Here is a 72,089-nt window from a genome sequence, read left to right on the forward strand (position 1 = left end):
TCGCACTAGTGGGTCCCACATCCAATATATATTCTTAATTTTCTAAAAACTCTCCAATACTAGAAAAATTATCTAAAAACTATAATTGCTCATAAAATTTCCCCAAGAAAATATTTCTAGCCAGAAAATGCAGAAAACATGCCATTAAAGGGGATAAACCCTAGGAAAATTATTAAGAGGAATTTACGGGTTCTCACACTATGCACAGTACAGCCATTACCCAAAACTGTTAATAATATATCTAAAAAAATTTGGGAGAAAAATTATTGTATAAGTGTATTTTATATGTGTAGAAATTTGGGTTGTTGTGAGGCAAAGGAAATAAAAGTGGAAGTCACTGAAATTATAGTGAAAGATAATAATAGATGCAACAGTTATTTGCTCTACAATCATTCATCCAGCCAACAATTTATACATATTAGCATGTATTGCTCTATCAAAAGCTATTTGAGAAATAAGTGTTAATATTTTGTCAAACAAATAGTTCATACAAACTGCCATCAATAATATCATTATACAAGTTCTGCTAAACAATATTAGAATGCATTGCTCTATCAAAAGATATTGGAGCAATGGATTCTAATATTCCATTGATAGCACAATGCAGATAACCAACATGGCAGTGAAAGTACTGAAAGATCAAATAAAGTGTTTACTGGATTTTAGCTGTCTTTTTTAGTTTTGTCCTTGGTAGGGGTGTCAACGAATCGAATCAAGCTCGAATACTAGTTTGATCGAGTTCGAGTTCGACAAAGTGCTTAAGGCTCGAGATCGAGCTCGAGATCGACGAATATTATTTTTACATGCTCGAATTTGATCCGTAAGAAATTCGTGAGGATCGAGCTCGTGTTCGAAATTGCTAGAATTGCGGTCGAGCTCGAACCATTAAAATTGTGCTCGTTTAAAGCCTGCTGAACCAAACAATCTACTATCCTTAAGCAGAATTTTTCCTTCATTCAGCCTTTTATCTGAACCAAATCACTTTGTCAGTGACATTTTCTAACAAATTTTTCCGGGGAAATGACAAGCTAATGCAAATGCAAAAACTTCAAGTATAAATCACAATTTATGTGCAAAGTTACATCGAGACAAAATGCCTATGCATCACAAAAATGGATAGACTTAATACAATCTTGAAAATGGAAGATACAAGCTCTGCCATACATTATTGAACAGCACTGTTTAGGGTCCAAACTCATCCATATGATTGAGAATCTAAGACAAGCCAGCTTTAAATATCAATTTAAAGCCAAAGCATCAAACTGTCAAAAATTTTGCAGCCGTTATGTCAAGTTGCCAACCAATATCCAAATTCATCCATACATATTTTAACATCAAAACCAGCATCCAAATTCAAAGATAAGTCAAACAACCAATATCCACCAAGTCACACAAATAGAAAAAACAAAGACAAAGTGTCAACAACTCAACATTCAAGTGAATGTCTTCAACAGGCAATGTCAATTGTCAAGAAATAACCATACTTAAAAAAGTGAAACAAATTTTGCAATTAAAGCAGTAAAACAACAACTTCTTGTCCATTCCACGATAATCCTTTCCAACTTTCCAATTTCAACTGCAGGCCCTATCAAAAAAAAATAATTGAAGTAATAAAATAGTAGTGGTAAAATCTAAAACAAGATATTTGAAGAGGAATCGAAGTGTTAAATACAAACAATGTACCTTTCCAATTATCACATTCATTTTATGGGAAGTAGAATCTCTTTTGCTGCCTTCAATTTCTGCAAAATAATAATAACAATAACAATAACAATAAGTAATAAACTAATTTTGTATCAATAACATGAATTTAACCAGAGATTAAAAGCTAATTGAATGATTTTTCCTTTTATATCAGTTAATAGAAGCCTTTTAACAGAGAATACATTTCTTGAAGAAATTTATTAACGAAAGAACTAATGGAAGTATGAAGTAAAAATTGGTTGTGGAATCTGAACTCTCATTTTAATAAGATGATGAATGAAAAATGTCCTTTCCAGAGTTATCAAAAAATTAGCTAAGGTTCATGGAAGAGAGATTAGGAGCAGAGAGGCTAGCCGCTGCAGGGAAGTCAGAAGAGTCACAAAGAGATGCAGCTGAGAATGTCTAAAAATGTCTAATAATGCAAATATTAAAAATTCAAGTATATCGAAATCTCTAGACACATTATAAGCTATGTGAAAGCAGTTGGATACTGAACACCAGTTTTGCCTTGTTTTTATTCTGATATACATCATATCAACTAGCTCCATTTTTTTTTGTTTTGCACACTACTGTCTTTACCGCAACTTAGAGAAATAAGTATTTAGTTTTTTGGAGGCAGTCTTTAATTGTACTTTAGAGCATTCTAGATGGTAGATTTATTTAAAACTAGTGCTTTTATCTTTTAGTTAAAGGAGGAGATAGATATTAATTAAGAATTTCATGGTTTAGTGCCTTTTCTGTATATTTAATTTTTGACATTAATAAAGTGCTATTCCTGAAATCAAAGCTCTTTCAAGTACTTCTTGTAGAATTCTTCTGCTTGCAAACAGACTCACTCCTAGTAGTTGAGAAGATGTCTACTTAACATGACTAGTGCTAAATGTAGTAAAGTGGCAAATTTTGCTGGTTATAGCTAATAATCTGCCGAATAACTTGCTTTTCCTATTTGGGGTAGATACCTTATCATCTTGTTTTCAGTTTTCATACTGCATGTTATATTGACTGATACTCACATGAAGAGGTCCTAAATTGCATCAGGTTCATATGGAGGTTGAAAGAAAGGCAATGCAATTGCCAGGGGATACAAGCATGTTGCATGGTCTTCCTTTTCATGATAAAATCACTTACAAAATTGCAAACAAGGTATATTCTAGCCAGTGAATATATATACTCAAGCTGGTAATTTACTTAAATAATTTCAATTTAGATGTTTAAGAGTATTGAAATGTAGCTTGGGCGTGTTGTTTGAGCAAGTAGACTATTTATTAACCAGATTTTTTTTAATATCATTTGGCATGCATAGGAAACACGCTGTAGTCGTTTTGCTTCTCTGATAACTCCAGCAAAATTCAGACAAAACCAAAGACGAAGGAAATGACACATTCAACCTCAAACATATTAATAAACCAATGAATACAAATGATCTTTATTTAAAAAATATATATATAGTGCCATAAAACTTCATATATCTTTCAACATCAGATGAATCACTTTAGCAGCAATCTATACGCATTTTTGTGTCTTAGTGAAGAATTGCAGCCATTCTCGGGATGGCACTAATTTTCGTTCTAGTACTAGGAAAATAAGCCTTTCTTCTTGTGAAGTAGTATTAAGAAATACAGAAGGGGAGAGAAGAACTTAACCATTAGATTGTCATCTACCATTCTGGGAGTGCTAATTAAATGCAAACGAAACAGAAAAAGAAAGGGTAGTTACTTAAGGATAACATCTTACCTGCTGCACAACCGCACCTGCTTCAAGATCCAAGCTTCCACTCGTCGCAAGGCTGCACTGACTGCACAATCCAAATGGGTTTGATTTGACAACAAATGGTTGGATGCTGGACTGCTGGAGTTAGCAACCCAAATGGGTTTGATTTGAAATTGGAATTAGCGATTGAGGTGAGGAATGAGGATAAGGAATAGGGAATTAGGGACGCAGCCACTAAGGTGAGGAAGAAGAAAGAAGTCGGCGGAGGCGGACAAGATTGAATTGAAGCTCCTTGACCTAATTAGAGTTTGATATGTGAATTTATTTATTTTTTAAAGAATTATCTGGAAAGACAAGAATATGTGAGGCCCCAGTCCGATCGTAAGTCGATATTAGGGTTATTTGATATTTGGTTTGGAAAATAGGGTTTTATGGCTAGGAAGGAAACCCTAATTCGGTTAAGTTGGAAAATCCTAGTTTACGTATTATGATTATAAGGTTCAAGCTATAATTTATATTCGGTAATCTAGTGTGTGCCTTGACATAGGTTAGTAAGTTTGAATGATTAGCAAACCTCTAGTGTTGCAATATTAGAAAGTTTCAGTGGAGATTATTTATCACCGCTTTTCCACATTTTCTTATTAGAAAAGTTCCCCAGATAATTTTTATGAGTAAATATAGTTTTTAGATGATTTTTCTAGTATTAGTTAGTTTTTGAGAAATTACGAACGTATATCGGATATGGGACCCACTAGTGCGAAAAGTTCGGAAAAATTCGGCCAATAAGGTTAAGTTTCGGATACTGTGTAAAATTTATCGGGTGTTAAGAGATAAGTAGTGTGTGTGACGTGATTGATGTGAGAGAGAAAAGAAAGATAAGAAGGCATTAATGGAGGTGACAAGTGTCACTTTCCTATTGGTTGGACTTTAAGAATTACTATTTACTTTCTTGACTTTTTTGACCAAAGGAGTAAATAAAAAAAAAAATGCCCAAAATTCACCATTTTTCTCTTCCTTGTGGCCAGCTCTCTCCTTGCAAAGAAGAAGGAAATTCCACCAACTTTCAAGCTTCCATAAGCTTCAATCTTCTATAAACAAAAGCTTAGACTAGATTTCACTCCATAAAATCCTATCTTCTAGTGCTAGTAAGGGTTGTAGTGAAGTTTGTTTGAAGAGCTAAGTGTCCAACACCTCTAGTGCTAGTAAGGGTTCTAGTGCTAGTAAGGGTTGAAGAGTTTTGGTGAAGTTTTCCATTTTATGATGAATTTTCTGGTTTAAAATGAATGGGATGTTGTGGCCTTGTATGATGATTGGCAATGGACTATAATAACTCTAGTAGGTGTGAATTGTTGATAAATGCAATCAATTATGGATTTGGATGGAAAAATGGAAAGTTAGGGTTTATAAAATCCCAATTCTGTCCGGTTTTGGATCATAGGGTTAGAGGCCGAATTGGACTTTTCTCAAAACATGAAAGTTGTAGGTATTGATGTGTATAAGGTGCCTGTAAAATTTCAGGGCATTTGGATTAGTGTAGAGTGAGTTATGACGAAATTACTGTAGCTGTTCTGCTTTGATCAGAATGCGAAAACTGCGTTGGTATTTTGCTGTTTTGACTGGAATTGGTTTGGATTTTGAAGTTGGTGTCTTCTGATGAAATGTAACTGGATGTCTTAGCTAACATATGCCTTTGGAATTTTGGCATTTGGACTTGTATGGACTGAGTTATATCGATTACAGTTTTCTGCATTTTGCAAACCTGTTTTGGTGAATCTGGTTTAGTATTTGGCACATTTGACCTAGTTGTGCTAGGAACTGGATTGAGTGGCCTTCTCCAATATTGTAACCCTGTTTCTTAGCTTCGAAACGGTGGGTATTACACCCCCATCCGATAACCGTAGTGAATTTGGTGTCATTACCGCATATTAAGGTCAAATACGGTTTGTGATCCTGTTTTGCAATTCTGGTATAGTGTCTTGCATTTTTGACCTTGTTACATTCAAAATTGGACAAAGTTTCCTTCTTCAACATTGTAGCCCCTTAAGTCCCGGATATCCCTGTAAATTTTCAGGTTAAACGGATTAGTATATCCTGAGCTATAAACGAAATACTCAGACCTGTTTTGACCGTCAAATTCTGTTACGTTTTTGGACAGTTTATGACTGGAACTTTGGCTTCACATTTGACTGGGTTACAAGCTGTTTGGGCTTGCGACCAAAACACCAAACTTATTGCCTTATATCAGAGCTTTCTAACGCCCTTGGAATTTCATGAATCGGATTTATAAAACCTGAGATATAGCCGAGCAAATAAGGCCTGGCCGTGAAGATGACCATTTTCTGGTCAGATCTGTTTTGGTCTTGATAACCAATTTTCGTTCCGAATTTGGATTGCCGACCTTCATGAAAGTTGTTCCATTTGGAATGAACTATCTAACTGCCAATTTTCAGCTCTTTTTACCATGTGTAGCATAGAAAACAGTTCGCCCTCAAAACTGACCATTTGTGCATTGGCCAGATTTCGTAAGTGATTGTGTTTGGTCATTTGGGACTGAAGCCTCCAGTTTCAGTTCTGGATGTCTTCATAACAGTTGTTGTTCATCCTTTAAGCTTCGATTTGGCATCCCATACGCCTTAATCCGATATTCGTAGCTCAACTTATGGGTAAACTAGAAATGAGTATCAAATCTGCCGTTTCCGTTTCCGTCCGTCATATTTACGTGCGCGCGTGTTGTTTTGCCGTTTTGCTTGTTTTCGGCATGTTAGTGGCCGTTTGTGATAAAATCTTCTATTTCAGACAGCGGTGAGCTAGGCGGAGCCGGTGGGGCCCACTACTAGCGAACGCGCGAAGCGATTTTGCTTTCGTACTACTTTTGGTATTTTGAGTAAGTATTCAGGCCAGTTTGATGTGTTTTCTTGGCTATGTGTTTGAGATATGTGAAAAGGGTACTTAGGCGAGGGTGTACTTTATCGCACTCGATCTAAACCCTAATTTGAATGTATAATTGTACTTGGCATATGTATATGAACCTTTTGGAACCAAAACTCTTGAGCTTGTGGCTCGGGGCGACTTTCGAGTAAAGTTTGTGAAGTTTGCAAAGTTTGTGAGTTCGTGGGCCCGATCTAAGACCTGTTTGGACTATTCGAGCCGGTTAGGGCTTGGTCGAAGTCAGTCCAACCTAGTCTGAGGTCACCAAGTTTGTAGGTTCATGTTATGAACCAATTTTGTGAATCCGGTTCACCGAGAAGGTGATCAAGTTTGTGACCCGAGCTTGTGACTCAAGCTCAAGTTTGTGATTTCGTTCGCCTGGGCAAGTTTGTGAGGTGACTGGCTAGTGAGGGTGATAAGGCGTCGGTGGGTGTACAAGTGAAGTTCTACGGACCATTGAGTGTGGTCGACGGAGTGTCGGCAGGAGATCACGCATGGCATATGCATTGGCTTTGGAGCCACCTGTATCCTTATTATGTGATGTTACTTTTCTGCTTTTGCTTTACTCTTACTGTGTAACTGTTGCTACGTGAATTTATGCTTTCGCCCCTGTTTACTTACTAAGCATTTAGCTTACCCCATTCCTTTTGTTTTCCTTAGCAGGGGCCGACGCGGGGATTTTGGCTTACACTAGTGTAGTTAAGTTTGTTTGTAATAGTTGAACAGTTAGGATGGTTGTTTTTGTTTTGGTGGTTTGTATAAGGACCCTTCTTAGGGTCTATCTTCTGCTGGTTGTGGTTGTAGTATATTAGAGTGGTTTGACTCGAGACTTTTGAAGATGTAAATATAACTTGTGGGATTGTATATATTGTATTTAGTGCTCTTTCGAGCTATCTCGTTCGATTGCTTTAAGTTTTGAGTCCTGGCGCGAGCTAGGCAGGCGGCCCGCCGATACCCTTGGGTTCGCCCTTGGGAGAAGTGGGGTCGTCACAGAATACCCCCATTATATTTTGAATTTTAATAGGTAAAACATGTAATTCAGCTTACAACTATAGATATCTAAGTAATTTTATAAATATAAAATTATATATATTTAAATATACCTTAAGCTCGAAATGCTCGCGAGCTTATCGAGCATAGCATTTTTAGGCTCGAATTCGATTCGTTGAAATATTCGAATAATTCGAGCTCGACTCAAGCTCGATTTTACCGAACTCGAGCCGATATTCGCGAGCAGCTCGATTCGTTGACACCCCTAGTCCTTAGGGATGCTAGGAAGCAGTTTTTTGGTGGATGAAGCTATAACAGTAAGCTAGTCACCAATTTTCTGGGTCTTTGATATTGATACTGTGACTGTGAAATCTTCATTTTCACTTTTAGCAAAGTGATGGCTTCTTTTTGAGCCAGCCACTGTAGGAGTGAATCTTTTTTCTTGGGCAGCAGATTCAACAATTTTTTTTACAATAAGTTTTGTAGTTGGTGTGAAGAGTTGTGGATTAGCTAGTTGTTTCTCTTTGCTGCTCTATGTAGTAGTCAGCTGAGCATTGGTAGTAGTATGTGGTGAGTTACCTAAGGGTACAAGAAGGCTCAACACTTCATTAGTGTAGCTCTTAATGATATTGTTTCTCCTTTGAGGTACCCTTGAAAAGTAGTCTCAGAACTCTTGAAAAAGCAAACTATTCTGTGTCTTCTAAGATATTTTCCAATTTCATCGTTGATTGTAATACCCTGGATTAAGATAATCACACTTAGTTTAAAATATGTCTATCCAGAAAATTAGATAGAGTTGTCTAAACATTAGTAACAAGTATGGTTTATAAACTAACATTCTCCTCTGTTTGTTTCAATTGTAGAGCATTATATTCAATCATCTTTTCTGCGTCTGTGCCATATATGCTACGCTCAATATTTCCTGAGGTATCAGTAATTGAGATTCGAATGCAACACTTAAATAACATAAGAGAAGTAAGTTTTGGTTTGAGAAAGAAATGAACGAGGATGCAAATCTATTTTTAACAGTCTAGAGTGTCAAGAATCACCTAACTTCAACCTCAGCTTCTTCTTTGCATGATGGATATTTGATGATCCAATTGATATCAGCACTAATTGACTTGAGACAGTTACTGCAAGCAGTGTACTAGAATCTATTTTGGCCAAGCATTTGTGTGACATCTCTGGATATCCAATGTGCTCTTAGCTGAGCAAGAGAAGGAAGGGTACTCATATGGTCAGCATAGTGTTTTTACTATTTAAGATGGAGAGGTTATTTCTGAATTTAGATGATAATTATCACTCGATACTTATAGTTGCAAATTAAGTTTGAGCATCATGAATGCTCTTAATATCCTGTTGTGTTGGAGGAGGCAAGAGTAAAGTAGCATTTTTTTTATACTTTTGCATGTAAAAGCTGCCTAATATCCACTTTATTAGTAATGTATCTGTACCATAGATTTAGTAGATAAACATGTTAACATTGATAGTCAAAGATTGCGGACTTGAGTACCCAGATAGATTACAAAAGTAGGTTGCAAGTGAATTTATTATTGCCTCAATTAGAGCTCTCCTTGGACTAGTGGATTAATACATATTCCAGAACATCCCATTGTGCTAAAAGATAAATCTAAGCATCAAAATGAATATAATGTTAATATAAAATACTCATTAATTTGATGAGTAATATATAAATAACTGTTAAATTTGATTAATACTCACTATTGAAGGTAGTCACTTTCTCTTTCGAAGCAGATATCATAGGTACACTGCTAATAGTTGATTGGGTGCAAATTGTAGTACATTTATACATATAAGTTGCTATGATATTTGAGCTTTATTTTGAGTAGAAACTACTTAATTTTATTCTTATATTGCTCTAATAGGTGAAAAACTCAATCGGAGAGAAAACGGACTAAAAACGTGGCATGAAGTAGCAATGGAAGAAGAAGAAGTCAAGAGAAAGGAGTTTGGCAAGATTGATATGTTTCAATATTTTGGTGATAACTTGAGCTACATAAATCAGATTGAGATAATTCTTAATTCAATTTGAAGCTAAGAAAATGTTCTACAATTCTTATGAGACATCGAAGTCCCATGCTCATGTTTTCATAGTCAAATATCTAAATTGCTAGAGTATAGTTGTGTTACAATACTCTTATGACCAGGTCTCAGTATTTTAGGCAGATCTTAGCGTGCAGACCTCCAAATAACTTGATTCTTATGGCATTAGAAATCTAATTCAAAGGATTACAATTTTCATGTTTTGAAAAAGAGCTGATTCGACTTCTTTGATGTGTTTTTGGGCTTCAAAATAATCTATGAGTGGTCTATAATGATTCGTGGACGGATCCATGACCAGCGCCGGACATTGCAAGGAACTTAGTGCCGAACATCTCCAAATTTTTTTGTGTTTTGAGATTGGTCCAATGACTAGTGTTGGATATTGGGCCAGTTATTGGGTCATTGGACCGGTCTTCACCGAAAATGTGCAGAAACATGATTTCTCTAGTCCAATAAAGCCTATTCCTACCTTGTTTAGGATATATTTTCAAGAAACTATAAATGGAGGTTCTTTAGGTCACTTTTAGGGTGGAAAACATTAGTCTAGATTAGTTTTAACATCTCTTTAAAGTTTATTCTTGAGATATTAAGATCAAAAGAGGCAAATCAAGGAGCACGCAAGGAGAAGATTGGTGTGAGGACTCGAAAATTATTTATATTTTTCCCTTATTTTGAATAAGTTAATTTATATTTTCATTTGGTTTAATTCACTTGCTTTAATTTCTTAAATACTTTAACAATTGAGTCAAGAGTTTTATTTAGGTGCATGTTAGGTCTCGTAGTGCATTGTGGTAGTGTGATTAATTAGTGAGGGTGTGAGGACATAAATATTTTTAACATGTTAGCCGTTTTAACTCCATTGCATTTCATTCATTTAGTTATTTATTTATTTGTTATAGATTTGATAATGATTTTAGTCTTAATGATTTTATTAATTTTTATATGTGAAAGTTAGTGAGTGAGGTCAAATGCAATTTTCTTTTGTGGGATGTGAAAGGAAACTTTGGAAAGGAAAGGGAGTTTAGTGCAATAAGGAAGGATTGGGATATTTGGAGCTAGGAAGTGCTAGAATGTGACATGTGTCACCATAGGAACCAAGTTTCTTTCTTTAAGACTTTTTGACCAAACCTTTCTTACCAATATTCTTCCATTTCTTGGCTTAGAAATAACAAACAAACAACAAAGGAAAGTGCAAGAGAGAGGGCCGAGAGAGTGAGGAAGGAAAAGAGGGAAAAAGTTTCAACCAATCTAGCTTCAATCTTGCTTTGATTTTGAGGGAAAATGAAGGAGATAACTTGGGGTTTTCATCTATCTTGATTTAAGTTTGGAAAGGAGAAGATTTGATGGGTTGAAGTTCATCTTGGTTGGAAAGCAAGAAGGTAAAATGCTAGATTAACCTTCTTTCTTCACCTTATGTTGAAAATAAGTTGATTGTTGGAATAAAGACATGATTTGGTGGTGAATCTTGGTGGTTTCTTAAGTTGATGATTCTTGTACTTCATATTTGAGTTATGATTTGAATATATGTATATATATATATGATTATGGTGGTTTCTTGTTGAGATTTTGGCTTTACATATATCTAATGTTATGTTAGAAATGAAATTTTATGGATTTGCTAGGTATGGTTGGTTGGATTTGGTAAATTAGTTGCTGAAATGTTAGAAAAATGGAAGAAAAATTCTGCTTGATGGCCGAACTTAAGGGCTGAAATTCAACTTTGAATTCTACATTTTCATGACGATTTTCATCTTAATTTTGCTCAAGAAACTCTATAATACTTTAGGCTATAAGCATGTATTGGAATTGAACTAAAATGTTGAGTTTTAAGTTGTAAAAACACCATTTCTTTCATTGTTTTCATGGCTGGAAAATTTGTTCAAAGCTGTTCAAAAAAGAGAGTGACCTTGTATAGCTTTGTTCTTGGTTTTGTGTGATAAACTTGTCACATTAACGCCCTAAATCATGATTAGACATTAACCCTAGCATGAGTAGTGCATTGGAGTAGAAAATGGAAGGTTTTTAAAGGTGAAAACCTCACTCTTACATGTTTCAAGTTTCAAGTAATAAATTTCCAGTCTAGGAGAAAATTGATTTGGGTAATTTTAAACTCATTTTGGTAGATGGAAATGAGAAAATGTTTGCACTATCATTTGCTTAAATCTTTGACCTAAAGTGTACATGGATGTTCTCCTTCAATTGATTTAGAAATCATGTGATTTGGGTGAGATTTCTTAGTTGGAACTTGGACGTAATTTTCTTTAAACCTTGTGGCTTGGAGTAGTAGATCCTAATGCACTCCATATACTTGATTCTAGGGCTTGGAAGTGAAGCCCAAGTTGCTCCTGAAGCGAGCGCTTAAGCTTTGTTGTCGTGGTGAGTGTTCCAACTGCATGTTCCATGTTACTTGTTGCAAGAAATTGCTAAGCTCTTGATTGTCATTTCTTTGGCGACTGTCTACTTTATCGCACTTGGCCTAACTCAACCAAACTTTTGATATCTCGTTCATGCATGTACAAGTAATTTGATTTACATGTAACCTGTATCTTGATTTAAAATACTTGAAATGTTTGAAAATGTGACAAGTTAAGCTTACTTGTGACTTGATGATGGCTAGGTGAGTGCGTCCTTATTCGCACTCGACCTCCGTGAACTTGAGACACTTGATCTTGCGTGCGAACTTGCATGTACATATGCATGATTGTACATGTGCATGATTGTAAACCGATTGTATCTCTTCTTACAGCGGTTGAACTGGGCTCTTGGACCCTTTTTCGAGATGTCGGGTAAGTGAAAACTTGGGTTACTCATGTGTATGCATGAATGTAGGTCGGTAACGGCTGAACTGAGCCCTCGTTGGACCCTCTTGCTTGAGACCAGCCTTAGAGCAGTCGGGTAAGTTGGGCAACCTTGGGTAAAGGACAAAATTCCTAACCTATTTACTCGTGACTTGAATTCATGAATTGAACTTGTGACATGCTTGAATACGGAGCGTTAGGTGACAGTTAACGTCTCCAATCATTACCTGCATCAGCGTTTGATGACAGCCAACGACTCCACTCTTGAATACTTGAATACTTGGGGTTTTAAGCCCAGATCTTGAATATTTGAATACTTGGGGCTATAAGCCCAACCCAAAACTAGTTGGTTGAATCGAGCCAGCAAGGGTTTGGTCGAGGAGATTGATGAACCTTGGGTACTTGATTGGCGTTCGGTCCCGGTAGGGGGATGATCGATCGACGGAGATTGACGTTTAGTGATGATCTACGGACATTATAATTTCATGGCTGACGGAGAGTCAACAGACCCTGTACAAGCTGCCGTGGAACCTCCTCCTAAGAGCAGCCTATATCTTTTGCCATGAACATGTTCTTTACTGTACACTATTGCATGATCTATCTGGTTACGTGCTTTACTATGCATTATGTCCTGCTCTATTTGGATTTGACTTAAAGGTATCATACTTGCTAGTTTACTTTCCTGTTTTCTTGGAACCTCACCGGATTTCGAACTCATTCTATGAAATTTGTTTTCCTTACAGGTGTAAGAACGTAAGAGTGGAAATTGGAGAAGACATAGACTTTGTCTAAATTTTGTTAGTTGCTCGCGTAGGCACTCCTTAGCTCTCTAGCGGGCTTGTTTGGTTTTATTTGGTAAGTTTAACTCCTCAACTGTATTTAGAGATTATATGGGCATTTAATACCCACAGTTATATATATCTAAGGTTGTAATTGTTAATAGTCTTATTATTGTGGTTATTGTTTTGTAAATTTAGTGGTGCGTGGTGAGTCCTGGCGAGAGTTGGGTAGGCAGTCTGCCAAACCTTTGGGTACGCCTTTGGGAGAGGTGGCGTCGTTATAGGTGGTATCAGAGCCGCCTCGTGTGGTCTCTGCATGGGGTGAACTTGGATCAAGTGGTATTATGATCCCAATAATATGAATAAGTATAAAGGATTAAGTACTTTTCTTAAGCGTAAGCTGTGAATCATGAATTTATCGGCGTAAAACTTTTATCATAATACTGGGAGAAAATAGCTATGTACATAGGAATCTCAAATGTAGATAATTTACTTTTGGGACTGGCTAACTCAAGTTGTGAATTATCTTATTTTGGATTCTTGTACTCGAGTACCAAAAAGTGGAGAGTACTAGGATGAGGGTTGATATTTCGATTGCAAATGAGGTAAGTTTTGATGGCAAAGATTAAGGCATGAAAGATTTTAATATTGGACCTGAAATTGAACTGATCAAAGAGAGTGGATCAATGGATGCCGTCATGGACTAGTCTTGTACATGTTTGGCTATAGTTTCTATAGATGATGGCTAGCTTCGCAATCATCGTGAATGTTTAAGGTGCTAGTATTGTAGGCCTGTTTCATTTCTCCTATACATGTGTATCCTTGTCTCGTGTTTTCTTAATTTTACTGCGATTTTGTTATAATTACATATGTATTTCTTATGAGTTCATTTTTACTCTTGTTTAACCACCCTTGTCTATTCCCTACCTTTCTACGATACCACATAGGAACCTGGATTTAATTCCTATTTCTCTATAAGTTTTGGATTATGTATGAAGATTTTGAGAACAAGGATGCGGGTTCTATGCTTGTATACAAATTTTGATAGAATTAGGACGACCACCTTGATGGAAGATGGTAAAATGTACTAGTAGGGGTAAGAGGTTATGATTTCTTCTTGAATAAGTTTGTAAGTGAATGTATAAAGGAGAGTGAGTTGGAGTGCGCCAAATTTTGCTTTAACGATTATGATTCCGTATTTTGTTATATGTAAAAATCGATGATAGTGATCTTTGTGGGAAGACCCAAGAATGGGAGTAAGTACTTGTATGATTCATGCTTCTTGGGTGACCTATAAGTAAAGGAATGGAAGAGTTATATGGCTAGAGTTTTCAACTATGATTAGTAACTCATTTCAATCATTTGATTTGCTAGCAGGTTATCACTTGAGTTTAAGTGAATTGGTGATATGACAAATTTGGGAGATATGCATGAGGAAATAGATATGCTTCGAAAGGAAGCAGAATTTCAAAAGAAATTGGCTGACTACTAGGAAGGACGATGGAAACAAGAATATACAGAAAAAATTGAACTGTTGCACATGAATATAGGACTAAAAAAGAAAATATGAAGGGATCCCAGAGGAGATGCGGAATAAGTTTGAATTGGTGCATTTGCCTAGTGAAATAGCATCTCAAAACATTCCTAGTAATCAAGTTGAAAAGGGTGAAGGAAGTTCCCGCGATAGTAAAGAAAAATGTAAAGCGATTAGTGAAGATAAACTTGCCATGAAGGATAAAGGGAAGAAGAAAATAAGGCATGGACACTTCAAGTAGAGATGCGTAGCTACTAAGTGTGAAACTTGTAACAAAATTCATACAGGATTATGCTATTGAAAAATTGGTGCATGTTTTAGATGCAGCCAACTTGGACATCAAGGAACTACCCAAGATTAACAAATTTTGTGATAGTGAAGTTATTGTAATAATCAAAGTTAGTAATTAACGATGTTTTGCCTGAAATAGTTGTACTTATTGGACTATGTGTGGTGAAAATTTTATATAGTTAGTTGTATCTCTGTTAAAAAACAATAAACTTGGTGCCTGATATTTTAGTTAGTGATATTAAATGTCTATGGTTGGGCGGCGTTGAATCCCTATCCATGAGTCAATTGCTGCAATTTAGTTTTGGATTTAAGCAAGGATCCTTCAATTATGATTAGTAAGGAAGGAATTTCGATTAGAGAGGGTGATGCATGTCTAATGATACAATTGTAGACGATTTGTCAATGTACAATGTATGAGTTTAAGAACTAGTGAGAGTAGTAACCAAATTACGTATTTGTGGTTTCTTCCTATCAACGAGTTCTATGTTTATATCACCTTGCTCCTTTCGATACCTTCATTGACTTTTCTTAGCATGTTAACTTAGCCATTATGTTATTAAGATTTACAAGTTTCTGGTAGCACCATGAGTGAGGGGAAACTCTTGAGAAGTGGAGGAAACCCTATAGAGTCGAGTTTTGTGAGCAAAGGTGAGAATTTCGAGGATAAAATTCTTTTAAGGGGGAGAGAGTGTGAGGACTCGAAAATTATTTATATTTTTTTCTTATTTTCAATAAGTTAATTTATATTTTCATTTGGTTTAATTCACTTGCCTTAATTTCTTAAATACTTTAACAATCGAGTCAAGAGTTTTATTTAGGTGCATGTTAGGTCTCGTAGTGCATTGTGGTAGTGTGATTAATTAGTGAGGGTGTGAGGACCTAAAGATTTTTATCATGTTAGCCGTTTTAACTCCATTGCATTTCATTCATTTAGTTATTTATTTATTTGTTATAGATTTGATAATGATTTTAGTCTTAATGATTTTATTAATTTTTATATGTGAAAGTTAGTGAGTGAGGTCAAATGCGATTTTCTTTTATGGGATGTGAAAGAAAACTCTGGAAAGGAAAGGGAGTTTAGTGCAATAAGGAAGGATTGGGATATTTGGGGCTAGGAAGTGCTAGAAGGTGACATGTGTCACCATAGGAACCAAGTTTCTTTCTTTAAGACTTTTTGACCAAACCATTCTTACCAATTGTAGACACCAAAATTTCAATTTTATTTAATTTAAATTTTAGCTTTATTTCTTATTATTTATTCTTGTTTTCATTCTATTTTTATTTTATTTTATTTTAATTAATTAAGTTTGCAAAATGATAGTTAGTGTATTTTTGCTTATTTTTATAAATTAGGTTTATCATTTTTATTTTTAAGATATTTTTGCATTAAATTTCTGAAAAGGAAAAATTCTCACAAAAAATGCAAAAAAAAAAATTGTTTTTAATCCTTTTAGATTCAATTTCTTTAAAATAAATGAAAATTTTGCAATGCATTTGCAATTAGGAATTAATGTTTTTGTTTACCTAAATTGATTTTGAAAAAAAATAAAAATATAATAAATAAATAAAAATAAGAAGATAGGTGAAGGGTATGCATGGTAGACAAGTGTGTTAGAGAAGCATTAGATAAGTGTGTTAGGGGAGTATGAGACAAGTGTCTCTATTTTTCTTTTGACAACACATGCAAGAGGGGGGATAGGTGGCAAGACACTAGTTGGATAAGGAGAATTTTGGAAAAAAAAATTGGAAGAAAAAACTGGAAAAAGGAAATGAGAAATAAGGAAAAGAGGCTACGGGAAAAGGAAGAGGAAAAACTGAGAAAAGGAAAAAGGAGAGCTTGGGGGGGGGGGAATCTGGGAACCAAGAGAGGAAAAGAGGAGCTGCGGGCAACAAGAAAAGGGAAAACTAGAAAAAGAGCTAGGGAAGATCAGAAAAAAGGAAAAACAAAAGAGAAAAAAAGAACCGAGGGTGAGAGGTTGAGAGAGAGTGGCTGAGCAAGCGAGGGAGGAGGAGGAAATAGCAAGAAAGAAAGGGAGAACAAGACTGGAAACAAGAAAGAAAGAAACAAGGGAGAGGGTTTTCGGGGGAGGAAGAAAAATTGAAAAAGAAAACAGGAAAGAAAGGAGGGAGGAAGAGCTGCGAGCAAGAAACCAGAGGGAAGGAAAGAAGGAAAGGGTTTCGGGGCTAAGGGAGAAAGAAAGGAGGGAGAAGAGAAAAAAAATTGAGCAAGAAAGTGAGGAAAACTGAGAGATTAGAGAAAGAACTGAGAAAAGGAAAAAGGAGAGCTGCGAGGGAGAAGAAAAAAGGGTTTCGGGGGGAAAGAGGAAGGAGAGAAAGGAAGGATCTGGGGGGAAGAACAAAAACTTCAGATAAAAGACAGAAAGGAAAGAGAAAGAGTAGGAGAGAGGAGAAAAGAAGGATGATCGAGTAGGAAAAAAGAGAAAATCTGCTGCAAAAATTCATCACCAGGCTGACGAACCAGCTTGGTTTCATGGCAAATTCTGAAAAAACTCTTAGCTTTTTGAGTGAACACTTGATTTCTGCACTATCTTGGCAAGGAATATTAGAACTTTCATTCAGGGATCTCCCCAAAACAACCTCTCTGGGCCTCTCAAATCGGGACCCAAAATAGCGTCTGCATCAGCACTGAAATCTTCTGCAACACAGTTCTTGAGTTGCATTTTCCAGAACCGCTTGGATTCTCAGAGCATTTTACATTCGTTTAACAGCTTTGGTGCTCTCAGGTAATCATGAACTCTTGGTTTAATACAATTTTCATAGAGTTTTGGGTTCCCTATGCATGATGTTCTTCCTTTTCTAAGTTTCTGTGGTTGCCAATGTTTGATGACGATGACTGTGGTTAAGCTTGGTAATGTTGTTGTGCTGTTGATAAGCTTGGTGGCGGTCCCTTTGTTCATTTAATGTGAATATGAACTAAGAATTCAATCGAGAAGCCATGAACAGATAGTGTTTCCCACATATGTAATTTGATGAACTAAAGGTCGCGTCTTTGGTCCTTGTTTGTGTGTGTAATTTGGGTCTGAGAATTCTTAGGAGTGCAAAGTACAAGATTCGAGTTTGATTGTTGTCTTGGCTTGAAAGTATGGTGCTTGTTTGATTTTGACATGAAAACCCAGAAACTTGAAACCAATGAACGAACCTGGGGTCTTGCAAGTTTCTCCTCAACTCATATTTTTCCTTTTGTGTGTTTAGTATTACATCTTGGTGAGGGGTTTAGGGACTTTGACAAGTACTTGAGATTGGATTTTTGTTAAGATTGCTGCATGAGATTCCCAAGCTTATTTCGAATGAACCCAGAACCAGCGAAGAAGAAGAATAGCTTTCTGTGAAGAAGATGCATGAAAAGTTTCATAAATTGCACTGTAACCCCTCAAGTTTGCCTACTATGGCCCAGAAAATTGGAAAGTAAAATCAATTTTGTCCTTTCAACATGATATCTTTCTTTGGCATATCTTAATGTGATTTTTGGACAGATTATTCATGAGTCTTGGGGATGAAATTTGAAAGTTTAACAATTTTTGATAGATTCATAGTTTTTTATTTGGATTTTTGAAAAATGATTTAGGTTTGGGAAATATTTTTTGTTTGGGGTTTGGTGAGAGGGTTTTGATTTATTTTTGTGAATTTTAGCATTTGGCTTTGATAGGATTCATCTTAATCCCTTAATTTTATTTTATTTTAATTTAGACCCTAACATTTGAAATAATAATGATTTGACCCCTTAAATTTGTTTAATTGTTTCAATTAGGTCCTTGCTTGTTTTGATTTCTTGAATATGGGTTGTTTACTTTCATTTAAATGTTTTAATTGTTCAATTTCATGTTTATTTTCATCTCTTATGATTATTTGTTAATTAAAGTGGTACCTTAATCATTTTTTTCGTGTTGGAAGGTAGAAAGAGAGTAATTCCATTTCATTAGGTCACCGATTCAAGGGAGGTATACCCTACTCCTTTATTTTGATTTTATTTGACCCTATGTGCCCCTATGTGATTTTATGTGTATAATTGCATGCTTTTTGAATGCTTTTATTTTATTTCATTTATTCATTTAGTCACTTTATTTGTTTTAATTTTGTATATTTATTTTAATTTAATTTTGGTTATTTTTAAGGCATTTAAATGCCAAATTGTAATAGTCAGGTTATTATTTTATTTCATTTCATTCTTTCCCCTTTTTAGATTGTAGTTAGGACCCCCCCCCCGAATGTAATAGGTCGGTCTTTATTCGCTTTTATTTTATGTGTGTGTTTGCATGCATGTGTGCCTATGTGTTTACTTGTCTTTTTAGGGTTGTTACATCTAGATATTATGTTTATGTGTTATGTGCTATATGTGATTTATGTGTTTATTTGCTTTATTATGTTTTATATGATTTATTTAATTGTAATAAATGCATGACGTCACCACGCTAGTCCAACTCTAGTAATGACCCCTTTTTCCAATTCCACACTAGTCCAACGCTAGTTGTGGCCCTCCTTTCTAATTTCTCACTAATCCAACGCTAGTGAGAACTTATAGACATGGGCTAATCCAACGCTAAACTCTTAGGGACCATCCACGCTCTAGATCATACTTGCGTGACAATCACAACATTTCATGCATATTTTTCTACTTTTTAGGATTTTTTTTATTTTGCATGGCATTCCCCCCTATATGTATATTTCTTATCCCATATTTCTCCTATATGTATATTCCTTACCCCTATGTGTGGAACTGACATTTAGGATTTGCATTTCATTTAAGAATTAGAACTAAGTTAGTACATTTTGCTTGATTAGATTAGGGAAATTAACCCCCTTAAATATGGGATATGAACGAGTGTGACTTTTTAGCCTTAACAACGCTCGTATTCCCTTTATAAAAGGAAAAATTAAAATCACAAATTTTAGCCCCCCGCACCCATTATGATGCATTCCTTTAGGTCATTATATTTGTATAATTATTATTTTCTTTTCTTTTCTTCGAGTCTCATTTTTTGCATAATCGTGATCTCTTCAAGTAATCACTTTTGGGCGTCGTAATTAATGCGATTTGCACCAATTAAAATTCGAAGAGACATATTGACCCTTCCGATAACCATTAGGTCTAGGTTTGCATTCATATAATGACATCCAAATGTGATAAATTTTTAGGTTAAAAATAAGAAAATTTTGACTAAATCATGCAACTAGCCTTGGTTAGGTTGAAAGGGTGTTTTGGATTTTATCATTGCCTTCCCTTTCTTCAAATGTGACTCCCGACCCCTTTTCTCTTGATTTTCACAGACTTGGAGTCGTTTAAAAGGGGTTTTTTCTATTTTTTTCTCTTTAAATTTTATTTTAGGTGACTTGGTATATCTTAACTCAATACCAAGTGGTGACTCCTATTTTTCATTAAAAACCTTTAAACTATTATCTTTGGGTTAAAATCGTCGTACTTTTTAAGTCCCATTTAGGCCCATTTTTTCTTTATTTATTTTCTAAAAAATCAAAACTCATTTTCAATCAAAATTAATCCATTTTATAAACCCGTGATTTTATTTTTCATTTAAAAATAGGGCGCGACACCAATTTTCTGCCATTCCTTGCCTTAGAAATAACAAACAAACAACAAAGGAAAGTGAGAGAGAGAGGGCCGAGAGAGTGAGGAAGGAAAAGAGGGAAAAAGTTTCAACCAATCTAGCTTCAATCATGCTTGGATTTTGAGGGAAAAGGAATGAGATAACTTGGGATTTTCATCCATCTTGACTTAAGTTTGGAAAGAAGAAGATTTGGTGGGTTGAAGTTCACCTTGGTTGGAAAGCAAGAGAGGTAAAATGCTAGATTAACCTTATTTCTTCACCTTATGTTGAAAATAAGTTGATTGCTGGAATAAAAACATGATTTGGTGGTGAATCTTGGTGGTTTCTTAAGTTGATAATTCTGGTACTTCATATTTGAGTTAGGGTTTGGATATATGTATATATGTATATATATATATATATATATATATATGATTGTGGTGGTATCTTGTTGAGATTTTGGCTTTACATATATCTAATGTTATGTTAGAGATGAAATTTTATGGATTTGCTAGGTATGGTTGGTTAGATTTGGTAAATTAGTTGGTGAAATGTTCAAAAAATTGGAAGAAAAATTCTGCTTGATGGCCGAACTTAAGGGCTGAAATTCAGCTTTGCTTAAGAACTGAAATTCAACTTTGAATTCTACATTTTCATGATGATTTTAATCTTAATTTTGCTCAAGAAACTCTATAAGACTTTAGGCTATAAGCATGTATTGGAATTGAACTAAAATCTTAAGTTTTTAAGTGGTAAAAACACCATTTCTTTTACTATTTTCATGGTTGGAAAATTTGTTCAAAACTGTCCAAAAGAGAGAGTGACCTTGTATAGCTTTGTTCTTGATTTTGTGTGATAAACTTGTCACGTTAACGCCATAAATCATGATTAGACATTAATCCTAGTATGAGTAGTGCATTGGAGTGGAAAATGAAAGGATTTAAAAGGTGAAAACCTCACTCTTACATGTTTCACGTTTCAAGTAATAAATTTCCAGCCTAGGAGAAAATTGATTTGGGTAATTTTAAACTCATTTTGGTGGATGGAAATGAGAAAATGTTTGCACTATCATTTGCTTAAATCTTTGACCTAAAGTATACATGGAAGTTTTCCTTGAATTGATTTAGAAATCATGTGATCTGAGTGAGATTTCTTAGTTGGAACTTGGACGTAATTTCGTTTAAACCTTGTGGCTTGGAGTAGTAGATCCTAATGCACTCCATATACTTGATTCTAGGACTTGGAAGTGAAGCCGAAGTTGCGCCCGAAGCGAGCACTTAAGTTTTGTTGTCGTGATGAGTGTTCCAACTGCATGTTCCATGTTACTTGTTGCAAGAAATTGCTAAGCACTTGATTGTCATTTCTTAGGCGAGTATGTACTTTATTGCACTTGGCCTAACTCAACTAAACTTTTGATATCTCATTCATGCATGTACAAGTAATTTGATTGACATGTAACCTGTATCTTGATTTGAAATACTTGAAACGCTTGAAAATGTGACAAGCTAAGCTTACTTGTGACTTGATCATGGTTAGGTGAGTGTGTCCTTATTCGCACTCGACCTCCTTAAACTTGAGACACTTGATCTTGCGTGCGAACTTGCATGTACATGTGTATGATTGTAAACCGGTTAGATATCTTCTTACAGCGGTTGAACTGGGCTCTTGGACGCTTTTCTAAGACGTCGGATAAGTGGAAACTTGGGTTACTCATGCATATACATGAATGTAGGTCAGTAATGTGAAGCCCGAAAGAAAAAAAAAAGGAATTTCTGGTGAATAGTGAGAATCCGGCCGAAAATCCGGCCAGTTCTTGGCTGGATTCTTGGCCGGATTGGTAGGGGTTTTGGAAAAAAATTTGATTTCGCCACTGCCACGAATCCAGCTAGCAATCCGGCCAGATCTTGGCCGGATTGTGACGTGGCACCTCAGCAGCCAGGTTTGACCGGCTGTTTTCCAACGTTCTTATCTTGCTTTTGGCTGATATTTCTCTCATTTCTTTCCTTGGTTTGGCCGAACCTTTTGAGAGGGAGAACAAGAGAGGAAAATTTCATTTTCTACTTCAATTCCTTGTCCAAAACTTGAGATTTCACCGTTAGTTTTGCAATCTACTCCGATTATCTTCACATCTAAGGTGATAGCAAGCTAAGGGTGGAGTGTTTTGAGAAGAAAGGGCTTTGCTTTGCTTGATTTCAAGGTGTTGGAAGGTATAACTCTTAGAAGCTCCTTTCTATCCTTTAATCTTATGATTAAGTTGTTGGATAAGTTGATCTTGATTAATTGTATGGAGGTTCTTGTGATTTGGAAGTTGGGATGATGATATTCACTAATTTTTAGACTTTATCTAAGTATTTCATGTTTGATTTTGGCATGTATGTGATTAGTAGAAGATATTCTAGTGTTAAAGTGGAAATTTCTAACCGTTAATCGATATTAGTGATGGTTATATGCAAAGATTAGTTTAGAAGAGTAATTTCAGTTTTTACCTTGTTTCTGGACTCAACTTGGACTGCAAAATTATCCATGTTTTAGACCGAACCAACTGTTGGACAAAACATGAAAGTTGTAGAGATTTGAGTTAGCTATCTACCTGCAAAATTTCAGATCGATTGGAATACTGTAACATGTGAAATGATCGAAATAACCTTGACTGCCCATAAACCCTGCTTCATGGACAGTTTCCATTTTCTCTCTAAGATATCGATTTTTGTTCATGAAATGTATAATTTGGCTTTGGAGGTCTTCATAAGAAATTTTGGTATATGTCTTAGCTTCGTAACGCCATAAGATTCGTTTCAATCGGATAAGTGTAGCTTCAATTGTGAGTAAAATGCCAAAAGATGATAGGAACTTGATGCTTTTAGAATTCCTTTTGCTTGACATGATATTTGTGATCTAGGGTTCGGACTTGAGCAAAGCAATGATTTATGATGGATGAGGTTCATGATCTGTGGTTAATGAGTGATTCCACCACTATTTCCAAAGTTATGTTTCGAACTAATTCTTGCATTGGTTACTCGATTGCATATCATTTGTGTTTGTGTGTGTGCCATGCCATGATTTAGTTCCAATGAGTTCTTGGGAAGTCTTGTACTTAGACCCAACGTCTCCTCCATTGTTTATTTGGAGCACCGATGGCTCCCTTGTACTGTTTAACTTACTGGATCTGTTGAGCATTGGAGGTTTAAGTATGGTAATTTCACTGGCTCACAAGAGCAATAAACGTACATTTGATCATTGATTCATGATATCATTTAAATGTATTATTGTGAAACTGGTTTATTACTAATTTTACTGGACACTCGCTGAGTTTCTAACTCACCCCAAAATATTTTTCCCCCTCCACAGGGCTCGAGGCAAAGGAAGCGCGTGTAATGAGTTATTAGTATGACTGGACGAAATATCTCTTGTATAATTTGAATTCGAACTCGATCCACTTGTGGTATGTGTATTCGGGAAACTTTGGAAGATGTAATATTTGAGACTGATATTGTAATTGTAATTATTTGAGAACTGAGGACTTTTGTCTTATTCGGGGAATTGTACCACTATTTGAGATTTGTAATGTATGTACATACACGTTCTAAGTTTGAAAAATGTTATTTCGTTTATTATTGAGGTTGTACCCTATGTTATTGGATGTGAATGATGTAACTTAATTGAAGACTGTAGAGAGTGAGTGAGTGAGTCCTGACGAGAGTTGGACAGGCGGTCCGCCGAACTCTTTGGTTCGCCTTAGGGGGAGGTGGGGTTGTCACAGGTAACGGCTAAACTGAGCCCTCGTTAGACCCCCTTACTTGAGACCAGCCTTAGAGCGGTCGGATAAGTTGGGCAACCTTGGGTAAAGGATGAAGTTCCTAACCTATTTACTCGTGACTTGAATTCATGACTTGAACTCGTGACATGCTTGAATACGGAGCATTAGATAACAGCTAACGTCTCCAATCATTACTTGAATGAGCGTTTGATGAAAGCCAACGACTCCACTCTTGAATACTTGAATACCTGGGGCTTTAAGCTCAGATCTTGAATACTTGAATAGTTGGGGCTATATGCCCAACCCAGGGCTAGTTGGTTGAATCGAGCTGGCAAGGGTTTAGTCGAGGAGATTGACGAATCCTCAGTACTTGACTGGCGTTCGAGCCTGATATGGGGATGATCGATCGATGAAAATTGATGTTTAGTGGTGATCTACGAACATTATAATTTCATGGCTGATGAAGAGTCAACGGACCCTGGACAAGCTGTCATGGAACCTGCTCCTAAGAGCAGCCTATATCTTTTGTGATGAACGTGTTCTTTACTGTACACTATTGCATGATCTATCTGGTTACATGCTTTACTATGCATTATGTCCTGCTCTATTTGGGTTTGACTTAAAGGTATCATGCCTGCTAGTTTACTTGCCTATTTTCTTGGAACCTCACTAGGTTTCTACCTCATTCTATGGAATTTGTTTTCCTTATAGGTGTGAGAACGTAAGAGTAGGAATGGGAGAAGACATAGACTTTGTCTAAGTTTTGTTAGTTGCTCGCATAGGCACTCCTTAACTCTCTAGCTGGCTTGTTTGGTTTTATTTTATAAGTGTAACTCCTTGACTGTATTTAGAGATTGTATAGGCATTTAATACCTATGGTTATATATATTTAAGGTTGTAATTGTTAATGCTCTTATTATTGAGGTTATTATTTCGTAAATTTTGTGATGTGTGAGTGAGTTCTAGCGAGAGTTGGGTAAGCGGTCTGTCAAACCCTTGGGTACGCCCCAGGGGAAGGTGGGGTCGTCACAATTGGAGCAAGCAACTTAGAAGTTTTCTTACTTTTTTTCTTATCTTTGTAACAACTCTTTGAATTCGTGGTTATAATTTCCAAATCATGTTCAACTAAATTGTTTTTCGGGTTAGGGTTTCTATGAAGGAATTTGATTCATTTTTTTAGTTTAATTTCTTGCATTTTGCCTTGATTTATCTATCTTGATTTAATTACATATTTGTGATTGGCCACCATAGACATGCTCTCAGGGTTTCTATTGAACTGAGAAGGGATATACAACCATGTACTAGATAGATAAACATACTTAATCTAATCATGAGAATAGGTAGGATTTGTATGATGCACTTATATCACCAAGGTTCTTAAAGGGTTTAATTGAACACTTACGATCTCAAGAGAGACGTAGGATTTAATTAGGTACACTTTAGATGTATCAAGAGATAATCTAAAATACTCCCTCCGTCCCATTGAAGTTGTCATACTTTCCTTTTTTATCTGTCCCAAAATAATTGTCACATACCCAAAATAGAAAGCCTGTTTACATCCAATTTCAACATTTACCCTCTTAAAATATGGGTCCTACAACTTTAACTCAAAAGTCAATGTAAAAAGGAAGCACCACAATTTGGTGCGTGAAAGACACCCCCAAATGTGTGCCATGTGTTTGTTGATACGTGCTTTTTGATCATGAATTTTTGAGCTAAACAAAATAGATATGCCCCACACCAATAAATTTCCAGTATAACTTTCTTTGTATGCATTACACGTTGGAGGGCAAAGGTGGAAAGTGAAACAAAAGTTGCAAGATTCAGTGCACTGTTAATAAAAATCACAACTTCTCAAGTGCGACAAACTTATCGGGACGGAGGGAGTATAATTGTGTGATGCATTCATGGCTTATTGAGAAATTAACTAGATAATTGATTGAAATTCTGAATTAAAACCTGAAACTCTAGGCTCATGTCTATTGTTTTCTCACTGTTACTTTTTTTGAATTGATTATTATTTATTCTTTGGTTAGAAAATACCACTCGTTGAATTTAAATTTTGTTATTTTAGAATAATTAAAGTAGATAATTAACTCATCCCTACGGATTCGACCCCTGAAATGTTCCGAGTGATTTTATTACTATGATCAACCCTGTGCGCTTGCAAAAATTCATCGACCAATAGTGCTAGCCAATATGGTGCCTTCGTCTTCTTAAAAGTCATTTCACAGGATCAAGAGTATGAGTTTTTTTTCCTAAGAATGACACAATAGGATTGAGTATCATGAAACATGACAAGTGTGGGGTATGCATATAACAATTAAACTTATTTCACAATCAAGTTTTACATTTATAAATTTCTAAATACTCCACACACGATTTTCTGCATGTATACAGGTCAAGATTGAGTATAGGCCATTAAAGGTCGAATCCATAGGAAAGATTGTCAATTGCCGATGTTTTTCTAAGTCTTTTATTATTTAGACTATCATAAGTACAAGAAAGTAAATCTATATTATAAATATGAGATAAAGTAATACAAATAACAATAAAAACTGCTAGAGGTATGGATTCCTTACTACTCTTGCAAATGAAATTACCGGTTAAGTGAATGCTATTATCTTGACTAGTTATGACATAATTTCCTAATGTATGTGAAATCTACTCTTGTAGTGAATCAACTATACTTGTAGTTAAACCATACCTACTCTCGTGATTATGAAATTAACTACAAGCTCATTTCTTCTATGAAATTACATGAAACAAGTTACTAAAACCAGAAAGGTGCTTTTATGGGGTTTGGTTAGGACTCACGAACAAAAATTAGTGTTTACATACTATAAAGAGTTTAGGGAGTGCGATGTCATTTTGGCAAAAGCTTGTTTGTTGCTGCATGGCCTACTTGTATGTAAGGAGAGAAGGGTTTGGCCCTTGCAGGTTGAGGTGGATTCCCTGGTGCTTACTAGTTTGCTCTTGTCACAGAAATTAGCCAAATGACCGTTTTGTGTGGTATTAAGGAAAATCAGGAGGTTATTGTCGTATTTTTCGATCTCGTGGTGCATATTTTTCGTGAGGCTAATTTAGCTGCCGATAAATTAGCTTCTCTCTGTTTACATTCAGATAAAGTTTTTGAGGATATTTCCAATCTCCCTTCGGCTGTTAGAGGTACGATGGCTTTAGATGCTAGAGGTGTTCCTTTTGTAAGGACGCTAATAGACAAAGTTTGAACGTATGTTATTGAGACTAGGATTGGACCCTTGAAATCATTGTACTTGTTTTATTGCTTAATAAAGTAGGGGTTGGCATCCCTACCCTGTGAACGGGGTTTAGCTGGATAAAAAAAAAAGGAGTAGAGGTTGGCCCTTATTAGATACTTTGGTCTAGTTATTAGTAGTTGCTTTAGAGTATTTGCTATTGTTATTTCAAGTAGAGGTTGGCCAAACTGAAATCCTCATAAGTCATTTTGCATCTATTGGAATTGGAAAAAAAACAAAGGTGCATCTCTACTCTCGTGAGTATACTCCCTAGATTTATCACTTTTTTGAATTAATGTTAAATTCCAATTTTCATTACAAACTTAACACCTTAAAATTATCACAATTAATGGCCGGTTAATCATGATTAAAAAAGCAAAAGTGCTAAATAACTTGCTCAAATTAATATTATCAAATAACCAAGTAAACGTTACTAATAAAATATAGAAAGTTCATTCATAATTCTAGGCATAAACTTTAGCAAAATATGAAAACAAAATCCAAACACGTACTATAGCTAAACATGAACTTAAATGCAAAAGAAAAAGTGGGTATATTATTGTACAACTTGTAATAATTTTTATGCTTAAAATTATTCAGTGTCTTTTATATTGATGAAAAGTAAGCATACTTCTATATATGTAATACAAAGAATGAATTTGATCATGTAAATACAAATGAGTGAGTTCCATTGCTTCATGAACTTTAGACTATATCATGATGACGAATGAGGGCTGTGTTACCAAAGTAAGATCTGCATATTGAAGAATAGGAAGATAGAAATACATAAACTAATATAAACTAATATTAATGTAGTTAAATAGTGTGTAAAAGAAAAACTAAAAAGGAACTACAATTTTTCTTTTGCTGTAGCTCTCATTCTTATAGCCAAGATAACTTATGGCTCTGTTGTTGATGTGATTTGAATTCCTTCAATAATCTGGAATTCATTGTGTAAAGTGAATAATAATGGTTATTTTCCTAAATAAGAAATTAGTGGGATGGTTAGCAAATAGAGATTATATTAGTATATTCACCCTTCTTATTTTTCTATTTTTTAAGCAATATTGAATGCCTCTTACTCTTGATTAACAATTATTTAATCTCTTGATTGAAGTCTTTGTTGCTCCACTTGAATTTCTCTTGTTGAAAGAGTGCCGATTACTATACCCATTATATCTAGAATAACAAGACAATGATTTTAAGTTTCTTGATATAGTATGAGTATAGGGAGAATATGAAGGTATAAAAATTGAGTTTATGGATTAAATACTCATGTATCTACTAGTATCCACATGGTTTTGGGTAGTAGTATATTTGTCTAAGGAAAGTAAGGTGGAATCTTTATATTTTCAAATTCCGGGATTTCTTGGATGCAAGTTGTAGGAGTGAGAATCCAGTAAAATAGATAATCTCCTGCTAAAGATGCTTGTTGATTTAGGCAAATTGAGGCATTTTGAAATGGCATAATTTTTAAATGGAAGCAAGAGGTGGTCAACAAGTGGAATGTTATCATCACTAATAATTGATTGCATTTGATTCCCTATAAATGTGTAATAATAGGAAAGATTATGGAGAAATAAAGATATGTATATAAGAAATGATCAAATAAACTGATTTTACTTAGTTCTATATATGTACCTGTGGATTTGAAAGCAAAAAACGTCGATATCTTCTGGCATTTAGTGATCTATTTGAGGTGAGGATGTGTGTTGATTCAATCACCTGGACTATTGCTATCCAGTTGATGCAAGAAGAATTGATATCAGTGAAATCAAAAGTTCTCAGTGTCATTGATATCTGGTAAGATAAAATAGTTTACATAGAAATATTGTTAAATATCAATTATGGGGTTAAAAAGAATACTACCTTTATTTACAAGATTCAACCTTAAAATTTTTTGATTTGAGTAAAGATCTTTCTCGTGAAGTTTTAATATAGAATACAAACTAAATTGAGTTTGTAGACAAATATGAGGAAACTAAAACCATTACTAATAGTAATTTTATCCTTCTTTTGAGTCTAAATTAAAACCAAGTAGTATCTCAATTTGACAAAATATATATAAAACAGTACTAAACCTAAGAGGTAAACCAAAAGGAGGATAAATACTAAAATAAGGTAAGTTAACTAATACATTAAAAGTCAAAAACTTGGTAACAAAAATCTAGTGAAGGTTCAATTATGGAGATTGCATAAAAACGGCAAAATTTCATACATATGAGACAAAGTCAGTAAAAAAAACAAAATGTAGAATGCTAAGTTATAAATTTTTGAGTTTCTCAAAATTATGAAGAGAATTCTTCAAATAGTTATTTTATAGGTAGTATTGAAAAATGATACATAACAAATATAAAAAGGATTTTTAAATAGAATAATCATTATAATGTAGAAAAAAAACTGAACTCCAAAAATGAAAAATTTTAGTGTATTTCATTTTTTTATGTCATGAGTATTCTGCATGTTTTTTTCCAATTTGATGGTACCCTTTGTACACATTAAGAAAAACAAACACTTCGAACCCTAATGTCGAGTCCACTAGGCTATCAATTCTAGGTAGAGGATAGAAGTCTTTATGACTTACTTTGTTGAGATCTATGAAGTGAACGTGCATCTTCAAGATGGCATCTAACTTTTTCACCAATACTATGCTAGCGAACCAGGTTGGATATAGTACTTCTTTGATGATATCTGCATCAAGAAGCTTATCGACCCCCTGTTGATGACCTCTCCCTCAGGTCCAAAATCTCTTTTCTTTTGTTTGATTGGTTTGAGATTTTTATCCACATTGAGCTTGCGAATCATTATTTTCTCTCAAAATTCTTTTTATATCCTTTGCAGTCCAAGAACATACATCTCTATACTTAATCAAAAGTTGATATAAATAGTTTTTAACTCATCAAGTAGGCTATTGCCTAGTCTCACTGTTTTGTTTGGTTTTTTGGCCACAAGACTTTTTCCTTGACCTCCTTCTCGAAGCTCAGCTTCTTAAAGTCCATTTCTTGAGACTCAAGCTTTTCAACTACTAATATATCTATCGTAGCTGCTATTTTTCCTTTCAAATTAGCAAAATAAAATTGTCAAACTATTATCATGTTTCTATTTACCACTGCAGTTTCGACAGAAATTGGGAACTTCAAGCATAGATGGCATGTTGGGATCATAGCTCATACTGCATTTATGGTCAATCTTTCCATAATAGCATTGTAGGCTGAAGGTATGTTCACCAACACAAACGTTATGGGTACTATCAAACTTCTAAGGGCCTACCCCATTGTACCTTGCATGGATATGGCTTTCTTTTGCTTGAACTGATTCTCTATTAAACCCAATCAATAGAGTTCATACTTGGATGAGCTAACTTGCTTGGACATAGTTCCTAAAATGCCTTTGAAAAGAGTATATCTACCAAGCTTTCACAATCAATGAGTACTTTGTTTACTCTATAATTGTTGGTGAGCATGTGAATGACTAAGGCTTCATGGCGTTTTAGTAGCATTGGGATGGGATCTTTGGGGTTTGAAAATGATCTCCTCACACATCGTAAGCCTCATCTACTCTCCAAGCTCTCGGCCTGCCTAACTGCAAAGAGATGCACTTAGAGCCAAAGCACTGTCTCCATCAGTAGGAACTTCTGCAGTTGTGGGCAATGATCTTGTAGAATGGTGGGCAAGCCCCAAGAGATTTTTTTTATTATACTTGCCAAGTTAGCCACATCATCTATCTGTTGGACTTGGTTATCAAGTCCATATTGTCCTTCACAACTGGTGTGGTATCCTACTTGATCAAGTCGATATCATCCACAACCTACACGATAATCTCTTTGGTAGCTTGCATCCCTAGCTTGTTGTACAAATTGCTTCAAATTTCCCTATTTGATTTGAAATTTAATCTCCCTCTTGAGATCGTTGCAATCATTAGTAAGATAGGTCATATCCCTATAAAAAGCACAATATAAGCTCTTATTGAACTTTTCTATAGGTCCTATTATATGATTAGGTTTTCTGAGAATTCCTTCATTCTCGATGCTAAGATCTGCAACCTGCTAGTTGTGAGAAAGGTAAGATCATTGTCCTGCAACTTTTTTCCCTTCCCCAGTCAGTCAAATCCAAACTTTTTCCTACCATTGGTATCACTTTTCCCCTTTTGTGATTGGTCTTTCTTTCACTTGTCATCATGTGCTCTTTCCAAATCTCTCGTTGACCTATTAGCTTCCTCAATCTTTGCATGGTCATGAACTCAATGGAGCATTTCTTGCACGATAAGGGTAGGTCACCTAGCAAACTTGGTGTAAAGCTCTCTCGACTGCAATCCATGATGCATAAATAAAGCCATTATTTTTTTCGCCTCTGCCCATGACCTCGATTCTTTCATATTTGAACTTTTGGATATGCAAGAAAAGGCCCCCCAAGTCTTTGTTTGACATTCATGGGTTGCTCTGAGTTCTTGACGAAAGGCATGCGGGAGATGAATGCACTTATGAACTTAGTGGCCAATTGCTTGAAAACTTTTATAGAGTGTGCGAAGAGATCGTGATACCACAACCTTGCATTCCCCATCAACGTAGTTAGAAATGCCTTGCATGGCATCTGAGGAATTCTACAATTGCATGCAAGTTACAAATGGACTCATATGCTTATTAGGATCAATAATCATACATCTCAAGGTGGGGTAATGTAAGCCCCAGAGGAAGTGGATACTTTTGGATCTCTTTAGTGAATGAATTTTTGTTGAGATAATACAAGCTTCCTGAGCTTCCCAAGACCTGATCATCCTCATCTTCAATGATTGGTACCACTTTCCTCAAGCGACAAATCCACTATATGATGATATGGTCTCATATCGCTTCAATGATCTATTTTCTGGGCTAGATTCTTCATCTGAGCTGTCATCTGGATGTAGGGGAGAATACATTGGTTTTTTGTCATCCCTCGTGTCCTTCTTGGGCATTTGTTACTACTATTGTTCCTATCGTTGTACCAGTTGCTAGATGAGATGAAAATTCTAGGCAAAAAATTAACTCATTTCTACCGACGATGGAAGTTGATGACTTTCTTCTTGTATTTTTATCTCCAACTGAGTCTACATGAAGTTGTCTACTCCTTTATCCTTATTTCTGGTGGGAAGAGAACAAGCTGAGCCTTGGTGTCTTCTGGATTGCTTCATTTTCCACATTGCAAATTATTAGTTAAAGTTAACTAGAGAAATTCAACTGGGAAAGAATGTTTGTGGTTTCCTATAGATAGTGCCAATTTTAGATGTTGAGAAGTGGGAGAAAATGGAAGTCACGATTCCAAAAGAAAGGCGTCTTGAAGATCACTTATTTGCTTTGCTGATTTCTAAATCTATAAAGCAAATGACAAGGCTAATTCCCTGTAACAAGCATTGATGCTTAAATGAGTATAGAGTGTTGAAAATAATTAAAGATGGAATAGTAAAGATGGAGAGACTAAAAATTGTCACCAGCCCCCGCTTTATTGCTTGATCTTGCCTTTATACTAGCTGCCTGATAGGTAAGTTAGGTAGATCCATTGTTAGTGAATAGTGTCTCATGCAGACACAAGACCTCGAACTCGAGGTCATTTGCTGAGGTGTCACATTTAGCCTTCCTCAACAGCTATATCCCCTCTTGACAAGTGTCATAACTTTTTAACGAAAATTGACAAGTAAACCCCAGTCAACCCCAAGAACTATTTTAAGGACACTTGTCCTTCCCTTCTTCAATATCCATTCTAGTTTATCCTACAGCTAGGAACTGTCTAATTGAGATATGAACTACACTCTTGTGAAAAGTTTTGGTGAATAGAATAACTGTACTCTAGATTTTTAAGAACCATCTAAGTAGTCTGATACCTTGTTCTTTGATTTAGTTAAAGTAGGAAAAGATTGAGTTCTATGATGAAAAGTGACTATTTAGCTAGAAATAGCCTATTCTAGTAATTTGGAATTTCTAAATAGAAATCAAACATAGTTTTATTCAAGTAACTTCACATACCTAATGTACTTGTAAAAATCAATATTCTTAAAATCCTACTTTCCAATCAATATTCGCCTAACATTTGATTGCAATCATACATTCATATGAATAGAGGATAGGATCCTTGCCATATGCAGCAATTTAAACATTTGTTCCAAGTAAGGTCATGAGGAAATCTTGATAATCCCCTGAAGTGTCACCAATAACTGCACTATCAAGATTGGTTTTGTTGGTGTTGAAATATTCTCCCTTAACTTTCATCATATCTATCTCTGCTCGAGTTACTATCACCCTGGTCAGAGAATCCTCATCAGTCCCAAGCCCAACAATGGAAGCTCTAATCACCTGAAATTTTCAAATCAAAATATGGGATTGCAAATAGAAAATAGAAAAATAACAATAGAAAAATCATATAGATTATCAAGTAGTCAGTAGTATCATTTATTTTTTATAGTTCCACAAAAATTTTTTACTAATTTATAAATGGGTTAAATGCACTAAACCCCAACTAAACTTTATCCTTAATTGCATTTTAGCTCTCTCAACTCAATAAATAGGCATTTTGCCCCCTATTTTATATTTTAGGACAAAAGTACCTCTTCCATATTAATTATTATTTTATTTATTTTTTCTTTTTCGCCCTTTTCTAATTTTCCTTTTCATGTTTTTAAGATTTTTCTCCTTCTCTTATGTGATCAACTAGTTTTTCTATTTGCTACTATTATCCATATATTAATTTTAATCTTCTTAAACTTATCTTTTATTTATTTCTATCCTTTTTAGTTTTTTGTTATTGAAAATAATAATTATCATAAAGTCTATGCTATAACAAAATATATATTATCTATACGCATAAATTATTTCATATATTATTTAAATTAGCATATTTAGAGCTTAAAATAAATTAATTTTTAATAACACTAGCAACAAATTCAAATTGTAATAACATAGTGGTCAATCAACTATGCACTTATGTTAATATTTTTTGAAATAGTAAAATTGCTAAAATATACACTTTTTGATTATGATAGACATATATTAATTTTTTATGCTATTTAATTTGTCTTGAATTTTCTAATAGTGTAATTAAATAAAAAAAGAATAAAATTAAAAGTAAAAGATAATTACAATATTATAATAAACATACAAATTAGTAATACTGGTAGGTAAGTGAAATAAAATAGTGACATAAGAGAAGTGAAAAAATAAAAGAAAATAGTAAACGAAAAAATAAAAGAAAGTAATGGAAAAGGAAAAATAAGGGAATGAATAAACAAAAAAGAAATAAAATAAAATATTAAGGGCACTTTTGTCTTAAAATATTAAATAGGGGGACAAAGTGCTTATTTAATAAGTTCAGGGGGTAAAGTGCAACTAAGGATAAAGTTTAGGAGGGTTTAGTACATTAGGATGTGAGAATGAAGCACACAGTACCAGTTAAATTGCCTACAATCTACATTGCCAAGCAGGACTAACTTGTCCAATTTAGTCATCAATCGAATGACACTGGCTTATGGGTTGAATATTTCCAAGAGCAAATTACCTTAAGAGGGACGGAGTGTAAAAATGAAACTCCACAAACTCAACATTCTACCGAGTCTTATAATCTGTCTAGTAGGGAACTAAGTGGAATTGTATCAGAAACAATGCTGCCAGCTCATTTGAGTTTTGTGTTACCTCTGCAAAGTGTTTTTCAGGGGAGTCTATGCACCAAATGGCCACCTTCAAAATGGATTCCAAATTGCCTTTGCCACAATTCAAAATGTCCTGACAGAGTGTTCTGGAAAGTTAGGAAGCAAAATACTAGGAGGTGTTTGTCAAATAATTAGCTTCTTTTAGTCAGAACTGAACCTCATCTATGGAATTTCCATAGTTTTTCTTGTAATGCAGGAAAGTTTCCTTCAGCTGGAAAACATTTCTGGTGCTAAGGATGGACAGAAAATCATCGTGATCTAATTTCTTCGTCTTGATAACTTCATATAGCTTGGCAGCTTCAGAATTGGCAATAGCAGAATCAACTACATTCTTGTCATATCTATAGGAACTGACTAAACTAACCAAAACCTGATGAAATGTGCATTTATTAGTTATAACTTCTGAAACACCATATTCCAGAATAACAAAATATTTCTGAGAGCTAGAAATGGATGAATATTGAGCTATCAAATTCTAGGCTGTAAGCATTCTGAAACGCATTACAAAGAGTCTTAAACTTGAGGAAAACCAATAAAAAATTAGTAGTATTCACCCTAAAAGCCAACTCTAAGAAAATGAAAGATTCAACTGGGAAAAAATCAGCAAAAATTTGCCAAAATGCATTCATGATGATCAGTTAAAAGGACAACATAATTATGTTTAGTTCCACGAATGTCTATATGAGGGCTTAAATTTACCTTTTGAAGAGGCATTGGAACATTTGATATGATGTCTTCTTCAAGTGAACTGTCGAATAGAATTGAATATGCTTGTCTTACAGCAATCAAATGGTGAGGAGATGATGCACAAGCTATCTCAACAATTACTTGCAGTTCATTGACACCTTTGCTCCTGGAATTCAAGGCTTCATTTGCCAGCCTTGCATCTCTTTCAGGAGGATCATAAATCCACAGGATAACAGCTTTCTGTCACTTGATATTATAATAATTAGTTAGATAGTTTCCATATCAGGCAAGTAAACTAAGTGTTGAGTTTCTTGAACTTAACTTGAACTAATCAGCACCTGACTTCCTACCGGAAATACCAACTAAATTAGCAATGTTTAGTACTAATTCATAAAAAGTGTATAAGAGTCTGAGTTATCCCTTTAGGTACTGAAAATCTTATTATCACCAGCAATTAAAAGGGAATTCTGAAAGTTACCCTGAAGTCACCAGACAATTCAGCATTTAGATCATCAATGAGGCACTTATTGTAAAGCTGCTGATAAGTTTCTCCGATTATCCTCCTCTGACTTGCATTTCTATGTCCCAACACCTTTATGACTGCCTTTTCGTCGGTTCCCAGGCCTAACCATGAATCCAGAATACATGAACAGCACAAAACTACATTCAAACATGTAGTAGTACCAGGAGGTGTTTGTACTACTATATGCAAAAGAGAAACGAAAAGAAAACAAAAGCCACAGAATTTAGATTAAGAAGAAACAGAACAAAAATGGAAAAGGAAGAGATTGAATAGACCTTGGAAGGCTTTTCTGAGTCTTTCACAGTCTTGTCTTGGAGAAGGAACAACACCTGGAAGTCTTAGTGTAGCCATGGACTTTTGCAGAAAAGCATAACCTTTTTGTTCTTTTTTGGTTTTGGGTTTTATCAGAATGGATAAAATCAGTTACAAAAAATGAGTAATAAATTTTGGTAGAGTTGAATGTTGGCGTTTAATCAATCAATATTCAGTTTCAAATTTTCAGTTCTGTTACTATTCCTTCATTTATTCTGTTCTGTTTATTCTTTACCGTTTCACCTCCTGAAACATGGCAGCAAAGGATGGGAGTTCCAGTCTTCTACTGTTGGACGTTTATACCCTCTCCTACTTTTCATTTCCTTGCAGGTCCTTTTTTTTGTAAAGAATAATTTTGGTTGTTAGAGTCAAAGTCTACAGCATAAAAAAATTTAACCAAAATCATAATTCTTAATAAACACATTTAACAATTGTAATGATCTCATATGCTAATAGAGCATGCTTAATCCAGATATTGAGGTAGATTTTCCTCAACCGTTTACTAATTTATTGTAAAAAGTTTACCAATTCAATTAAGTATTAGCACTTAGTTTTGCAGTAGTGAGGGTTCGAGGATGGTTTCTCAGTGATTGACATTTGACGGTAAAAAATTGCACTGGGCATTCTAGGGTTGAGAACTTGAGATATCCTCATCTAACTGAAAGTAGTTAAAATTTAAAAGAATTGATAAATCGCATGAGTAAAAAGGGCATGTATAGACAGTTATGTTATTGTCTAGATTTGTTGTTCTAGTATCAACGTAATATTTCATTTTTTTTTATTGTCTCATGCAATTAAACGTTCAAGCCCGATTTCGGGTCTAACTTAGGGCATTAAGATAGGACATATTCAAAGGCAAAACCAATTTTCTGACTACATTTGAAATATAAAATCAGCTTAATATTTAGTTATATTTATGCGTGTCAAGGCTTATCCCAAAACCAAAAAAAAAGATGTAGCAATTATTTGGCATACAGGTCATGTTTAAACAAATTTGTTGGTCTTAAAAAGAAAAAAAGAAAAATTGACATAGATGCAGCTACCATCTTATAAATAAAGGTTAAAGAACGCAGGAAAAAAAAAATATCAAAGTCTTTGGTTGCATTTTCATATTCCCATTACGTTTGATTATTACTCAATTATGTATAAATAGAATTCATTTTCTCAAACTAATAGTTTGTGATGGATGAATAAAATTAGTTAAGGGTAGATTAATTTTATTGGCAATTAGAATCAATATCTATTAGAAAAGAGTAAATGAAGGAAAAGGGAAGCAATATAATACTGCAGTACTTAGGATTTATAAGACGGATATTAAAAGAAAGAAATGCTTTCTGTCTGTTAAATGAACTCCAAACAGAGAGTTAATATGATTGTCTCATTAGGTAGAATTCCAGTTCCACGAAGTCCTTTTAGCTTAATTTGACTTGTTCAAAAGAATAAAGAGAGGGAAAGAAAATGACCAATGTTGACAAATATATCACTCCTATTTTCCTATCTTGTAATTCATGTGTAGCAAATCAAAGCAAGTTGCAGAGATAATCAATTTCATGAGCTGGATGTCATTCATATGGTTTGTTGGATGTCAATAATTGATGACATTATCCAAGGTCCCAAGTTGCCAGCTAAAGCATCTACAATGCGTAGTGTGAATGATAGAAAGAAACAGCAAAGGTGTCCTGCCATGTGATTCATGTTTAGCCATTGGGATAAGAAATTATGGTAAGTAAAACGAAAATTTACAAAATAAATGGATTGTACAAATTGGATAGCCATTGGCCTACTATATCAAATATTTTGGAATATGTAATTCTGTAACTAGCTTACAAAATTGTCATTTCTCTTTTTTTAATTTTTGTTCAATAAGGAGAGATGAAACATGAAAAACGAAACGACACTACAACTTAGGGTTTTCGAGCAATTGCCCACCTTCAACTCTACACATCTCAACAAGGCACGATACAAATTGGTAGCTAATAAGCTCTCTCTATTTTCTACTAGAATTAATTTCATCTTGTCCCTCCATAGCCATTCGCGTTTAATACTTGTTTAGGTGGATAAGAGTGCATTAGGAAACAGATGCGAATTAGGGTTGCTAAAGTCTTTCCATTCAAAAATAATATTGTAGAAATTAAATTAATTAATCTGAACGTTTAGCTGTAAATTGATACAATAAGGTGCTAAAGGTGTTAGAATTAATAGTTTCAAAACTAAAGTGCAAATCGATAATAGTTCACGGTGCATGTTTCAATTAATTCAAATTTTTATCACACCAGGTAATTTCTCTTTAGTGTACATATGAAAATTCAATTACCTAGATGTGTACACACGATGGACTAGTACATCAACGTGTTTCACCTTCTTCGGTAGTAATTATTGTAACGCTTTTCTTCCAAAAGAAAAAGACAATAAACGTGACACCGTAATTATGACGTGATTTGCCCTTTTGATACACAACGTCAATGAAAATAGAAAGAGAAAGGGAAATGACCTGGCCAAGAGGTCATTATTTTGTACAGGAAGTTTTCAATTTCAAGTTCTTTATATCTGTTAGAAGTATCAATTCCTATCCACATTTTGCATTGTGGTCATTATTTCTTTTGCAGATAAAATATCTTCGCATTCTGATTGTTACACTTGCTGTCCAATTAAAGTGTGTCAGGCCAAAAACAGTGAATTACTTCTGTTTGTTTCCGTATTATAACCTCCTCCTCATTGGTCGACTTGTTCCTCAATTTATAACATGTACGAGTCTATGACAGGATGTAAATTTTTCGGCGTCATGAAATGAATGGTATCCAAGCAACAATTTTAATATTAACAGTTATAAATATGAACAAGAATACATAAGTATGAACAGTCCGTTGGTCCACTCTTAGCAGCGAAACTTCTCCAAAACTGGAAACGTTAAAATTGAATAGAGGATTTGGAGCAAGTTACTTCGTAGCAGTAGTTAAACTTGCCTAATAAAAACAATCGCCCCATTTGTCAAGTGAGTTTTTTAGATGTGTGTCTAAAATTTTACTGTAATTTACTGTAGAAGTTGTAGAAAATTTTTTTGAAATGTGTAAATTTTTTAATATTTTGAAGTGTAAAATTTAAAAATTTTGAAAATTTTTTTGAGATTATTGTAATTAAAATTATTTAAAAACTTGTAACAGATAAACTTGACAAAAAATTTGCTTGCCAAACAAGGCGAATACTTAAACTCATATAGGTTGTTACAAAATGACCATGTAGAGCACCCTATGAATCACTGGAACCACTAAGATTGGTCTAATAGTCAGGAAAGGGTTCTTAAAATTCTTTTCGCTACCGAATTCAAGATTCAAATCTTGGACCAATTGGGAATAGGAAAAGTGTGGGGAGGAGGGATGAGGGTTTAAAAAAAAAAAAAAAAAGCGCCCTATGTGTTACGTATTTCATTTAATATTGCAATTGTAGAACTGGTCGTAACATCTAATTAAGAAAAGGATTTAGTCCTGGTTTCATTGTTAAAAACTCATAGAACAAATAACACGCCTAAAATTTCATGATTCTGAATAAGGGTGCTATATAAAAAGGTTTAGTCCATTTAAAAGAAATGGTTAAATTTTGTTCTTACAAACATTCAAATCTAACACCTTCAATCTTCTAGCTGAGTTGGCTGCACAAGTAGATGGTTAAATTAAAAGACTAAATCATAATGACAAACTAATATGAAAGAAGGTTGGTAGCTAGGGTCCTCCTTATTACAGTTTTCTGGAATTTGGATTGATTTATTTTATACAAGTCATTTGCGCATTGTTTTTGGCATTTTTACCGCTAAAACTGTTCTTATGGACATATCCAGTAGTTGGGAGTTGCTACTGGTCTTGATGAAACTGTCCAAATCTTTCAACATCCCATCTCCCTTAATTCAAAGCATGTCCCTTAATTGAAAACACGTTTTTCATTCGTTTGTTATCAAAGCTCTACGCAAATAAAAATGCTCCATGGATTAGGGTTGTTATACTTAATTGCATTATGGCGACAAAAAGTGGAAAATTAGTGGCCTAAAGAGTTGCATCGAAAAACTGTTATCATTCTGTAGACCAAAACTAAAACGAGTAGAAGCTAGTAATTTAGAAGCGTACTGATATTGCAAGAGAAATGGAAGACTATCAAGCACAGATACGCTGGACCAAGGTGTCTGTTATATTATTATTACACATAATTTACTATCTAAATGCACGTATAACATATTAAGTTATTAACATTTGTTACCTTCTTGCTTTTGGACACAAATAAAACTTTTTAAAAACGTTAACAATTTACTGCTTCTTAACTAGTAACCATTATGCCCTGCGTAACTGTTAAAATAATAATAATAATAATAATTTAGAGTATGAGATTTTAAGGTGAAATTCTTGTAGTGACTTGCACTGTTACTACAATTACTAGTTATAGATGTATAATTAAGGCTACGGAGATCAACATTGGAATAGCGTTACAAGCTTTGATAACTCACTTAATAGGGATCCTTTAGAAACTACTCTTCAATACAAATTAGCAATAATAGCGCATTTGCTTCAAAAAAAAAGAAAAAAAAAAGAAAGCAATAATAGCGCAATTTCATCTTTTGAAGATAAACTTCAATGGTCGAAGTTACGGCCTGCATTTGGTTAAAAAATTAGCAGAATTGAGTGGCTTAGCTTGAGGAAAGCCGCATAGAAAGAACGTACTCTTGGGCTTTCTTTAAAAAATACATTCGAAATAAAAAAGCCCTTTCCTTGATATATCTATTGGTTATGTTTCGTTGGTTGATTGTTTGACTTTTTTTTTTAATCAAATATGAACAATCTACACCTAGACCTGCTTCTCATCCTATATTATGCAGAACGCGAAACACTTTTGGATTGGGTGCCCTTTAACTCTCGCTAAATTTAGAGAAATTACATGAGTTGACAATTGATAGAAAACAAAATTCGAAATCTTGATTTCTCAACTTACAATATCTTAAGTGCCTTTGTAGTGGCCAACAGCAAATGGTCATTGGTTTAAAAAATAAAACATAAAAAAATCAGCTTTCCAATATACAATAAATTTTGACAAACATTTGCAAAATAAATACTTACTATTAGAATTCTCTGGGCTATGACTGTCTCTTTTTTTTTTTTTGTCAACACAGGGATGTCCGGGTCAAGACCCGAAGGCGGCCCGACTAATCCCTGAGCTATGACTGTCTCCAATTAATCTATTTTATACAAAAAGACAGATTTGACATCTTACTTTTTTATAAAGGTAGTACACATAGGCCGCTAGACCTTCACTCCCCCTGAATTCTTGCAACAGAAAGAACCAAACTCGTTGCCACAACTCTCTCAACAAAAACAAACCATCACTGAAATGGCAGTGGCTGATGAATTTGGAGTTCTCACCAAAGCTTTCACAGGTTCTTTCCTTTCGCTACACACACACATACACAACTCAAACTCACATATTTTATTACTTTACAATGCAAAACTTCATTTCTCCAACGAACTTGCGAACTTCTTTTTTCCTCTGGAGATTTTTCATCACTCCGCTTCGTCTTTCTTGAGTAGGAAACAGTTTAAGATGCTACTCAATGAAGCTCTTGCTGTAGTTGTAATTTTGGGTTTAATTTCTTTAATTTCATTTTTCCATTATAAAAGCTTGTAGCTTGTCTGAGTAGTTTTACTAGATTAATGCACCTCTCTCTTTGTTGTCAGGCAAGTCAACCATGACTATTGAAAATCCATTTTCACGCGCTCTCTCTTTTTCTCAATTATACACTCAAATGTATGATTTTGATTGCCAACTGCCATCTGATTGAAACAAACTTTTTTTTTTCAAATTTTGTAAAGCACTCAATGTTGAATCTTGTACTTGATCTAAGTGATCTGTCATCTTTCTTCTCTTTCTAGTGTCAATTAAAGGTTATATTGTATTTTGTACATAGAAGTTAATTATTTCGTACGGATTGTATTTTTTTGAATTTTTTTATAGAAAAATTATTGTAATGATTTGATCTACACGAAGAAAAAAGATAATAGAAAAATGTAATCATAAAAAACGACACAATTTTTTAGCATAGCAGAAAATGACTGTCCAAACTGGCCTAAAGTTTCAATTATCATTTTTGCGGGTCAGAGATCAAAATAATTGTTTGTTGTTTTTAATTAGATGGAGTAAGAAGATGCAGTTTGATGTAATCACATGATTATTATATTTTTCCTGAATATTTTACTACGGATGTTTTCAGGACTTGGTGTTGACGAAAAGTCATTGATCTCAATACTGGGCAAATGGCATCCAGAGCACAAACAATCTTTTAGGAAAACAACCCGTGACATCTTCGTAGAGGATGAACGACAATTTGAGAGATGGGATGATCGACATGTCCAGAAACTTCAACAAGAGTTCTTACGTTTCAAGGTAGATATAGATTTTATATTGGACTTGTAGCAATCAGCTACTTTAGTTTAAGTTCATATATAAATGGAAAAAAAATGAGTTATATAAGTTACTCCTATGTATTTGTGTACTTTTGCCCAAATATAAACGGACATACATATAATGACAAAACCGGAAAATGTATTTTGATAGTGCAAACTTCATATATTTATAGCCTTTGAAGTCAAATGATAATTTGTAAATTTTTTTCATGGGCAAGAAGTTAAATTTACAAATGTATATTTTAAATCTTTTAAGGGGCAAAAACATAAATTTTAAAGATTGGGGGGGGCCTGGGCGGAGCGGTGGCCCTACCCAACCCCATTAGAACCATCCTTGTGTGCACATATATACTCATAGCTGGTGGATTAAATTTGACAATGTGTCCCTCTCAAAATTTCAAAAAAAAAAAGATAAATTATTTTTTACCCCCCATGGTTTGGTGATTTACCACAGAATCCCCCTACCCTTTAAAAAGATAAATATAATTCTGTTATGATTTGGATTAAAGTGTCGCTGCTAATATTTTATTAAAATTAACAGTCAATAGTAAAAAGTTAAAATCAAACTAATAAATTAACAAATTTATCCTTTCATTACCATTTTTCCTCCAAACATAAAAAAGAAGAAATTGAAATAAAAATTGATAAATAAGAACTAGAAAATACCATTGAAGATTTGGTTTAAACATTCATAATGATATTTTTAGTGAAAAAATATTTTGTATTTTTTGTTTCTTATTTATTTGTTTTATATATCCCTTCCATCTTTTTTTGTTTCTTTTTTTTATTTCCCTTCTATATCTTTTGTATTTGGAGAAAATTAAGATTTTGTATAGGTTTCAAAATCATCTCTTCTTTTCCCAAAAAAAAGACAAAAAGAAAAGGGAAAAAGAAAAACATGAAAAAAGTAGTAAAAGGGTGAATTTATCAATTTATTAGTTTGATTTTAATTTTTTACTATTGACGGTTAGTTTTAACAAAAAAAATTAATGGTGACACTTTAATCCCAACCATAAGGAAGTTACATATACAATTTTAAACTATAGAGGAATTATGTGAGAAAGCACTAAACTACAGAGCGTAAAAGATAATTTACCCAAAAAAATTGAGAGAAGTTTAGAGATGTTGATATCAAGTCACGGAGATATGGACAGGAGGAGGGATGGGCTGGTGGTTCCACAGGAAAGAATATAAGTGAGTGGCTTGGAGTTTGAACCCTCCCAGTTACAAGAGAGAACAAAAGAAGAAGAAGAAAAGGACACAGATAAATGATAAATTAACTACATAAATAGACGTTTTATAAACTTAATTTTTATCCTAATAATCAATGTTATAGCAGACACTTTTCACAAAGTTAAACACGATTAATAATATTTTTACACAACAGGAATTAATATAGTCTTTTACATTGCAATTTATTAAAATTCAAGCTTTCAAAGGTTACTTAGAAAAAATGCTCATATCAAGATAGGACAATGTCAACGTTAAAAAAATATTCCATCTGAAAACAAGCAGTTAATTAGAATTCCATTATTAGACCACGTATCCGTACTTCATCTTACTTCATATTAACTGCACTTTTATATGCATATATGTAGTAATAAACATTCTTTTCAATTTTAATTTGGAAAATCAATATAAAACCAGAAATATTACTATTAGAAAATTATTTAAATTCGTGTTTGGAATGAATGAAGAAAAAAAATTACACTAAATCGTGACATAATTGATTTGACAGGATGCTGTGGTGCTTTGGACAATGCATCCATGGGAAAGAGATGCTCGTCTGCTAAGGGAGGCGGTGTACAAGGGTCCAAAGTATGGCATTCTTGTAGAGATTGCTTGTACTAGATCATCGGAGGAACTATTAGGAGCAAGAAGAGCTTACCATTCCCTCTTTGAGCACTCAATTGAGGAAGACATAGCTTTCCATATCCACAGCTCTGAGAAAAAGGTGAACCAAAAAACCCTAATTTTTTGTTCTTTTTTTTTTTTTTTTTTTTTGTTCTTTTCAATAGTTTATAAGTCACCAATGTGTAATGCCTATGTTACACACCCTCGCATATTGACAACGTGTTACAAGGCTTTGGTCCCATGCTTTCGAATTGTTTATTAACAAATATGGAACCCACCTACTACATTAATATCCATCAACGAAATAGTCAACCTAAAAAATTTTCCGTGGAACCTATCGAAGTCTTAATTAAGATTACCTAACACAAGAAGTTTTAGGTTGAACTTTGTTTCTTAGCCTTATTGGATAAGATACACCAAGGCACCCATCCTGCATTGTCAGTGCAAGAATGGCCCTGAACGTGACAACAGGTGTCTGACATGCGCATTTCCAGATAGATTAAAACATTACCCTACATAAAATGGTAGACTAGTTCTTCCGCTTCCACTTTTCATTTTTTCGAGTTACAAATTTCAATTGCTGATCCAAGAATGTTTTCAACCCGTATGTATTATCTCTAGTATGAGTAATTCTAAACCTTTTTTTTTTAACAGGAATCACATTTTTCACTTTGCATCTATAGGTTAGATGAACAAATTAATTGACTAGGATATAAATTCTTGACTGGCACCATTGATCAGCTGTGGAAATTCATCTATGTGATAGCATGTGTTGAAACAAATTGGTGAACTATGTGAGCTTTTTTTTTAACAGGAATCACATTTTTTACAGTGCATCTATAGGTTAGATGAACAAATTAATTGACTAGGATATAAATTCTTGACTGGCACCATTGATCAGCTGTGGAAATTCATCTATGTGATAGCATGTGTTGAAACAAATTGGTGAACTATGTGAGCAGGAGGATTGGCAATCAAACTCCATTTTTAAACATTAAACAGTGTCTTTGACCATAGCGCTACATTCGGTTCTAGCCCTGGCAATTCTTGTTCAAGGCCTAATCTTGTGATTGAATTCTTTACGATTTTTATGCGATGAACAGCTTCTAGTTGGATTAGTAAGTGCGTACCGTTATGAAGGTCCAAAATACGGTGAAGAAGTAGCAAAATCTGAAGCGAAAATACTCAAAAATGTCATAAAAGATGGTGCTAAGAAGCTCCACGAGGAAGAAGAGATTGTCAGGATTCTAACTACAAGAAGCAAGCTTCATCTAAAGGCTGTATTTAAGCATTATAAGGAAACTAGTGGCAATTATTTGGACGAGGTAAGAAATTTATTAGTATAGTATATTTCTGCTTAATACTTTAAATATGTAATTGCCATCGCTTTTTTATTTCGCATACACATTGTTCTAGAATGGTGCTAAAATAATGTTTTCCTAAAAGCTCCTAGAAATAATCATGCAAACGAGCATAACTGCATTAAAGATCTTAAGAACGAAAAAATGGCTATCCTCACTTCCTTCGTCCATTACCAGTTTTGGTTGGTTCATGCTAATGTTGCTTTCCCCTCTTTTAATTTTCAGGATCTTGGTGATCACTTAATTCTAAAACAAACAGTTCAATGCCTTTGCAAGCCAGAGACATACTTTACCGAGGTGAGATTAATTAATTAATTGATCATCATTTCATTTTTCAAGAAATGATAATCTCCAAGACCTTAATTAATTACTCAAAGGTATTACATGTTTCTTCAGGTTTTGGATGTTTCCCTTAAAGGCATTGGGCATGATTTTGCAAAAGAAGCCTTGACCAGAGTTATTGTTACCCGAGCAGATGTAGATTTGAAGCTCATCAAAGAAGAATATCATCACCTTTCTGGGTTTACTCTATCACATAAGATTGAAGAAATAGCCAATGGGAACTTCAAAGATTTTTTGCTTACTTTGATTGCTAGAGGAGATCAAGAAAATTAACCCAACTTCGTGCTCGTGCATTGCTGTATCCGTTCTATCTTTTTTATCCCCGTCTGGGGTTGACTTGGCCTGAATTTGCACGTTTACATGTATCATGTATGATTTCTATTGTTACCATCAAATGGATTTTTGTTTTTCATAATCACTGAGTAGGTCAAAAGAGGACTCTGAGAATATTTCTCACTGTGACATCCAGAGTTCGAATCGTATGCCTAATACTTGAAAGCGAAAAAGCTGTGGATAGGGGTGGGAAGGTTAAAAAATAAAAATTTTAAAAAATGTTTTTCACATACAAATTATTGTTTTGTATTCACATACAAAATAGCTTTTCTTTTCTTTTCTTTTTTGGCTAAAAACATCACATGCGAACAATTTCTTTTTAAGAAAAAAGTCAAAAAATGGAAAAGGCAGAGCGTTTATAGCAATAGAACAAAGATAAGAAAAATATACAATGATAATATTACCTTTCATAACGTTTCAAAATGACTTGATATTTAAATTCTAAGATCGTTCATACTTAGTTAAAAAGTGACTGAAAGTCCAGATTGTTAAACGTTTCTTAGACTTTCCAGAGGGGCAAATTCAAATACACAACTAGAAAAAAATATTTTATAAAGAAACATAGAAATTTATTGAAATTACTCGCATAAAATTGGTCAGTTAATATATTCAAAAATACATGTACTTTTACCATTATATTTCGAAATTTATAGTCTTAGGTTATTTTGTTCTTTTAAGCATTCATGGCATCTAATAAGTGGTTGAAAAGTCTAAACTTTGGGTTTTTACATCATCGTGCAAAGGGGAAATGAGAAAGAGAAGTGCCTAATTATCTAATCGCAGTGTGCCAAATCATTGATTTGCAAAGGATTTTGGCCAATCTCTTTGTTAACCTAATAATTAAAAAAAAAAAAGAATCTACAACTTAAGTGGGTGCATTTATGTTTCTTGTCTGTCCTTCCAAATCTATCATTTTCTAGTGAACCAATGCTTGATCACTAACTTGTAAACCAAATAATCAAGTGCATGAAATGATACCAGGTGTTTTTTTTATTTTTATTTTATTTTATTTTGTCCGAGAGATGCCAAGTGATGGGAAGGTAGATTTAATTGCAAGTAGGGTAAGAACGGTCATTCTAGCAGTTAACAACCAAGATTGGCTAAAAAAAAATGTAAGGCCTGAATCACTGTGTGTACATGATCTTTAATCCTACGTGTGAAATCCATAGAAATTTGCTTTATAGTTACTTTCTATTGAAAAAAGAGTTACATCTTGTAGTGTTGGATAAAAATCAGCACAACCATTTATGCTCCAAATCCGATAAAATTTAACAGCTGTTGAAATTACTTTGTTAACCAACTTTTGCGAGCAATCTTTTGAAAACACGTGACAACATCACAAGCGTCAATCCCAGGACAGCCTTTTTGGCACACCAGCATGGTAAATACACGTGTAGGAAGGCAATGGATGATCTAGTATTATTGTTGCATTACTAGGGAGGGAAAACCCGCGCATCGTGCTTGTGATTTAAGATAATTAATAATTATTGTTTAATATTTTGTAGTATAAGAACTGAAGTATGATGATTTTATCATGTGATTTTAATAGAAAAATCATAAGTTACATAGTGAGTCAATAAAAATAATGTGCAATAAGGCATCCTTATTGTTAAACTATGTAAGAATCCGTTGTGATCAAAGGTTATGTTTGAATTTCAACTGCAAAGATAAGAGTAGTTTGAAAATGTAAGAATGTTTGAAGTGCAATTGAAAAGTATTCAAAGGTCTCTTCTAAAACTTATCCAAGATGATAACACATTTTAAAGTATCAATTGGACCCTTCATTTCTCGAATCTATATTTGTTCGTGAAAGATCCCTCAAGCAATGCTTTTGATTTCTCTCTCGATTATCAAGTCAAGTTTATCCATCAATCACTTTGCGTCCAATCTAATCTAAAATAATTTTATTTTTTACTAACTATTTATATAATTTGGTGGGTATAATATAACTTAATCACATGTTTCTTACAGAGATAATAATGCCCAAAAATGATAGATAGATAAGAAACTTAAGTGGTCTTTTTCAAAGTTTTGTAGAAACTATTTAGATTTGGTGTTTTTTGCTAGGGGCATTTCTTTATAATCTCATAAATAAGTTCAAATCTGCATAATTATTAAAAATCTAAATTGAAACTATCTTGATTATAAAAAATTGGTGCAAATAATATTTTCTAAATTTGAAATTGTAGAAAATGGTAAGTAAAATCAGAAGAAATTCCTCATATGAATTCGAATTGCAAACTATAGGCAGAAATTGCTTTATGATATTTTCCAATGTTTACTTATACAAGTATCCAATATAACATCTCTACTTAATTGACTCGTTTGAACTATAGATAATAGTTGCTTCAATCAAATCAAGAAACATTATTTATCATTGTACAACATACAATTATGAGTAAATGAATTAATACAATGCAATCAAAATGGTGTTGTAGCTAAAGCATTTAAACTCATCAAGTTCCACTGCAAATTCTTTTACATAGCATAAAAAAATAAATTTTTTGTATTTGAAACTATATAAACAGTATAATACAAAAACAAGATCATAACATGGAAAGCAAATAGAGTGCAAATGACATCTTAGTACTATGTAGCATGATTAATTTTCTTTTTTAGTTTCAATGAAATACAAAATTCTAAATTAATAAGTTTTACAATCATAAAATTCCCAATTAAAATAAACACAAGTTGAATTCCAAATCATATTACATGAAAAAATAACTACTTGAACCATAACTGTTGGAATGTAGTCAACAGATCCTTGGAGTCAAGAATAATAGGAGAAAGTTCATGAGAAATAAGGTTATTTGACTTAAATAAAGAGATAATACCTTGGCTGAGAAGGAGAAGATGATAAAATTGCTTTTCTGATTATTTTAGAAAGTGATAACATTATCTCAAATTGTACTTTGACCAGAGACAGAATCTCTGAAATTTACTAAGAAAAACAATACAATTAGTCAGTTTTTGGAATTAGAAGTATCAAAAGGTAAACTATATGGAATTCTTGAATAAACCAATCATTAGAAAAAAAAATTATAATCGAAGAAGGCAAACTCAAAGAATTCGCCTCAAATTTAAAGGAAAAACTATTTATTCCACCAAATATTTAATAGCCATAATAAAATCAAAGAGGTGAAACCGAAAAAGAAGAAAGGGTATTGGCTAAACATGGGGACATAAATATGATAATGATTGTTTAGATAATAATTAAGTTAATTAATTGTAATTAAACTCCAATTATGTAAACATCCTATTAATTCCTTAACGGATGAGAAAGGTTTTAGGAAATTGGAAGGCTTGGATGTTAGTATAATAAATGATTAAAAGGACTTTTATGTAATTCTATCAAAATACAATACAAGCTTTATTCAGTTGTACTTGATACTCAACTTGACACCAAACATTGTAATATACCAAACCTGCCCCTAACCTTAAATGTCTGAAAGGTTATATAAGTAATTATAGTGAAATTAAAGCTATAATGACTTGTACTCAATGTTCCAATTACTCTTCAAACACTCTCACATTCCCAAAATAGCCTCACCCCTACGGTTGAAATCTAGTCCTAAACTCGTTCTTATATTTAAAGGAAAAGTTATGCATTCCACCAAACATTTAATAGCCATAATAAAATCAAAGAGGTGAAACCGAAAAAGAAGAAAGGGTATGGCTAAACATGGGGACATAAATATGATAATGATTGTTCAGATAATAATTAAGTTAATTAATTGTAATTAAAATCCAATTATGTAAACATTCAATTAATTCCTTAATGGATGAGAAAGGTTTCAGGAAATTGGAAGGCTTGGATGTTAGTATAATAAATGATTAAAAGGACTTTTATGTAATTCTATCAAAATACAAGCTTTATTCAGTTATACTTGATACTCAACATGGCACCAAATATTGTAACATACCAAACCTGCCCCTAACCTTAAATGTCTAAAAGGTTATATAAGTAATTATAGTGAAATTAAAGTTATAATGACTTGTACTCAATGTTTCAATTACTCTTCAAACACTCTCATATTCCCAAAATAGCCTTACCCCTGCGATTGAAATCTAGTTCTAAACTCGTTCTTATATAGCATAAGGATGTTGTTTTCATATCATGCTGTAAACCTCAATAGTAAAACTAATTTATTGGATTTCCCTTATGTTATGACCAGCGAATTAACAGGTTGATCCAATTCGATTCACTACATTTTACACAATTATAATCATTGTAGCGTGGATCATGTTTCACAAGATTAACCTGTTAACCAAAAATGCATTGGAAAAACTCGTAACCCATTAATCACATATTTCAGCCCATTCAATCATGTAACCTACTCACTCTTACTGTTGGAGAGTTTTTTGACTCATTTAATGATGAAAACCATTCAATTTGAAAGAGTTTTCATAGATAATATACATAATAAAGTTCTCATCGTTGAAGAATATTCAAAGATAACATACACAGTAAAGTTTACAAAGCAAAAAACGAATTCTAAAGTTTCAAATTTTAGAGTTTCCGGCAAAAGCAAGTCCAGTACTACAATATATAACAAAAAAAAACAGCATTAGATTATTCAAAATTTTCAAAAACAATACAAAATAAGGTCTTAAGAGCATAAAACAACTTAAAAATTTGAAGTATTTAACCAAAACAAAATCTAATTAGCTGCCATACATGATAAAACATAAAACTTGTAAGGTTCCAAAACTTGCAATTGAAACCTTCAAGTGACATACGAGGGGTGTTAGTTTTTGTGAATTACAGATTACGGCCTCTATAATGTTTGAGTATTACAAGATAACCATTTCACGGGATTAGAGCGTCAATTCACGGGTTGACCCAACCTAGCATTTTTTTTTTTTTTGGGTTCAGGTATGACCCAACAATGATCTAATTGAATGCAGGACATGTTGATGCCTATTAATTTCCATTCATGTCATTATATAGTTGTTGCAATCCCTATACACAATAATAGAACCAAAACAAGATTTAGAGACTTCCAAGACTCACTCTTCAATCTTCATGCAAATATATCAACTGCTATACAAATATTAATTTCCATAATCTAACTTCAACTATTTCAGCAACAATATTTATTCTGTATTACTTGGAAACAGGTAGCAAAAGTGAAAATGCATACAATACCAGTGGTTCTTCAACTAGTAAATGCTAAAAGCATCCCAAGCAAAGCAGCATTTCTTACGCTTTAATACCAAATCCATGTACCCGAGCTAATTAATTACAAGAAAACATGAAGAATATGGTGAGACAAATTGAATCAAATCTTTGCACCCAGCAACGTCATTAAGAAGTTCTTGTAGTGCCCTGATGTGTCACCAATGACTGCATTATCAAGACTGCTTTTGTGCATGTTGAAATATTCTCCTCTAACTTTCATCATGTCAATCTCTGCTCGAGTTACAATAGCTCTGGTCAGAGAATCCTCATCGGTCCCAAGCCCAATGATTGAAGCTCTAATCACCTGATGTGTTTTAATCAAAGGAAATCGCAAGTTAAATATGATCTACAAGAAGAATATTCGATCAAACTTTGTACTTTATGGATGAGAAATTTTCACAATAGAACCGTGAGCCAAAGTTCACAACTTTCTGTATCCTGCAAGAGTTAAGTCTCCATTTCAATAAAAACGAATGGAAACTGAAGATCAATTATTCAGAATGGAGCCTATACTTCCAGAGTGGTGTAACAGATTTTCTCCAGACCTGCTCCAAACATGCGTGCACAGAGAGAGAGAGAGATTAACCTTGCTGGTAGTGATATGAGAGGGACTAGGTTGAGAAAGGAATTTTAAAAGTGAATAAATTATCGATGGACATGAACTCCAGCAAGATTTCAGACTTGTAAGTCTAATCAAGACAAGAAGCACAACTATTTTCTTCACCAGCGCAACCAATGCTCTAACTTCCTATACTAAGATGAACAATTCTGGCAACTATGAGTGCATTTCACATTGAGAAGTTGAATAGGAGCCACTACGTTGAACCAATAAGGAGATTACTTGTCGAATCTATATACTTATTTGCACAACAATGAAAACCTTAAGGTTCATACTAGAGTGTTAATCACGGGTTCTTTTGAGTCATTAGACTACAAACTATGATGATCATGTAGCCAATTAAGTTAATCAATGAATTGATACAGAGGCACATTTGTCTGCTGAAGTTATAGCTAATAGCCTTAAAAATTTTAGCTTCTGTATTTTCCATCATCAAAAGAACGGGTATCTATGAAATATGGGTAATCCCAAATGTTTCATCTGAATAAATTCCAACCACATGAAAGGCTTTTAGGCTCCTTTCACCAGCTAGATGCTTCGCATTGCATTACCACTGCAAGTAGTGGGGAAAAGAAAACTGAAGCAGAGAATGTAACATATAATAAAGTTTTCTTTGAGCTTATACTTAATAAGCATTGCTGCAGATATCAAGATACATTGCTTCAGTGTTGAAAATAGTTGAATGCGCATTTTTAAAAATTGAGAATTAATAGCAATCTAGAGACATAAGAACAGCATCTTTACATATCACTATACTGCTCACGAAATCATTGCATTTGAGACATGTTTACCTTATGAGACAAGAAAGAGAAAAAAGCAAAAGGCCGATTCATAAGCTCAAGATGTACCATTTGCACAGAATAATCACTTCAATAATAGTGCAGAGCAGAACCGTTGATGAAAGCATAAATGTATTATTACCTCTGCAAAGTGCTTTTCTGGGGCGTCTATGCACCAAATAGCCACTTTCAAAATAGACTCCAAAGTGCCTTTGCCAGAAGCCATAATATCCTGACAAGATATTTGTGCACAAGACAGGTCGAGTTTAGACGACAAATACAGAAGTTAGACATATTAAAAAAAGGAAAAAAAAAAAAGATAAGAAACTCATTACTAGCATAGGAAGATGAACCTGTTCTATTGAACTCCCATATTTATTCTTGTAGCACTTGAAAGTTTCTCTAAGCTGAAAATAGTTTCTAGTGCTGAGTATCCAAACTAGATCATCATGATCCAACTGCCCCGTTTTAATTGCATCATGTAGAGTAGCTGCTTCTGAATTAGCAACACTAGAATTCACTACTTCTTTGTTAAATCTGTATGAACTTATAAATCGAACAAGTATCTGTGGAAGTCCAGATGAAATAGTAATTAGGAGAATTATTAATGCGTTACTTACAACATTAGGTTAAAATGTGTTCTCTGCTCTGTAAATATGCTCAATGACAGTAATTGATTGGATTATATCTTCCAAAGTGAATGGCAGTCTGCCTCAAAATGCACAAGATACCAACAAAAGCAATATCGCTAATGTGGACATTGGCTTCATTACCAATACATGCTCCACCTATATGCTATAATACTGAGTGCGAAGTGCACATAATAGCATCTGTGTTCACATAATTCAAAGCAAATTAATTAAGAGAAGATACCTTTTGTATTGGCAGAGAAACATTTGAACTGATGTGCTCTTCAAGTGAACAGTCAAAAAGTGAGAAATAAGCCTTCCTTACAGCAATGAGATGATGAGGAGATGATGCACATGCAATCTCAACAATTACTTGGAATTCCCTGATTCCTTTCTTCCTTGATTTCAGAGCTTCATTTACAAGCCTTGCATCTCTTTCAGGTGGATCATATGTCCACAAGATCACAGCTTTCTGTCACCAATCACCACAAAAACTTGCACTTTTAGAGTTGAAAAGTTTACTGTGTGCAGTGTGCTTGAAAGCATCAAGTTCAAAGATATGCATGTTCCCCTTTTCTTTCTAAAGATCAAAAAGCAACTGCAGAATGACGTGTATTACACAAAATAAGGCAGTTCTCTAACACTTTCAACTGGCCTTGATTTCGAAATATTGAACATGAAATGCGGGGTATCAGAGTTATCCCATTCTCAACAGAGACAGAGATAAGTATGGAGAATTTACAGAGAGCCTACTCAGTTGCCAAGGTAAGCAGGCTGATACTCTTATAATTCAACAGAACTTTACTACCATTGAATTTGTTTGTACATCAACATCCTTGCGATCACAAAAACAGTGGGAAACCAGTAGTAAAACCAACATCTAAGTCAGATAAGAAGACATTATAAAAAAAAAAAGCATACATAAAAGTGAAATTGGATAGAATACAAATATTTGCATTTGAAATTTATTTATTTGCAGTTCTAGAAATATAATTGTGAAACTGAGTCCAAATGCAACACAACAAGAATGCCATTTTCAAGAGAGATTAAGTTGGAAAGTGCATAAGCTGGAGAAACTAGAGAGAGCCCTTCCAAATTTACCCTAATTAGCAATCTTCTGATACACTTATGATTCAACGGATTACAAACTACAGTAGAAATCAAACTAATTATTACGCAAAGAAGTATTTTCAGGCAGTTTTGTTACCCTGAAATCACCAGACAATTCAGAAACGAGCTCATCAATTAGGGACTTCTTGTAAAGCTGCTGAAATGTTTCTCTGATGTTATTCCTTTGGCTTGCATTTCTGCGTCCCAACACCTTTATTATTGCCTTCTCATCAGTCCCCCATCCTGAAAAATGAAATCCAACCAACCAAATCACCATTAACATCAAACAATTACATTCGCAGATGAATGAGTACTACAATAATCAAAACCCAACCAAAAAAAAATTAGTTAACCACACAAAAGTAGGAGGCAGTTAAGGAAGAAGAATCAGCAAGAAAAAGGAGTAGGTAGTAATTCTTGACGAGTAAATTAAGAGAGAGACCTTGGAAGGCTTTCTTCAGTGTTTTACAGTCCTCAGCAGGAGATGGAACAATATCTGGTACTCTCAGTGTAGCCATTAGTTCTCTTCACTTGGAATCTGTCTCCTGTTTCTGTTTTGTTTTCTTGACTTTTGTTGTTTTCCTGTTTAATGTTTAGTTTTCCCTCCCCTGCCTGAGAAATGGCTGGAAAAGTGGAGTTGAAATTTATTTGTTCCAGTGGACATTTTTGCCGTTCATGTAGTTTTTATTCCTTTCCAACTCTTTTTTTTAGCTTTTTTTTTTTTCAATTAGATGATCAACAGTGGTTTTTCACTTGTTTCTTGATCAGTTAAATCTATGACCTCACTTTCATTTAATTATATGATATCCTGACAGGAATTTTTATATAAATTAACTTTTCTCTTTCATGTTTAAAAATGATGATGTGACAACAAAGATGTAACAAAGATTTTTGGACCTATTGAATTCTTGAACTGTTCAAACTATTTGTTTAATAGGTTTGTCGCATATTTGGAAATAATTAAATTTGGCGTTGGAGTTTGAAATGTTTGTTTGGCGGTGATGTTGTTGCAAATTTGGAAGAAATTCTGTTCAGGAAACTAGTTTTCGTTTGTTTTTATAGAACAAGGATAATTTAGGATATTTGAGGAAAAATCTAGCTTGATGGACCTATTTTGTTGCCTAAATAGTAAAGGCAAGGGAACTAGGTATAATTTTTAAAATTTGAGGGAGCTCTCTATAATTGTTAGATACTTCATGGGAGGTTTGTGAAATTATCCCTTTCAAAAAAGTACCGCAATTTACGTCGACCCCTATCACAGATAAAAGTTGCATATAACAAAGTGGAAGAAATGCAAGAGATACTTGTTGCACCTCAAATACATGCAGATGCATTAAGTAGTGGAACTCACTTTCGATATGCCTCTGGAAATTGACTTAGACATGCAACACCTTGTTTCTTTAGATTATGCTACTTACCGTAAATATCAAATGGATGATATGGTACAGTAATAGTGAAGAAGAATACAGCGGAAAAAAATCAGATGAGATACCAAATTACTTTGACGTAGTGACCGTTTTCTTTTTCTTTTTAAATAAAAACAATGTTTTTAAGGATGCTGAGAATTTCTTTAATTTATTCTTTTACTTTAGCTGAATTTTTAGTCTTTCCTCTTATATATCTGAGTTGATATAAAAGGATTTTAGTCTGCTCAATTTCAGATACACTTTGAAGCGAAAGAAACCAGCTGGTTGAAGCCAATAAGAAATCTGTGTTCCAAAAAGCCAGCATGGTTAGGCGATAAATAGAAGGAAATTTTTATTAAAGATTTCAACAATTAGAAAATAATTAGACTGAATTGCCAGAGTAAGAAATAAATATACAGCATTTCGAATTTGTTAAAATCAAGTGTTCCATGATTGTGTGGTGTCCTAGGGCGTGAAAACGACTTAGCAATATACCTAGCACCTTCCTCAAGCAAATTTCAATCAAGTATCCATGGAAGATGGGCATTACTGAAGTAGTTAGGTCATCAATAACTCTTCCATTTCTACCAAACGAATCATATGACTCCCTTTTTTTTCATTAATTGCAAATCATACATTCATATTTTCTTAACCACCGAGCTTTGACTCAGTGATCATCAGAAAGGGACTAAATCCCTCTTTGGGTTATAGGTCGGGTTTTAAACTCCAATTGTTTTAAAAAAAAAAAATCTAAAGGAGGTGCTAGAGCATCGGCCCTTTGATCTAATCAAGTCTGTATATCTACTAACCTCTTACACAATTTTTTTAGACTTTTCCTTCCTTTAAAATAGAATAGATTATAGATCATAGGAATATTATCATTACAACAAAAAAAAAGCATTCATATTTGCTTAATCAAAATTTTTTTTTTTTTACTTATGTCACTTTTTATGATATGATTTTTGGGTTGGCATGCCTGACAACACTCGTGAAATAAGGCCTACCATGTTTAAAGCTCATGTAGTATTTATCCCATGAGTTGCACGTTCAAATCTTCTTTCTTGGACGGCAATTAATAGTGGGACATCATTCTATATAGTAAACAACTAAGTCGGCTTAATTAAGAACTGGTACGAAGTACCAACTACTCTTTTGTCGGTGCCCTCCTCCCTGATATTATAATGCGATGAAAAAATATCCTTACCAATTGCACGAGTTAAATTTCTACACACGAACAATTCTTCACTAATTTTTACAAGTAAATTTAAATAAAATAGTGTTTTTTTGCGGCCACATTATCACTTGTAATGTGAAACAGGATGCTAAACAAAGGCAAAGAAAACTAAAGTCGAAAATATGATATAACATGACATAAAACTTTAAGCAAATATAATCTTAAATTTTGAATTTACTACTTCTAGATTCTGTAAATTATTCAAGAAACTACACAAAATAATTAGTATAAATAGTGAGGATACCGTTCCTGCCAGATATTGAATTCTCACAAGTTAAGAGATGTTAAAATCCAAGAGGTTTGCACCTTAAAAGAAAATGATGAATTCAAGAATTAAAATATCAGTAAGTCAGGGTTTCTGTAATTGAATTTTTTTGGCAAGAAATAGACTGACATTTTAAATTAATTTGTTTAGGTGTACTTTTTACCTTAGAGTGGGATTAAACAACTCACCACATCATTGAGCTTAGTTGTTGCATACTCTGTCCGGTTGCTTCATAAATCTGGGAAACACATGTTTCATACCAAATTGATTTCTTAATGGGGCACAGATCGAAGATGTTTCCTGAAGCATGTGTATCTTAACATGCTTCTTTTTTTCTTTCTACACAAAACAGGCTATGTGAATATTATTTTCCATAAAAAAACAAAAGAATTTAATATAAACTCATACTGAATCGATTAGATTTACACGTATAATATGTGAGGAATAGGATTTATCACTTAACATCAAATTTTAATTCTTGATTAGTTGTACAGAGTGGGTGGTGCAAGTCAATGCTGATAGTTGATTACATAATTCTTGGACAGCTATTAATAAGATCCAAATAAATCCTTTTCGAGCTATAATCTAGAACAATGACCTATTTTCGAGCTATAACTTTTGGTTTGGCCTACCATGTTTAAGGTTGAACAACATAAATTAATATATCCACTGAGTTACACAACCAACCCTTTTTTGTTGGATAGCTATTAATAGGGGGACATCATCTGAACTAGTAATGACTAGCTAAAGCTGCACCGGTGGGAACTGGGACATCATTTGTTGTTCTTCTCTCCTGCGTGAATCATGTGTCTCAGGATTGGATCGATTTCTTTATTGCACGATTTGTCGAGGGTACTAGTTTAGGAGCAACCAGTGCGATTTGACTCAATTAGTAAGCAAAAATCACTTCTTTATAAAAAGTTATATGTTCAAATTTCATTATTGATCTGAAAATAATATTGATGAGCCGCGTGTCAAAACTCTTTAAAGTGATTTATAGTTTTAGAATATGTTCTGACTTGCGATAATGATCGAATCTGAACACATTCAAACTTTTTCTGGGCAAAAAAAGAACTTACAAAAAATGATAAAATATTCACCTTGCATACCCAAATTCATACCTTTTGTGAGGATCCAAAAATTTTCACATTTTCTCAGCATTATTTTATTTCTTTGATTATATTTTATACTTTCCTTGGAAATATTGAATTTTCTATGCATTTTTACAAGTAAGTATAGTTTTAAAATCATCTTCCTAGTATGAGTTAGTGTACGTTGAGTTTGAAGTGTATTATGGACGTGGGACCCGCTAGTGCGGTAAATGCGATATATTTTTGACAACTTGTTGGAGTTTGGTTAAGTGATATTATTTTACAAGGTGCTAAGAGATAATTAAAAGTTACCTATATGGATTAGTATTAGAGAGACAAAGAGATAAGTTTAAGCAAGCAAAGTGCCAAGTGTCACAAACCCATTGGATGTTGGATTTGACCAAGACCTTCTTAACTTTCCTAAAATCAATTTTGACTCAATTTTCTCTCATTTTTCTTGTGTCTTGGCTGAACCTCTTGAGGAGGAAAACAAGAGAGAGCTCTTCAATTTCTAGCTTCCAAATTTGCTCAAATCTTGAGTTTCAACCAACCAAATCACAAACCACACCATACAAGTGATCATTAGGGAAGGTTAAAGGTGTTGGTGGAGTTGTTTTGGAGGAGGAAAGATTAAGCTCCTACCTTTCTTGTGGTTTTAAGGTATTTTTCCAAGAATATCCTCTTTACTTCAATTAATTGTTTATTAGTGATTTTTAGTTGTTTTAGATGTTGTTTTGTGGAAGATTAGCACTTGAATGCATGAATTTCAGTTTAGGGTTTCATTTTTACCCTGTTTTGCCTGGACCTATTAGGCCATGATGGACGCTGAATCAGCTCTTTTCCAAAACATAAAAGTTGTAGGAAATGATGTTTTATAATTGCCTGTAAAATTTCAGCTCAATCGGAGCAACGTAACCTGTGAAAAGACTGAAATACCCCTGCTGCCCTGTTTCTGTCCGAAACTGATAATCAGCTTATGTAAGTGGTTAGTTTGACTAGGAATATTATCGAATTGGTTGTTGATATCTTCTTAAGAATTATAGCCTTTTATCTTAGCTTTCAAATGGCTTTAGAATTAACTAAATTGGAGTTGTGTGTGCTGAGATATGAGTGAATGAATCAGGACTGCTAGTTGAATTTCACAGTGAGCTTTGAACTGGAAAATCTGGAGTTGTTTTGGTAAATTTGACCTAGTTAGGGTGAGAACTGGACTAAGTAGTCTTTATCAAGGTTATAGCTCTTTGTCTTAGCTTCAAAATGGTATAAATTACACATCAATCCGACAAGCGTAGCCTCGGTTGTGTCCATTACGCAAAACCACGTCAAATCTGTCCTTTTGCTAAACTTCATTTCCGCACACGTCATTAGCTTGATTTTGTACTTATATGACTTTGAACCTATAGAATGGCTATTGAAATGAGATGATATTGTGTGTGACTTTGGGATTGATTGAGGAAAACAATGAAGCCATAAATGGCTGGAAAAATAGGTAAATACAAAGGGCGTGCTGCCCAAATTTTCGCTCGAGGGCTAAGTTTCTACTTGAACTTGTATATTTTCGTTTGGCAAATACTATGACCGTTTTTCCATCTTAAAACATGATCCTTCTTCAATTGAAAACTCCAAATGTTTACTTACTCTTATCCAAATAAAAAGGAGTGGTTTAGGGTTTTCTTGGATATTTTGTCCTCCCTTTTACATGAATTTCATTAAGACATTTAGTCTATAATATCTACTTGAATATGAGATGATTTTGAACCATATAAATGATCCAAAAAACAGTATTTCTTAGCCTATCTAGCTGGATTCCGACTTGCCTTTGGTTCAAGTGTTTCCATTGGAAAATTTTATAACCCTTTTGAGTTGGGTTTTACGTTTGGACTATGAAACCCTAGTTATTTTGTCCACGGGTCCAAATGTCCTCGTTTCACTTTAAAGTCTTTTTATACGTTCCACTCATCATTTGTCGAGTTTCTTTGATTTCACCTAATTGTTTGCGCTAGATGAGCTGTAATATTCTTTCTCGTTTAATCTTAGGTTTTCTCGGAGACTAAGGATAATATCTGGAAGGATATTTTGCACGTTGTTTTGCGTACATAGGTGAGTGTTCCTTGTTTGTTATATTCTCCTTGATTTCATGACTTGTTGTTGTTGTTTGATAATGTGTTAAGTGCTTTCAAGGATTTCCAAAACGAATTTTCTAGGCGAGCGTGTACTTTATCGCGCTCGACCTAAATGAAACGTGAAATTTTAAATGATTTAATGATTAATACATTAGTTGTGCATGATGTAAGCCTTTTGGCTGAATTGGGCCCTGCTCTTCGTTACCGATCGACTCGAGCCAGAAGCGGACTCGGTCGGGTGATATGGTGACCCTGGGTGTGAACGTTGGTATACTCGATTATTACCTTGTAGGTTGGTAGAACCTGGCCAACGTCCAGGAGGGGGTGAATGAAATGAACAAACGAACGAACGAGGGGTTTTACTTACAAAATTTCATTTTCAAATGATTGGAGGAATAAGGGGAACGACAGGAGAACGAACGAACGAATAAATGGCTCCCTGAGAGCCCGTATCCTTTTAATAAATGTTATTATTACTTTATATTATCATGTTTCTTGCATTACTTGTTATTTATGGTTAATACATTAGCTTTTATTGTTTGATTATGTGTTTGGAACCTCACTGAACTTTTAGCTCACCCCTTTAGTTTGTTTCCCTTAACAGGGGAAGGCGAGCAAGGACGAGAGCTCGGTTTAGACTAGCCTAGACTAGTTTCTGATTTTGTAATGGTTCTCGCCCTAGTGCTTGGCACGAGTTGGATGTGTGATGAACTGAGAACCTTTGTATATTCGATGTTTGTACTCCCTTTTGAGATAGTAATGTACATAAGTTTTGCGTTAAGTTTTGGATTGTCGTTTTATTTATTCCTGTGATTTATTTCGATTTTAATTGAGAACTGAAGTGAACGACTGAGTCCCGGCGAGAGTTGGGCGAACGGTCCGCCGAACCGTTTGGTTTGCCTTAGGGGAAGGTGGGGCTGTCACACCTTTCACGTACTGTTGACTTCTATTATTGCAGCGAATAGTTCTCTAAAGCGATCATGAAACCTTTTCTAATTTAATTATCTTTGTCTTTAACATCTTTACTTCTCATATGAATCTTAAATAGCTAAGAATGGTGCAAATTCAAGTCCAAGTCATATGGGAACTAGTTTTAAACTTTCCGAACAGTGTAGCAATCCTTTCCATTTGGTCTTTACTCCTCCTTATGATATTATAATGCTAGAAATAAAATTTTTAGTAACGGAACGACTCAAGTTTGTATACATGAAAATTTTATACTAGTTTTTTAAATGGTAACAGTTATTTTTTTCCCTGTGTTTGTGTGTTGTTGGTGCAGCAATATTGTATTTTTCCTGCCACGTTATCACTTTGTACGTTTTCACAATGAATTAAGCAAAAGACAAAGAAAGCCCGACCTGGTGTCAAATTGTCAGGTCAGAATGTCTTCCTAAAGCAAACAAAGCCAGCTAAAATTTGGGTACCCTTGGTTTTTCTAAAGCAATAGACCCAATAACTCACATTGTACCATATTACTTGATGAAATAATGTAGCACAATTTGAATCATTGGATTCTTAAAAATTGGATCTACTCAAGTGTGAACCAACAAAACCTAACTGGACATTAATCATCATTAATTAAGTCATTTGGTTGGAGACCAAGTTTTTCTTTTTCAAAAATTAAATTGGATGGAGACCAAATAAAAAACTCCCTTTTGAAATTCTTTAGGTCTAGATATCAAAGGGGTGAAAGATACACTCACGTTGTAAAGTAATTACGTTGGTACTTTTTTTTCCGTAAAAAAAGGTTTGGATGAAGTCAACTTCAACCATCATCACAAGTTATGATATATTTTCAGGACTATAAGTCATTTAAAGAGGTTCTTAAAAATTGTTCACCAACAAAATTCTTATATTGACAGTGAAATTCAAACATACAAGTTATTGTAAGAAGGTAACATGTTCTTATCAATCGAGTGAGAGCTCATTACTTCTAATACATGATGTGTGAACCAAAAAATCCCCTTTCGGACATGATTGATTGGGTTTCTACTTTTATCTTAATTTATTTTGAGAGCGTGAATGATTGGGTTGACCATTGACTGAAGAAAAATACAGAAGATTTTCCACCCGCGCATGTCCCTCCTGTCCTTCACTTTGCTCGTCGTGATCCGCTAGTACTCTATAAACCAGTTCTTGGAAATGGACAATTCAAGCAACAAAAGCAGTTGCGCACTATAAATTCGAGCAACAAAAGCAGTTGCCAGAGATCCGCGGTTTGTGTCTCGTTTCTGGCAACAACTACAAGGAGCTTTAGGGACCAAGTTGAACTTTAGTACTACCTAACATCCCCAATCTGATGGACAGTCAGAGAGAACCATTCAAACATTTGAAGACATGCTAAGGACCTATATTTTGAATTTTGGTGGAAGTTGAGGACAATATATGGTGTTAGTTGAATTTGCGTACAATAATAGTTATTATTTCTCCATACAAATGGCACCGTATGAAGCTCTTTATAAAAGAAAATGCCGATCACCAATATACTAGGATGAAGTAGGGGAAAGAAAGGTTTTAGACCCAATTGCAGTACCATAGATCGAGGATGCGTATGAGAAGGTGAAAATGATACGTCAGAGGCTTCAGACAACATAAAATCGACAGAAGAGCTACGCCGATAATCGACGAAAGAATTTGGAGTTTGAAATTGGAGACAAGGTATTTCTAAAGGTCACACCACTTCGAAGTCTCGCTGTGGGAAAAGAAAAGAAACTTTAACCGAGATATGTAAGACCTTTCGAAATTCTTCAACGAGTAGGGAATGTGGCATACCTATTGGAGTTACCAGCAAGTCTATCCAGAATCCATAACGTGTTTCACATTTCTATGTTGAAGATGTATCATCCAGACCCCACTCATGTACTGAAACCAGAAGAAATTGACATTGACGAATCGCTGACTTACCAAGAAAGGCCGGTACAGATCTTAGATAAAAAAGTAAAGAAATTAAGGACTAAACAGATACCATTAGTAAAGGTTTTGTGGAGAAATCATGAGGTAGAAGAAGCTACTTGGGAAGTGGAAGAAGACATTCGCGCAAAGTATCTTGAGCTATTTAGTAATCAATGTGAGAATTTCGAGAACGAAATTCTTTAAGGGGAAGAGAGTGTGAGAACCCTCACTTAAAAATATGAATTCTCCCAAAAATTACTTGCATTACCCTAAAGTTAAATCACTTATAACAATTCCATGCATTGCATATTATTGCTCTTACTTGAATTGTAACATTTTCTTGAGTTGGCTTTATATTATTTCACCACATATACTTTGTCCAAATATTCTTTTTTGTGGTTGAGACTTTATATGATAGTTTAGAGGTGTTAAATAGACATTGAAACATTTGGAGGGTTGAGACTTCATTAGTCAAAAATTAAGGAAAAAAGGGCCAAGATTGGGCCATGTGGCCAAACTCTAGCCATTCAACCTTTTTGACCAAAGGATTAGAGGAAATTTAAACCAACTTTACTTCATTTTCTCCTACATATTTTTGGCCACCTTGAAGCTTCCAAAGGAAGGAAGAAAACTCCATATTTTTACTTTTAAAACCTTAACTTGATCTTGAGCAAAAATCATAGGAGAAGGAACTTGAGTTAGTGAGTGAACCATCTTCAACCCTAGAGTGTGTTTCAAGCCTAGAGCTTTGGTTTCAGTGGTTTGTTTTGGTGCTTCAAATTTCACATAAGAGAGCTATATGAACCTTAAATCCTAGCTTTCTTGTACCATATCAAGTATTTGAAGTTTTGATGGCAAATTAGGAGTCAAATGGATGTTGTTTGTAGTTAAAATTCTTGAACTAAACAAGTGATAGTAGGGTTAGTTGTTTTGCATACCATGTGTTTGATGTATTGCTTGAACTTTGTTTATAGCTTTCCTTCATGTATTTAAATGTTTTGGACTCTTTTTGAGTTAAGGATAACACTTGGCATGATGTTTAACTTAATTACAATGAAAGGATGAAGATTGGTGAGATAAGTGAACTAGTAGACTGTTTTTCTTCTCCTTGGCTGGCCGGTTTGGTAGAGAAGGTTTCTCCTTGATTTTGTGGTTCATTTGCACCTTAATTAAGCCTAAGAAACTTGGCTAAACATTGGTTTAAGGTTTGGTGTGAGTTAAAATGGAAATGAAGCAAGAAAAGTGGTTGTTTTGAGCAAGTAGTGGACTGTTTTGATTCCTTTGGTTGGCTGGACTGTTTTGATTCCTTTGGTAGGCTAGACTGTTTTGGCTCTTTAATCCATTATGTGTGTTGCATTTTGGACTCCAATGGTACTAGGTAACTTGCTTCCTTGTATATGAATCCTAGGAGGTTGATTTGGATGAATGTGAACCAAAACAAGTGAAGTTAGTAACAAGAACTAGTGTAACTTGGCTAGGGTTTTAGGGCTAATCAAAACAGGAAAATCTGCCGACTTCCCTGGATCATTGGTATTGATAAGAGATGAACTAGAGTGTTCATTTGATACTGTTGGAAAGCCCTTTGAGTCTAATTTCCAGCGCCACTAACGGCGCTTGATTCTGACTTTCCTACAGTGAGATATGGCCGTTTTTCCGAAACTATGCGGGCACGACTATTTTATCCGTGAAGAAGACTTTGAACTTGAATGAAAATTTTCTTTTGCCCAACTTTCTTGCACTTGTCAAACTTGTTTTAACATGACCTTTTACTGCATTTTGGGCCTAACTTGTATGGTGAATTGAGTAGATTTAACCACTCATTTGGTCACCTAATGAGCTCACATTTATGTTGGAAATGAACCTAGACTGTTAACGATTTCACTCGTTATCCTAAGATTGGGAAATGGAGGTGATCGTAACCTAAGGACTTGATGTTTGATCACTGCATTGCTTGACAGGTGAGTGTTCCACTACCTGTTAACTGTCTATGTGAAATATCTGAATACTTGATTTGCAACTGTTTGAACCAAGTATTGTTTCGATAAAAATTAAGGCGAGCATGTACTTTATTGCACTCGACTTCCCTCGTTTCCACTGAGACTCTGTATACTGCTATTATGAGATATAATTTCTCTATATATGATTGTGTTTGAGTTGTTTAGGTGATACCCCATCAACTACTGCTATTGTTTGGGTACCCAACCTCATCGGTGAGTCGGTTGTATTGAGCCAGTAAGGGATTGGTCAAGAAAACTGATAAACCCTGAGAACTGTTTACTGAAGTTGGAAACCGGTATACTCGAGTATTACCTACTTACTACTTGTGGTGTTCGGCCCTGATAAGGGGATGGACTGGTGGATGGGAATTGAAAAAAATGGTATTTTACGGATATTGTATTCTTTAAATGCAAACATTGACGGAGAGTCAACAGATTCTCGTATGATCAAGCTCAAGTGGAATTAGCTTTTGAAAGCCACCTGTATTCTTGAATTAAACTATGATTAAATTATTTTAGTGCAATACGGTGCTTACTTCTTTATATTACGCCTTTATTTGGCCATGTGCTTATATGTTTATTTGGAACCTCACTGAGTTTTAACTCACTCCACTCCTTTTGTTTTCCTTAACAGATTGGCGATGGACTTATGGTCAATAACTTTCATAGTTTAACTTTTGTCTTGAACTTGTACTTTGGCTTGTAGCCCTTTTGTTTAGAAAACCCTACTTTTGATTCTTGTAAGTTTGAATTTATAAGTTCGACGTATGTTATGTAAATTAAGTGTGGAGTGGTAAGTTTGACATTTAATTTTATATTCTAAGTTTGGGAAGTTGGCATGGCGATTATATTTCCATTAGGATTTGCACACTTTGTTTTGAAGATATTTCATCAGTTTTCTTGAGTTGCTAGTTTTTTGATCGACCAAGCCCCGGCGAGAGTTAGGCAGGCAGTCTTGTGATACCATAAGATTCGCCCTAGGGAGAGGTGGGGCTGTCACCTACCTGTTGTGATCATATGCACCAATCTTGTGAAATCTGATAATTGTACTTTGGATTATGATTGACTAGTATTGCATCTATGATTACGTGATCCTTTCCTTTTATACCTGTACTGCCTTACACGTGTGTCAGAAATAGAAACCGGAGAATGGCGTTGAAAATATGGATAGTATAGGAGTACGGTTTAAAAATATATGTTGAATACATTGGTGTCTGATCATGATATGAGTTAATCATTGTTTGGGGTGCGAGATAACTTGATGATTCACTTTAGTCCATGGGAAGAATGAATGTTAACAAAGATGACTTAGTACGTTATTTATGCTTGAACATAATGGTATGTGTATGAAGATAATCCGGGTTGAATAGTTGTAAACTTTCAATTATGTTGGTGAAAGACTTTTATCGTATGATTAGTAGTTAAGGTTCAATGATCCATGAGTAAAAGGGAATGTAAATTGGTTCTTCGAATCTTAAATATAAACTAGATAGTTTATATGAAGAAATTTAGTCTATCTTTGACAATGAAACCTGTTATACCTGACTTTGAAAAAAAATGATGATGAATTCAAAATTTTTTCATTTGATAATATATTTCTTTACCTTCTACACCTTTTAGATACTGATATTTAAATTTGCTATAAATGTGCTTGTAAAAGTAATTTAGAATCTTCGATCTGGTTTTTCTTGTTTAAGTTATTTGGGTAATTTTCTTGTACGACATTTTCATGAAATTTGAGTTATTAAGATCGTATCTTTTATAAAAGAAAAGATTTTAACCAAGTAATTTTTGTCCTCCCTATCTTACCTTTCCACTTTAAGGTTAACATAGAGAGTCTCCTTACAAACAACCAAGAATTTTTTTAAAAAATTACTTTTATGAGTATCATTCTGAAAATTTTATATCCTTCTCTTAAATTTCAAACATTTTGATTTTTGTTATAAAGCTATATTTTCTCTTTGTGGAGAGAAATGAATCTAAGAGCCTTATTATATCTGATGTAAGGTTTGAATTTATCAAAGTAAGTGACTAGGGGACTATGATAAGGCATTGTTAAATTTAAGGTTTATCTTTCAGTGTTTTGATATATGTATACATTTGTATGGAACTTGATGTGATTTTTTTTAAGTTATTGATTACTTGAGGTTTCACTCTAACCATTTTGAAAGATTAATAGGGTTAAGGTCTAGTAGGACAAAATTACTACGTTGTTAAGATCTTATAGAATTTGATATACGAGACATTAAATTCATTGAGAGTACTTAACGACCATTGGGATATTGAGGTAAGGATTACATGATTTGTTCTTTGATTTGGACAAAAATTCTTTATTTGTTTGTGGTTAATAATGAAGAAAGGCAGTTCGAATAGAGAAGATAGTATATGGCCAGTGTACTGTGTTTGATTTCAAGATCCGATAAAAGTAGTAACCAAGTTTCGTAGTTATCGTTTTCACTTTTCATCGGGTTTTCAAGCTTACTACCCTGCACATTTTGTCATCCTTGTTAAATTTTCTTAGCATATTAGCTTAGGCTTATGTGATAAGAGTTTCCCTCTATATAAGTTTGTGGTAGTACCGTAAGTAAAGGCTATATGAAAACTGGAGAAAAATCCTGTAGCATCAAGTTATGTGAGAATTTCGAGAACGAAATTCTTTTAAGGGGAGAAGGATGTGAGGACTCGTACTTTTATTTTTAATTTCACCTATTTTAAAATTATTTGTATTGGTGTTATTTGATTTTATTATTTTAGCATGAATTTTACTCAAATCACATTTTTATCGCTTACGCATCAAAATTTTTCAAAAGTCACACCGATACGACCAATTGGAGATTTGGAGAATTAACCTCAGACTAGTAAGAATGTATATTAGGGGTGTAAAGGAAACTACCTTGGAAGATTAGTATTAGAGAGTAAGAAACAAGAAGGAAACTAGTAGTGCTTGACACTATTCGGTCACTATTCCTAGTTGACCTTTTAACCACCAAAAGCTAGCTTTCTTCTCACCTTCACATCAAAATTCAAAGCTCCATCCTCTCCTTTCCTCTCTCATTTGGCCGAACACTTGAAGCTCAAAAGAGGAAAAGAAAACTCAAAACTCCAACCACAAATCTTGCTCCAAGAATTCATCCAACACCTTCAAACTTTTGGAAGTTAATTTAGTTAGAAGAAAGCTCCTACCTTGTGGTGATTTCTTGGTGGATTGGTGGTGAAAAGCTTGGCTCTAACTAGGGTTGAAGAAACCTTGGAGAGGTAATAAGCTTCACTTTCTTTGATCTTTAGTTTATACAAGAGTTAGTAGTGATTTTGGGTTGATATGCAAGGGTATTTGAAACCCTAACCAAAGATAGGCTAGATGACTTGAGGAAACCCTTGTTTTCTTGATATATACTTAGGTAGATGCCTTGAGGTGGATGATTAGATAATGGACTTGAAGATTCTTGTTTGTTTGGTTGTTATTTTTGTGATTTCTAGCTTGATTTGGGGTTGAATGTTGGAGAGAAAATTTGAAGAGAAAGAGAGGAGGTGTTGTCCGAATTTTGCTAATTTATTTTCCTTGGTTTAATTTCAAAATTTGTTGTTCAAATGGCTGCAAAAATGCTTGTTATATGTTGGATTGTGTGTGTGAAAATTATCTCTCAAAAATCATTTCATTTGATTGGGTAAAAGTTGAGTTTAGGGAAGAGAAGCAAATCTGGAAAATGTTGCCCAAGACAGCCGACCAGAATATCTTTAACTGCACATAAATTTTTGTATAGGAGTCAAAATCAAGTGTTGTTTGTGGCTTTTGAGAATATACTCTGAGGGCTTTCAAACAATATAAGATACCCCAGCTAATTCATTTTCTATGAGCCATAGTGAACCGGCCAAGTTGACTGGTTTGCTCTTACTATTTTACCCGAGAGACCTGCACAGCTGCATCTTGTAGCTCATTTTCACTCCTCTTGTGAAATGAATTTGAAGATAGTTTCTTCTAATGATTTTTAGTATCTTGAATGTAGTTTTCAATGCCAAAAACCACACTAAATTTGGACTTGTGTAGCTTTAGTTATGACATGATTTCGAAACTGTGTCGATGCTCTAAGGCTGGAAATCAGTGAACCAGGTTTCAAAAGTCAGTTTTCATGAAACTATTGTATCTTGCTGTAGAAACATCCAAATTGAGTTTTGTTTATTTACTTTGAAACTAAACTTGGAGGCCTTTTCGTGGTATAAATTTCAAGGGCTGATTTTATTTCTATGAATTTTGCCAAATTTCCAAATTTCGCTAAAAATACAAGACTGTTTTGCTCTGTTCTTACTGAAACAGTGATTTTGAGCTAAGATTTGACTAAGTTTGGATGTGAATCTAAAAAAAGTGTCTTCTAGAATCATTGAGCCTATTTTCCAACGGTATAAGATTTGTAAATTTTGGAGTTATAGAATTCAAGTTATGATTTTTCAAAAAAGATTGCCAAAACTAAATTTTTCCTTGTAAAGTGACAAAACTCCAAAGTGACTTACAAACATTTTCTATGTTTCAAGCCTGACTTTCTTGATTGCGTGCATCTTATTTCATACTTTGGAAAATAGATTTCAACCCCTAGTCTAATGCCCTTGGTTTCCATGAAATTAAACCATAAAGTGGAGCGTTTTAGCTAGAATAATTCTTGAGAGATTTCACTAGTTTTATATTCAAAACTTGGAACTTTTAACTTCAACCTTTACTAAGAAAATGAGTAGCGTTTTGATAAATTTTGATTCCATAAGGTTAGGAAATGTGAATGCTCCTTTATATTCTAAAACTTGGTATAAGATTAGAAGTTTGGAGATATGAAATTCATCTTCCCTTTCCTCAATTTTTGTGCCAAAAATTGAGTAGGGTACTTTCTTCTTGGAATCAAGATTTCTTGCCACGACTTGACTCGAAAACGACTTTTGAGTTCTCCTTGAGTGTTATTTCAATGCTTAAGCGAAAAGTCTCTTTTAACTCAATTTGAGCTTGTGGCTTTGAGTGTGGGTAGCAAAAGGATATTTTTCTTATTAGCCTTGGTCGAATACCTAGGTAATCGTGATTGTGTATGTCTCAGGTGATCACGTGGACACTGAGCGGCAGCATGTACCACACCCTATTCGGGTAGGAGGTGCCTCTCATCTCGACTCAGTACTATGACCAATTTTAAGTCGATTGGAACATTATCTCATTTACTGTACACTATTGCATGATCTATCTAGTTACATAATTTATTATGCATTATGTCCTGCTCTATTTGGATTTGACTTAAAGGTATCATTCGTGCTAGTTTACTTTCCTATTTTCTTGGAAGCTCACTGGGTTTCTAACTCATTCCATGGAATTTGTTTACCTTACAGGTGTAAGAACATAAGAGTGGGAATTGGAGAAGATATAGACTTTGTCTAAATTTTGTTAGTTGCTCGCGTAGGCACTCCTTAGCTCTCTAGCAGGCTTGTTTAGTTTTATTTTGTAAGTTATCTTCTCGACTGTATTTAGAGATTATATGGGCATTTAATACCCACGGTTATATATATCTAAGGTTGTAATTGTTAATACTCTTATTATTGAGATTATTGTTTTGTAAATTTTGTGGTGCGTGAGTAAGTTCTGGCGAGAGTTGGGTAGGCGGTCTGCCAAATCCTTGGGTACAGTTTAGAGGGAGGTGGGTCATCACAGGTGGTATCAGAGCCGCCTCGTGTGGTCTCTTCATTGGGTGAGATTGGGTCAAGTGATGTTATGGTCCCAATAATATGAATAAGTATAAAGGATTAAGTGCTTTTCTTAAGCGTAAGTTGTGAGTCACGAATTTATCGACGTAAAATCTTTATCATAATACTCGGAAAAAATAGTTATGTACGTCTGGTAAGAATC

At 34.2% G+C, this 72,089-nt stretch overlaps 3 protein-coding genes and 1 long non-coding RNA gene across 5 annotated transcripts; 1 reads left to right on the forward strand and 3 right to left on the reverse strand.

Annotated features, from left to right (window-relative positions):
* Positions 1 to 1,413: 1,413 nt before the first annotated feature.
* Positions 1,414 to 1,751, reverse strand: LOC140037279 (uncharacterized). The gene is made up of 2 exons (XR_011841202.1): positions 1,684 to 1,751; positions 1,414 to 1,585 (listed from the first exon to the last, which is right to left on the reverse strand). It is a non-coding gene; the product is annotated as an uncharacterized lncRNA (long non-coding RNA).
* A 31,569-nt stretch (positions 1,752 to 33,320) lies between these two features.
* On the reverse strand, positions 33,321 to 36,717 carry LOC113732517 (annexin D3-like). Of its 2 annotated transcripts, none has more exons than XM_027258343.2 (6): positions 36,530 to 36,717; positions 36,210 to 36,433; positions 35,744 to 35,971; positions 35,202 to 35,414; positions 35,028 to 35,117; positions 33,321 to 33,695 (listed from the first exon to the last, which is right to left on the reverse strand). In XM_027258343.2, the coding sequence occupies exons 1-6, from the start codon at positions 36,603 to 36,605 to the stop codon at positions 33,492 to 33,494; spliced, it is 1,035 nt and encodes a 344-aa protein (XP_027114144.1). In that variant the 5' UTR covers positions 36,606 to 36,717; the 3' UTR covers positions 33,321 to 33,491. The 2 variants fall into 2 exon arrangements, with proteins under 2 accessions (XP_027114144.1, XP_027114145.1); XM_027258344.2 differs by having other exon boundaries at positions 36,210 to 36,355; positions 36,530 to 36,714.
* A 5,123-nt stretch (positions 36,718 to 41,840) lies between these two features.
* On the forward strand, positions 41,841 to 46,975 carry LOC113732516 (annexin D4-like). Its single transcript, XM_027258342.2, has 6 exons — positions 41,841 to 41,979; positions 42,811 to 42,983; positions 44,742 to 44,957; positions 45,961 to 46,182; positions 46,444 to 46,515; positions 46,615 to 46,975. The coding sequence occupies exons 1-6, from the start codon at positions 41,934 to 41,936 to the stop codon at positions 46,831 to 46,833; spliced, it is 948 nt and encodes a 315-aa protein (XP_027114143.2). The 5' UTR covers positions 41,841 to 41,933; the 3' UTR covers positions 46,834 to 46,975.
* Positions 46,976 to 51,975: 5,000 nt separating this feature from the next.
* LOC113732515 (annexin D3) lies at positions 51,976 to 55,853 on the reverse strand. Its single transcript, XM_027258341.2, has 6 exons — positions 55,655 to 55,853; positions 55,310 to 55,455; positions 54,347 to 54,574; positions 53,827 to 54,039; positions 53,616 to 53,705; positions 51,976 to 52,379 (listed from the first exon to the last, which is right to left on the reverse strand). Exons 1-6 carry the CDS (start codon positions 55,728 to 55,730, stop codon positions 52,176 to 52,178), a joined length of 957 nt encoding a protein of 318 aa, XP_027114142.1. The 5' UTR covers positions 55,731 to 55,853; the 3' UTR covers positions 51,976 to 52,175.
* Positions 55,854 to 72,089: the final 16,236 nt, after the last annotated feature.

Source organism: Coffea arabica, chromosome 2e, assembly GCF_036785885.1.
Source record: "Coffea arabica cultivar ET-39 chromosome 2e, Coffea Arabica ET-39 HiFi, whole genome shotgun sequence".
Lineage (NCBI taxonomy): Eukaryota > Viridiplantae > Streptophyta > Magnoliopsida > Gentianales > Rubiaceae > Coffea > Coffea arabica.

What these genes read in the sequence shown, in the direction of transcription:
- LOC113732517 (XM_027258343.2), bottom strand. Translation starts at nt 36,605, where the DNA reads ATGGCTACACTAAGACTTCCAGGTGTTGTTCCTTCTCCAAGACAAGAC. An exon ending in AATTGTCTGGTGACTTCAGG is followed by an intron (nt 35,972 to 36,209) that starts GTAACTTTCAGA and finishes ATCAAGTGACAG; the next exon opens with AAAGCTGTTATCCTGTGGAT. An exon ending in ATGGAAATTCCATAGATGAG is followed by an intron (nt 35,118 to 35,201) that starts GTTCAGTTCTGA and finishes ACACTCTGTCAG; the next exon opens with GACATTTTGAATTGTGGCAA.
- LOC113732516 (XM_027258342.2), top strand. Translation starts at nt 41,934, where the DNA reads ATGGCAGTGGCTGATGAATTTGGAGTTCTCACCAAAGCTTTCACAG. An exon ending in TCCACAGCTCTGAGAAAAAG is followed by an intron (nt 44,958 to 45,960) that starts GTGAACCAAAAA and finishes TGCGATGAACAG; the next exon opens with CTTCTAGTTGGATTAGTAAG. An exon ending in GTGGCAATTATTTGGACGAG is followed by an intron (nt 46,183 to 46,443) that starts GTAAGAAATTTA and finishes TTTAATTTTCAG; the next exon opens with GATCTTGGTGATCACTTAAT.
- LOC113732515 (XM_027258341.2), bottom strand. Translation starts at nt 55,730, where the DNA reads ATGGCTACACTGAGAGTACCAGATATTGTTCCATCTCCTGCTGAGGAC. An exon ending in TTTCTCTGCCAATACAAAAG is followed by an intron (nt 54,040 to 54,346) that starts GTATCTTCTCTT and finishes GGACTTCCACAG; the next exon opens with ATACTTGTTCGATTTATAAG. An exon ending in CAGAAAAGCACTTTGCAGAG is followed by an intron (nt 52,380 to 53,615) that starts GTAATAATACAT and finishes AAAACACATCAG; the next exon opens with GTGATTAGAGCTTCAATCAT.